Source organism: Aedes albopictus, chromosome 1 (genome assembly GCF_035046485.1).
Source record: "Aedes albopictus strain Foshan chromosome 1, AalbF5, whole genome shotgun sequence".
Classification (NCBI taxonomy): Eukaryota; Metazoa; Arthropoda; class Insecta; order Diptera; family Culicidae; genus Aedes; species Aedes albopictus.
Window position 1 is genome coordinate 247,635,683 of NC_085136.1, and position 72,089 is coordinate 247,707,771.

Consider the following 72,089-nt stretch of genomic DNA (forward strand, 5'->3'; position numbering starts at 1 on the left):
TGAATCTTCAGGATATTCTGTTGTTCTTAACCCGCTGTGGTAAAGAAATATAGACTCTCTTCCGCTTTATGCGTTATTACAGTTCCCTTTTCAGGGCGCTGTTTGAACCCTTTGTGGTACGCTTATGCGTTAGTAGCCTCTTCCAGGGTATTTTTCTTTTTTTCCCCCCCTACCTGTCATTATCCCCATCCTTACCCTTATTTCCTTCCTTTTCCCTCATGCAGATGATGAAAAGGCTATTATTTTGGCGATGGCACAAATGTCCCAAATGGAGGATAACGTGCCTCTGGAGCCGGCCTTCTGATACCTGATACCTGATGCAAATCCTCCCGAATACCAAGCTCCAACGCACTTTGTTGATCAACTTGAAATACGGCATTCGGCAACAGGATCGATTGGTTTCCGTCTTTTATCCATCACTATTAACGAGTTCACGTAATGTGATCTACACACAAAACGACAACGCAACGTTACATATTCTATTAAATGCCACTTGTTGAAATTCGAAACATGAAGTAATCGAATCTTTTCGGGATGCAAACTCCATTTAGCTGCAACTAGACAACCAGCTCTGAACTTCCTTCCCGCGGAACCCGGCCGGGATGTAGGAGGGCACTTTGTTGGTACACGCGGATGCCCCCATGCCAGTCGCTTCTGGCTGTACTTATTTTTTCCTTGGACGTTCTCTACTTTCCAGTTCGTCCTTTTTATTTTTTTTTTGCCTGCACGAATCAGCCATTGCAAGCGCGTAGCACACATTTTTAATATTAATTTTTATAATTTCCGCGATGCAAGTCTCCCCTTCTTTTTTTTTCTCCTGGAGGAGTGCGGGTATCCTTCTTGGACTTCCTCTCCATACTTGGCATATTGGGATGATAGGGTGGGTCAAAACACTAATTGTGCGCCGAATTTTTGATCGCGGTGGACTCGCATGGACTGAGGCAAAGAAATGATTGAATCCCGTGCGTTTAGGTAAAGGGCAGCTTTTCAAAAGTTCTAGACAACAACAAAACTGCTCACACCCTATCCTGTCCGTGGTGTCCTGTTTTGGATGTTCATTTTTTTCTTCCTCTCAGCCGTCGCTAACCCGATGCCATCCTCTCCCGAGGACGGTAAATTACATTGCGGCGCGGCAGTGAACCAGCCAGCAAGCAAGCAGCATCCTCAGCAGGTCCACGGTCGCGTTTCCTGGTGTTGTCTTCCTTGGTCCGAAATGAGAAATCGTCTGTGACGGGGTGGGTTTGACTGGGGTGGACCACACCGTCGTCCGCGTCGTCGTTGGCCGGATGCTCCGGTACGCGCGCGAGAGATGCATACATTAAACGCGATTTTTTTTCGGTTCGTTCGAGTCGCTTCGTGGACAGATCACAATGGTCTAGAAAGGAACTTATGATAAATGATTTATGGCAACCATTCCTCTTAGGTTTGGCCTCTTGGGGCTTGGTTTCCCTGCCCCTTGTGCGTTTCGCAACCGGCTTGGCAGTCTAGTTACTCGAACTGGCCGACTCTTTTTCCTCTTTGGCTATTCGTTCACCTCTGCCGGACGCTTCTTGGGCTGCGTCTCCTTGGCAGGTTTCAGCCATGCAACTCGAGCCGTAGGGCAGCTTGACCTCTCCACAACGGCTCCGGCGAGCTGCATGGTTTCGTGCTGCATCGTCAAATTGTCAGCAAAGAGGAAGCTGTCCATTTGGATGGACCGCTCTTCCTCGTTCGCATCAGTCGCGCTCCCATCTTTGACTAGCAGATCATACGCCTTCTTGGCCGGAGCCAGCGATCTGCTCGCTTTGGAGAGTCCATCACGGTAGCATGCTGGCGCTTAGCCAGTTTCCCGAGTGGTCCTCACTCCATTTGTCCTCGGAATGCGGGCGCCCAACTGCTTAGCAAACATCAAGAACTGATGCCCACGTGCAGCCCGATCTGGCCTACCCGTAAGGAAGGGTATCACTACCCTTCAGGCCCTATCAGATGCGCCCGAAGATTGCAGACAGCGGGCCTCACCTGCCCCGACCCTTGCCGGGGACCCCTTTCCAAACGCGGGCTCGAATCCAACCAAGGAGACCGACGCCACCCATGACGGTGGGAGCTTAAGACGGCTTTTCTAAAGCGAAGCATGTTCGAACATCAGTGAGGGCTCACCTCCTTTAGCATCCCAAGGTGACCAAGCATCATGTGTGTTGCATATGAATTGATCAAGCGGAGTTTGCCTAGGCGTGGCGGAGGTACAGCAGTGGGCTCTGCTGGGACTCTTCAGAAATACCACACATTTGGAAGCATCAACTCTGTACAAGCGAATCGACACCGTATCCAAAGTACCCTAGCCTGGTCAGGGGTACCTTGGGCACATCGTAGCAACGCCAGTAAGTTACGGCATACTGGTGCGCGCGATGGAACTGGTCAATGAGATGGTACACTCTTAGATGACCTTGGAGTAGAGGTGTGCTGGTGGCGGCGGCATTCTATTCTCTTGCCGGGGCCGGGTGACACTGACCTGAAACGACGGATGGGCTAATGTCGGAGCTGCCTTCCGTCCCATAAAACCTTGGCAAGGCCTTAGAGTACGTTCCCGATCTGTATTCAGCTTAGGAAACTAACTGGGTGGATGTAGGTTCAGTTGAAGTAAACCTGATTAGCGCTGATAAGGGCCCATAAGGGCCTGTGCCAACCCGTAGGTGGCCTCCCTACTTGCATAGATAACCACTGGGATCCTTGGGCGATTACTTCAGTGATAGTGAGGGACAGCGGCTCTAAGGGAGACCCTTATAGCAGTGATGGGTTCGTTTTTAATCAACCAACGCAAGCGGCGAGGGTGGCATCCCCTCAAGTATCAGAGTACAGTACACCGAGGTTCGGGTCAGCGATCAAGGACACGCAGATGAGTGGAGCGGAACTCGCCCGTGCGCTCACTCGTAACAGAGATGGGCTTCCGAAGCTGCTGGTGGTCGCTGAACAGCTCGATGAGCTGATCGGCTACACGAGCGGGCAGAACAACATCAGCAAAGACCTGAAAAAGGGTCCGCGATTCGGTGGCCCAGGCCAAGAAGGAGCATGATCTCCTGGTCGAGCGAGGCAAGGTGACTGACGCGGGTAGAGTAGAGAGGTCCACGCAAACGGACCGCCCCTCTACAGAGAGCGCGAATAGGGTGCAGCCAGGTGGGACTGCAAATAGAGCGAAAATCTCGGCGTAAGCCAAAAGGCCGAGATCCGTCGATGTTGAGCGGCCGTTGAGGGGTGAACGCCCGCGTAGTGCGAGCAACCCCAAGCCGGTCGTGAAACGAGCTCGGGGCAAAGAATCGAAACCGAGTCGGCTGTTAAAAGTAGCGGTAACCAACCGGTCCAAGAGAAGGAGAGCCCTTGGATTACGTTTGGAAAGAACAAGCGAAAGGAGAAGGTTTTGAGTGAAACCAAAGCGAAGCCTGTGCGTAAGCGCACGAAGGGCGACGCACTGGTCCTCAAAACAGAGCGAAATAGCTACGCAGATGTGCTGCGGGCTATGCGGGGCGAGAATCGTCTCTCGGAGCTAGGCGCGGATGTCAAAAGCATCCGGTGCACTAGAACAGGTGAGATGATGCTAGTGCTCAAGAAGTAAGCCGTCAACAAGGGCTCCTCTTATATCTCTTATATCAGGAAGTTTTAGGTGAGAAGGTACAGGTGAAGGCTCTGACGCTGGAGGCGACTCTCCAGTGAGATCGCCACCGCGGAGGAGCTCTCTGCTGTCTCTCAGCAGCAGTGTAATGTGGACGCGCTAAGCGCATCGATCCACATCAGGCGGGGCCCAGCAGGCACGCATATCGCGACGATCAAGCTTCCAATTGGGGTAGCGAAAAAAGCGGCTGCAAAGGGCATGATAGAAGTCGGCTGGTCGGAGTGTCCGCTCAGTATCTGTGAGCCGCCGGAAGTGGCATTTTCGGAGCGGCTGCTCATGGAGCAGTACCCCGACTACCTGTCTAGCGACGGTCTAGTTGGTACCCTGAGACGAGCGTGTGACGCGGCAATGCCGAGACGATCGATACCCAGGAATGAAAGAAGACCGGTATACTGGTGGTGTCAAGAAATCGCGGAGCTCCGCGCATCTTGCCACAGGGCAAGGAGAAGGATGCAAAGAGCCCGGACCGATGAGTTGAGAGCGGAGCGAGTGGTGGCATACAGGGCGGCAAAATTGGCACTGAACAAAGAGATCAAGGCGCGTAAGCGGCCGTGCTTCAATGATCTCTGTCAGACGGCCAACACAACCCCCTGGGGAGATGCCTACCGGGTAGTCATGTACAAAACGAAAGGCCCATCTGCACCACCAGAACGCTCTCCGGTGATGCTGCAGAGGGTTGTGGAAACGTTGTTCCCGCACTACGAGATAAGACCATGGGCACCCACGTTGCAAGACCATCCTGGTTCGAGCGAGGTTCCCCAATCTGCCTATTAGACACGGCCGGGAAACTCCTAGAGCGGATCATTCTGTCGAGGTTATTGGTCTGCACCGAGAGGACGAACAACACGGGGCTATCAGACAGCCAGTTTGGGTTTCGCAAAGGCAGATCGACAGTGGATGCCATTAGGTCAGTGACTGGAATGGCCGAAGTTGCGCTGCAGAAAAAGAGGAGAGGCATTTGGTACTGCGCGATCGTCACGCTAGACGTTAGAAACGCCTTTAATAGTGTTAGCTGGGCCGCCATAGAGAGCGCCATTTTTCGCTTAGGAGTCCCGGCTATCCTAAGTCGTATTCTGGAAAGCTACTTCCAGAACAGTGTGCTGATTTACGACACCGAGGAAGGCCAAAAACAGTACAATGTCACCGCGGGGGTACCGCAAGGATCAATCTTGGGCCCGGTACTGTGGAACGCGGCTAATGACGGCGTATTGAGACTAGCACTACCACCGGGAGTAAAGTTGGTTCGCTTTGCTGACGACATTACCCTGGTGGTATACGGTGAGGTGAGGTTGAAGAGGTGGAATTGACGGCAGCGCATGCGATAGACATAGTGGAAGGCTGGATGAGGTCGAGGCAACTGACACTCGCACACTACAAGACGGAGGTGGTGGTGGTGGTGAACAACCGTAAGTCTGCACAACAGGCAGTGGTCGCCACAGGCAGGTGCTCGATCGAGTCTTGTCGCTCACTGAAGCTTCTTGGAGTCATGGTCGACAACAAGTTGAACTTCAGTAGTAATGTCTAGTATGCTTGTAAGAGGGCGAGCGTGGTGGTTATGGCATTATCTAGGATGATGTCAAACAGTTGGGCAGTTGTCTCGAGTAAGCGAAAGCTGCTCGCGTCAGTAGCGCTCAAAATGAAGAGGAATGTAGATAGACAAGAAAGCACACACAGGCTAATGTGCCTTAGGGTGCCCAGTGCATACCAGACCGTCTCGAAAGACACGGTATGCGTGCTAGCGGGCATGTTGTCGATAGCACCAGTGCTGGCCGAGTATGTTGAGTGCCACGAAGAAAGAGGTACAAGAGGTGCGCGAAGAAACGCAAGAGCTTCGTCCATGGTGAAATGGCAGAGAGTCTGGGACTCTTCGACCAAGGGTAGGTGGACACACAGGCTCATACCGAGCGTATCCCGGTGGACGTGTAGGCTCCATGGCGAAGTGAACTTTCACCTGACACAATTCCTGTCGGGCCATGGGTGCTTCAGGTGGTACTTGCACAGGTTCGGGCATGCAGAGTCGCCCTTATGCCCGGAGTGTGCAAATAGCCCAACCCCCACCCCCCACCCCTCTCTACGAAGTAATCCCGCGGAGGCAAGGTCAGGTAGTGCAAAATGATGTTTTTCAAAGGTCTTGCCAACCAACAGAATTCCTCATTCCATAAAAAAGTCCGACACCACGACAGCAACGCTACCGGGACTTCCTCTCTGCGGCCACTTAATCGCTGTAAGGGTCGATCTCGACACCGGCATGACCTACGAAGCCGACTCCGAACCTCTGGACCACCTCATGTACCGCATCTGAACTAGCCATTCTCCGAGTCCACGCTCCAACTCCTCTGTAGCTCCCAGACGATATGGGTGATAGCCGTTGAAACGGTGTTCCAGCTAAACTCATCCCTACACATCCTCTGGACAAGATTGTCCAGAGTTGTGTTCTCTCCGCATGTGACAAGCATGCGGTCACGCATTGTGCGAAAACGCGGTCACGCATTGTGCGAAAACGCGGGCACACGAACAAAACGTGTTCCGCCGTTTCCTCTAAACCATTGCACACTGGGCATTCGGGAGAATCCGCATGCCTGAAACGGTGCAGATATGTACTGTCGGAAGCAATCATGACCTGAAAAGACCTGTGTCAGGGGAATGTTACTTCCCCATGGCGCCTATTAATCAAACTATCTACCCTCGGTATCAACCTATGGGTCCACTTTTCCATGGGTGGAACTGTCCCACGCGCGCTGCCATCGACCATAGAGGCCATCCTGGCAGTCCTGCGTATGCTTCTTTTGCCGCGCATTTCGAAGCACTCCATGTCCTTCCTGATAAGGATGCCGATAGGCACCATATCAGTAATGACGCAGAGAGCGTCGTGTGACACGTTACGGTACGCGCAACTCACAGGCACATCAGCCTGTAAGTACTTACCAGTTTACCACGGTATCATTTGGTACTTAGCGCAGTGCCCCACGCCGGGCCGCTATACCTTAGTATGGACGTAGCGACACTAGCCAGAAGCTTATGCGCTTACTGGCGTACACCGCAGAGCTATTGGACATCATCCGGGACAGTGTCGCAATAGCTGTGGAGGCTCTTTTACAGGCATAATCAACATGGCTACCTAAGGTAAGCTTATCGTCGATCATCACGCCCAAGTGTTTGACGGAGCGCTTCGACGGGATAGTGCAATCGCCTACACTGATCACCACCTGCTGCTCTGACTTCCGATTGTTCACAACCGTCACCTCAGTCTTGTGATGAGCCAACTCCAGTTTCCTGGTCCTCATCCACGCCTCCACAACCTTGATCGAGTGGGTGGTAGTCAACTCCACTTCTTCGATCGTAATGTCGTCAGCAAAGCCGACAATCTGTACTCCCACCGGCAACTCTAACCTCAACACCTTGACGTACATGACATTCCATAACACCGGACCCAGGATGAAGCCTTGCGGGACTCCTGAGGTTATGTGAAAGCACTTCCGACCCTCCTCCGTGTCGTAAACAAGTACTCGATTCTGGAAGTAACTTCCGAGAATCTTGTACAGGTACCCGGGAATCTCCAGAGCATTTGGCGCTATTAAACGCACTCCTTACATCTGGAGTCACTACTGCACAGTAGTGAATCCCCCTTCTTTTATGCTCGAGTGCTATCCCGGCGGTTTTTTTGTAACCGACAGGATAGCGTCTACGGTCGACCTCCCCTTCCGGAAGCCGTACTGGCTACTCGAGAGACCATTTACATCCTCAGTGTACACAACATTCTATTGGGGATGATCTTTTCGAGCATTTTCCCCACCATGTCGATTAAGCATATTGGTCTATAAGCCGATGGGTCTCCGGGTGGATTCCCCGCCTTTGGCTCTGCCTCTTCCGGCCTTTTACTAGTGTAGTGATATAGATGTCTTAAAGGATAAGTTTTCAATTTGAATTCATTTGAGATGCACACTCTTATTTTACTCAGTGTTCTTACATGGGAAACAACCGAAACAGCAACGCACAGCTCTGCCCATCTTTCGAACATGAGCTTTGATTCGGATTTCTCTCTGAGGACGAGTCGATGTGGAGAAAAGGAAGGCGATCATGAATGGAAACGAATGAATGAGCAGGAAGGCGGTGAACGGGCATGCACTGCACAGCGGACGGGAGACGACAGTTTGTGAACGATGTTTGACGCGATCGGATGCGATATAGAAGTCAGTCGGGTAAATCGAAAAGTTATGTTGTGTTATTAGAAATAAATTGTGTGTAATCGTGCAAGTGGAAAAAAAAGTCTTTGATTATTGGAAAGTTGTGGAAAGAGGTAAGCGGTCTGCGTGGCAGGAAGTAGGGTAAGTTTCTGTAGTTGGGGCCGGTTAAAAATAGATGATTTTCGGGTGGCGAAATATATATCCCCGTTCAGGCATGCGGGACTGTGCACGAATCGATTTGTCTTGACTGTTCCGAAATAAGCGTACGGACACTACAACTAGAAACTTTTTAACTTCATGATGTAGAATAGTCATATCTTTCCCAAATTTAAATGATTGTATTGTCATCAGTTTTTTGGTTTTCAAACCATTGTGCACGTTGCAAAAAGGTCATGTTTCAGCCGGGGAATCGATTTCGTGGACCGTGAGCGACCGTCGTGGAAGTCGCCGTCAACATCCGCGGCACGTGGAGGAGCGCCAAAAGGACGGGACCGTAATGTCGGATGCACTTTGCCACTAGGTACTATTAGGAGGTAGGTTGGCTCGGACAGATTTTTTCTCCTTCCTTCAGGAAACTGGGCAGTGCGTTTCCATTTGCCCTCCCAGACTCCGTGCCGCGTTCGTTGCCGGAAAGGGGATTTTTTTTCTCGCAAACTTTTCCGTCACTCGAATTTTCCTTCGCGCGCGCGTTTCCTTGGCGTGGTGGTATCGAGTTTCCCGTGTCCAAGCAAGACGGGGAGGGGGGAGCAGCTGCCTGGAAGTGGAGAGAAAAAATATTAATATTAGCATTTTTTGCAATAAGCGAAGAAAACGATGAAAAATTGAGGGAGTTACTGGATGTGAATATTAATTACGAGCAAGTGGAGTAATATAATCGGAACGGTTCGCAGGGGCGATGCAGTTGGGGCTGATGCAGGAGCATGCTGTGCAGAAAACGAGCATTTTACGAGCATTTCCTAATGGCTGTGATAATCAAACTCGATATCTGGTGAAGATCGAACAACGTTTGACTTGCGTTCATCACCAATCCGACTTTTATAACTTTGTGTTTCACGCGGGTGTACCACCGTTGTCGTAACAAATTTTTTGATAAAAATGTCCACTTCAGCAGTAAAGTTGACTGGTGTTCTTGAAAATCTTTTCCCGACTGTACTCGGTTCATCTTATTATAAGACCGCTGCGCTGGTCATCTACTACAGCCTTGGTACTTGAACCAAGGAGTCTTTGAAGTGTTCGAGTGACGAGTGCCACGGACGATTCATTTTTCGGCTAGCCTGCTAGGTGAGGTATTGAATGGAGCGTGGTAGATGAACAGGGATGCCAGATTTGAACATTTGAACTTCTGTGAAGACATATTGAAGATTTTTCAAATTATGTGAAAACTTTTGAAGACATTTGAAAGCTGAAAAATAATATTTATGTTGTTGATCCAAACCAATAATTCAAATCTTGGAATAATTTCAGATGAAATACGCACAGAAAAACAGACGTCACACTCCACTCGCCTCCCATCGAGCACCTTTTTAACACTGTTGAAAATGCTTTGACATCCATGTACACAACAGAACATGTGCTCGATGAACAAATTGTGATTTGAATTATGAAAAAAAATCCACGTACTCCGGTGAGACTCGAACTCACGACTCTCAATTCGCTAGACGGGCGCTTCTATTCCTTCAAGCTACGGAGTCACTCGACTATCTCCGTCGCCAGCAGGCCTAGAACTGAACTCGATTCCACAGTCGCACATGGTTATCTTCTTTTCCTCTCCCGCTTTGACACACATGTGCACAACAGTGTATATGTTAGATGTTCATCCAATCCCATCCGAAGGAGGTTTGGATTGTGATGGATTGTGATTGATGTGGATTTGATTGTGGTACTATTCAGATATGAAAACAACCATTTCTAGGGAATTTCGCTAAAGTATTGAATTAATTTTAGATAAGCAATTATTTATAGAAAACAAAACTTTCAGGAATTTGTTGGTTATTTCAAATTTTTTCAAGATAACTTCCAGAGCAATCAAATACTTGTTAATATAATTTTTCATTTCATTCACGCCATCAATGATTCTTTATTTTTATAAATGTTATGAGTTTCATATAGGGTCTAGGACCATTTGGGCAGGAGCACCTATTTTGGGCACTTGCTGCTATAACTCAGTCAATTTTAAACCGATTGACATGAATTTTTTAACATGGCTAGATGCGTATCTGACCGTGTCTCAAAAATCAATTCAACACAGAAAAAACTGTTGTGTAATATTACATCTGAACTGCTGCAACCCGATCAATACGTCGGGAATATAACATCGGACGATGTACACATAAGAACAAACGATTTTAGATCAAAACGATGTAATTGTACATAGGAATCGTGATTACATTGATTATTGAGTACATCGGAATGAATTACATCGGGCGGGATGATTTTTTTTTGCTGTGAATAGGTTTAAAATTGACTGAGTTATAGCAGCAAGTGCCCAAAATAGGTGCTACTGCCCAAATGGTCCCAGACCCTACCTAGGAATTTATCTGAGATTTCTGGTCTAGTTTTCCAAATATCTCTAAAAACAGAGACTCTTTCTAAAAGTATTACCGATGTTTTTTATTTTTTTCATTCGGATATTCTCACCAGAGCTTCGTTTGAATTTCAAACAAAACTACGTCTAGAATTTCTAGATTTGTTCTTCGTTCTTCGAAGATTTGTTAAGATTTCTCCAGTATTTTTTTTTCCGGAATCCCTTCGGGGGTTCCACCGGAACTCCTTCAAGATTTCATCAAGAATTGCTGCAGAAATTTCTTCAAGAGTTTCTCGAGAATTCTTCCAGGTGTTCTTCGGGAATTCTTCTACAAGTTTTCCGGGAGTTTCTTCAGGAGCCCCTTGGGAATTCTTTAGGAGTTCCTCCTGAATTTCTTAAGAAGTTCTTAGGGATTCCTCCATGTATTCCTCGGAATTCACTCGAGAATGCCTCATGGAGTTCCTCAGAAATTCTTCCTAGAATTTCCTCGGGATTTTCTCTACGAGTTCTTCGAAGATTCTTCTAGGAGTCATTCGGAAATCTCTTCAAGAGAATCTCGGGTAAACCTCTAAGCGTATCTCGGAGATTTCTACAGGAGTTCTGCGAGAATTCCTCCTGGAGTTTCTCAGGAATTCCTTTAGGGAATCCTTGGAATTCCTTCAGGAGTTCCGTGGGAACTCTTTCAAGGCTTTTCGGGAATTCTCCAGGAGTTTGCCAAGAGTTTCTGCAGGAGTTCTTGGGGAATTCCTCGACAATTCCTTTAGGGGTTCCTCGAGAACACCTCCAGCAGATGGAACTCATCCAGGAGATCTACGGAAATTCGTCGGGAATTTCTTCTGGAGATTCTTGGGTACACCTCCCAAAGAAGTTGCTGGGAAATTTCTCAAGGAGATCCGTGGGAGTTTTTCCAGGAGTCTAGAATTTTGTCGAGAATACTTCCAGGAGAATATCAAGAGTTATTTTAGGAGTTTATCAGAAGATCAACTGGATGTTCCTATGAATAACTCCAGGAAATTCTCAGGAAATCACGGGAAACTCCTGCAGTGGCTATCCGGGGAATCTAGAAAAATTCCCGATGGACTGCAAAAAAAACCTCAGGAACTCCAAAGGAATTCTCTTGGAGGGATTTCCGAGAAACATTCAACTCCTGCAGGAATTCCCGATGAATCCCAGAGAGAATTGCCGAGGAGTTCTCGGGGAATTCTCGAGAACTCCTGGAGGAATTCTCGATAAACTCCTGGAGAAATTTCCAATGAACTCCTTGAGGAGCTCTCGAGGATCTGCTGGAGAAATTCTGAAGAACTCCTGGAGAAATTGCCGAGGATCTCCTGGAGGTATTCTCGTGGATTTCCTGGAGGATCACCAAGGATCTCCTGGAAGATTTTTCGAGGATCCTCTGCATGGGTTCCCAAAGATTTCCTGAATGAGTTGCCGAAGAACTCATGGAGGAATCGCCGAGGAATTCCTGGATGAACTCCTGAAGAAATTTCCGAGGAACTCATGGAAGAATTCTCGGGAAACTTATGGAGGAATTCCCGTAGAATTCCTGGTGGAGTACCCAAAGGACTTCTGGTGGAAATCATAAGAAACTCATTGAGAAATTCTCCCGACGATCTGCAGGAGGATTTCCCAAGGATCTTCTGGAGGATTTCCCGATGATCTCCTGAAAGAATACCCGTGGAACTTCTGAAGGAATGCCCGAGGACCTCCTGGAAGTATTCCCGAGGAAATCCAGAATGACTTTCCGAGTATCTTCTGGAGGAATGCCCTACGATATTGTGAAGGAATTTCCAAAGAATTCCCAGAGGACTACCCGAGGAACTCATGCAGGAATTTTCAATTTTTCATGTTGAACTCGTGGAAATAAATCCTAAGCACTTCTTTAGGAGTTTTCGGGAAAAAACCTGGAAAAATATTAGGGAAGTCCTGTGGAGCGGACCTGGTGTGATGGTTAGAACACTTGATTATCACGCCGAGGACCTGGGATCGAATCTCACTTCCGGCAAAACTCACAAAATGTGAGTTCTTCCTTCGGAAGGGATGTAAAGCGTGGGTCCCGAGATGAACTAGCCTAGGGCTAAAAATCTCGTTAAGACTGATAAAAAAAATTGGGAATTCCTGGAGAGAACCATACAGCGTAACAAAAATTAACTTTTGGTTTGTCTCAGCAAACTTATGTGTAAGTAATAATTATTACTGGAGGACTTCCTGATAATCTTCTAAAGTAAGTTTCGTGGAAATTCTTGTTTGAATTTTCGTATAATTTTTGTATTTTTTTTTCCGGAAAACCATTGATGAATTTCCAGGGAAATACTGGAGGGATTCTACCACAAATGCTGCAAGAATTTTTGGAAACTTCTATAGGAATTCCCGTGGTATTCGTGGGGAAGCCATGGAGAGATTCCCGAGAAATTCCTGGGAAAAATCTTTAGGACTGGTGGAGAAACTTCTATGAAACTTTTAAAATAATTCCCTGGGAGTTGATAAGCTCTCGGGTACTACTGTAGAAGTTGCTTGGATATCTTTGCAGAGATTCCTGAAGAGTTGATGGAGGAATTCCCGAGGATTTCTTGGAGGATCACCAAGGCTATCACTCAGGAATGCCTCTAGGAACACACTCCTAGAGGAATTCCCTAGGATTTCTTGTAGGAATTATTGAGGATTTCCTAAAGTAGTTCCCTAGATACTCCTGGAGGAATTCCCGAGGAACTCCTAGAGGAATTGCTGAGGTACTGCTGGAGGAATTTTCGAAACCATCGTATAGGAGTTCCCGACTAACTTCTGAAAAAAAAATCCGGAATGTTTTGGGGAACTCTTGGAAATAAATCGGAGGAGCTTCTTTAGGAGTTTTGGGAAATGCCGCGTAAAACTCCAGAGAAATCCTGAGAGAACCATGCAATATTGCTGGAGGACTTCTTTAGGAACTCCTGAAATAAATTTCATGGAAGTTCTGGAGGTAATTTTTGGATAATTTATGTAGCTATTCGCAGTCTAATCAATGAGAAATTCCCAGAGAAATTCTGGAGGATTTGTACCACAGATGCTGCAAGAATTAATCGGAAGCTTCTAAAGGAAAAGGTATTCGTGGAGAAATTCTCGGAGGGGTCAGGAGAAATTTTCGTGAAACGCCAAAAGGAATTCCAGGGAAATCCTGGAGAAAATCCCTCCAAGATAGACTCTTGGGGGCTTCTGTAGAAATTGCCTGGAATCTCCTAAAGAAAACCTCTGGGTACTTCTAGAGAAATGCCTGAAGAACACTTAGACTAATTCTTGGGAAACTCTAGGAGGACTTCCCGGTGAACTGAGTAAATTCTTGGGGCGCTCCAGGAGGAATCCCAGAAGGCACTTCATGAGGAATCAGAAAAAAAACTGGAGGAAGTCCAGAAGAAACTATTAAAGGGATTCCAGACTCCTGCAGGATTTGTAAAAGAAAGTCCTAGATGAATCTCACAAGCAACTCCTGGAGGATTTACAAAAGAAGCTCCTTGTGGAATCCAAACAGGAATAAAGATAATATTAAAATCTTTAAGTATTTCCACCGAAATTTGCCTGCACAAGTTGCTGTACGGGGAACTGATGGTTGCTAGGACCGTCTCATGATTCTGTGCGCCTGGTGTGTGCTGTTTGAGTGAAATCGTCATGGCGGAATGGTTAGGTCAGGTGCTAGGTCAGGTGTGAGTTTGGTCGTGGTTTGAGCGTTGCTGATGCTTGTAATTATGGTGCTGGGCATCGGTAATTTCGCTTCGGATACGCGTCACAAGGCGCGTCACTGTGTCATGCATCGCGTTGCTCGACGCGTGTATGAAAGGTGATCGACAAACGCGTTGCGTATCGTTTCACGCGCCGCCTTACTATGTCATCGGCTTAAGTGTCATGCGTGTGAAAGACTGAACAGTCTAAGTACTCGGACGTCTTGAAGACGATGCGAAGCGACGCCAAGCTCGTGGATCTGGGAGCATATGTGCGCAGCGCAGTATTAGACGTACTCGTACGAATGAAATGATCCTTGAGCTCAAGTGCAACAAGGAACACAAGGACGCCACTTTTAAAAATCTGGCGGAAGAGGTCCTTGGTGAAGGGGTCGAGGTGAGGGCTCTTACAGTAGAGGCGACTCCGAAGGTGAAGAACCTAGACGAGGTCACTGAAGCGGAAGAGCTCGTCACGGCACTACGGCAACAGTGCGAGGTGTAGATGACCACCGCAGCCGTTTGACTACGGGAGGGGCCGGCAGGGACACGGGTAGCCTTGCTACAGCTACCTGTGGTGGACGTAAATAAATCCGTTAATGTAGGGAATATCAAGTTGACCTTTCATGAGCCACCGGAGGTTTGCTTCAGGTGTCTGGAACCAGGACACAAGTCATGGGACTGCAAAGGCCCTGACAGGAGCAAGCTGTGTAGGCGATGTAGCGCTGAAGGCCATAAGGCACAAGGCTGCACGAATCCACCCATTTGTCTGATTTGTTCCGGAAAATCCGTGAACTACAGGCCCCCAACGGGTGGTGCAAGGTGTCCGACCTTCAAGATAGCCGCAACGAACAAGCCACAGTGCTGGTAATGCAGCTGAATCTGAATCACTGTGGCAGCTCAGCAATTACTTTGTCAGGCGGTTAATGAGTGGGGGACGGATATCGCCATCATAGCGGACCCATACCGAGTAGGCAACGGCAGTTGGGTCTCGGATGTGTCCAGAAAAATGACGGCGATATGGACGATGGGTAAATACCCCGTACAGGAGCTGGTGTCTGCTACCTATGGGGGCTTCGTGGTCGCCAAAGTAAACAGAGTCTTCTTCTGTAGCTGCTATGCGCCTCCACGGTGGTCGATCGAGCAGTTCACGCAGATGCTGAACTGTATGACGGTGCTGACAGAGCGAATGTCGGTGACTTTATTGCTTGGGTCGTGGAATGGGAAATCCGTTTCACGAACCAGCGGGGGTCAGATCCTGCTAGAGACACTGGCTAGATGTCGATCTGGCTAATGCCGGTACCAAGAGTACCTTTAGTCGGAACGGTGCGGAGTTGAATATTGACGTTACTTTTTGTAGACTTTTCCTAACAAGTAGTTCGAACTGGAGGGTAGGCGATGGTTACACTCACAGTGCACAGTGTTCGAAATCGATGATTTTGCGATCAAAATTAAATAACTTTTTTTAGGTTGGTTCTAGAGGTTTGGCATGTTCTACAAAGTTTTTCTGCATGTTAAAATGCGTCTTTTGATAAAATGTAATAAATGATCAATCCCCCTAGAAGTGAGATAAAAATTTTATTTTTTCGAAATATTTTTTAGAGGTTCAAAGTCTTTGGCAAAGTTGTAGCCCATAATAAGAAAAACAAAATCGTAGAACATGTCAAAGCTCCACCTCTTACGGTTTTCGAGATATGGGGCATTTTGTGCGAAGTACCCCTAACACTAGTTTTTTCAGTGTAGCTTCAACAGTGTAGCTCTTACAGTTTTGTGACCTTCTACAAACTTGTTCAGGACGTCAAAATTCACATTTCTTCCGAAGATGTCAAGTCATTATATCTTTAAGCAAAAAAGTTATAGGCAAATTTATCATATTTTAATGTGTACTTTCACCTTAATTAACTATTTCCGGCTTCAAATGGCGCAGATGGCTCAGTCGGTAGTTGAAAGATTAGACTTTTTACTATCACTTGAGGGTGGATGGTTCATCCAATCCCATCCGAAGGAGGTTTGGATTGTGATGGATTGTGATTGATGTGGATTTGATTGTGGTACTATTCAGATATGAAAACAACCATTTCTAGGGAATTTCGCTAAAGTATTGAATTAATTTTAGATAAGCAATTATTTATAGAAAACAAAACTTTCAGGAATTTGTTGGTTATTTCAAATTTTTTCAAGATAACTTCCAGAGCAATCAAATACTTGTTAATATAATTTTTCATTTCATTCACGCCATCAATGATTCTTTATTTTTATAAATGTTATGAGTTTCATATAGGGTCTAGGACCATTTGGGCAGGAGCACCTATTTTGGGCACTTGCTGCTATAACTCAGTCAATTTTAAACCGATTGACATGAATTTTTTAACATGGCTAGATGCGTATCTGACCGTGTCTCAAAAATCAATTCAACACAGAAAAAACTGTTGTGTAATATTACATCTGAACTGCTGCAACCCGATCAATACGTCGGGAATATAACATCGGACGATGTACACATAAGAACAAACGATTTTAGATCAAAACGATGTAATTGTACATAGGAATCGTGATTACATTGATTATTGAGTACATCGGAATGAATTACATCGGGCGGGATGATTTTTTTTTGCTGTGAATAGGTTTAAAATTGACTGAGTTATAGCAGCAAGTGCCCAAAATAGGTGCTACTGCCCAAATGGTCCCAGACCCTACCTAGGAATTTATCTGAGATTTCTGGTCTAGTTTTCCAAATATCTCTAAAAACAGAGACTCTTTCTAAAAGTATTACCGATGTTTTTTATTTTTTTCATTCGGATATTCTCACCAGAGCTTCGTTTGAATTTCAAACAAAACTACGTCTAGAATTTCTAGATTTGTTCTTCGTTCTTCGAAGATTTGTTAAGATTTCTCCAGTATTTTTTTTTCCGGAATCCCTTCGGGGGTTCCACCGGAACTCCTTCAAGATTTCATCAAGAATTGCTGCAGAAATTTCTTCAAGAGTTTCTCGAGAATTCTTCCAGGTGTTCTTCGGGAATTCTTCTACAAGTTTTCCGGGAGTTTCTTCAGGAGCCCCTTGGGAATTCTTTAGGAGTTCCTCCTGAATTTCTTAAGAAGTTCTTAGGGATTCCTCCATGTATTCCTCGGAATTCACTCGAGAATGCCTCATGGAGTTCCTCAGAAATTCTTCCTAGAATTTCCTCGGGATTTTCTCTACGAGTTCTTCGAAGATTCTTCTAGGAGTCATTCGGAAATCTCTTCAAGAGAATCTCGGGTAAACCTCTAAGCGTATCTCGGAGATTTCTACAGGAGTTCTGCGAGAATTCCTCCTGGAGTTTCTCAGGAATTCCTTTAGGGAATCCTTGGAATTCCTTCAGGAGTTCCGTGGGAACTCTTTCAAGGCTTTTCGGGAATTCTCCAGGAGTTTGCCAAGAGTTTCTGCAGGAGTTCTTGGGGAATTCCTCGACAATTCCTTTAGGGGTTCCTCGAGAACACCTCCAGCAGATGGAACTCATCCAGGAGATCTACGGAAATTCGTCGGGAATTTCTTCTGGAGATTCTTGGGTACACCTCCCAAAGAAGTTGCTGGGAAATTTCTCAAGGAGATCCGTGGGAGTTTTTCCAGGAGTCTAGAATTTTGTCGAGAATACTTCCAGGAGAATATCAAGAGTTATTTTAGGAGTTTATCAGAAGATCAACTGGATGTTCCTATGAATAACTCCAGGAAATTCTCAGGAAATCACGGGAAACTCCTGCAGTGGCTATCCGGGGAATCTAGAAAAATTCCCGATGGACTGCAAAAAAAACCTCAGGAACTCCAAAGGAATTCTCTTGGAGGGATTTCCGAGAAACATTCAACTCCTGCAGGAATTCCCGATGAATCCCAGAGAGAATTGCCGAGGAGTTCTCGGGGAATTCTCGAGAACTCCTGGAGGAATTCTCGATAAACTCCTGGAGAAATTTCCAATGAACTCCTTGAGGAGCTCTCGAGGATCTGCTGGAGAAATTCTGAAGAACTCCTGGAGAAATTGCCGAGGATCTCCTGGAGGTATTCTCGTGGATTTCCTGGAGGATCACCAAGGATCTCCTGGAAGATTTTTCGAGGATCCTCTGCATGGGTTCCCAAAGATTTCCTGAATGAGTTGCCGAAGAACTCATGGAGGAATCGCCGAGGAATTCCTGGATGAACTCCTGAAGAAATTTCCGAGGAACTCATGGAAGAATTCTCGGGAAACTTATGGAGGAATTCCCGTAGAATTCCTGGTGGAGTACCCAAAGGACTTCTGGTGGAAATCATAAGAAACTCATTGAGAAATTCTCCCGACGATCTGCAGGAGGATTTCCCAAGGATCTTCTGGAGGATTTCCCGATGATCTCCTGAAAGAATACCCGTGGAACTTCTGAAGGAATGCCCGAGGACCTCCTGGAAGTATTCCCGAGGAAATCCAGAATGACTTTCCGAGTATCTTCTGGAGGAATGCCCTACGATATTGTGAAGGAATTTCCAAAGAATTCCCAGAGGACTACCCGAGGAACTCATGCAGGAATTTTCAATTTTTCATGTTGAACTCGTGGAAATAAATCCTAAGCACTTCTTTAGGAGTTTTCGGGAAAAAACCTGGAAAAATATTAGGGAAGTCCTGTGGAGCGGACCTGGTGTGATGGTTAGAACACTTGATTATCACGCCGAGGACCTGGGATCGAATCTCACTTCCGGCAAAACTCACAAAATGTGAGTTCTTCCTTCGGAAGGGATGTAAAGCGTGGGTCCCGAGATGAACTAGCCTAGGGCTAAAAATCTCGTTAAGACTGATAAAAAAAATTGGGAATTCCTGGAGAGAACCATACAGCGTAACAAAAATTAACTTTTGGTTTGTCTCAGCAAACTTATGTGTAAGTAATAATTATTACTGGAGGACTTCCTGATAATCTTCTAAAGTAAGTTTCGTGGAAATTCTTGTTTGAATTTTCGTATAATTTTTGTATTTTTTTTTCCGGAAAACCATTGATGAATTTCCAGGGAAATACTGGAGGGATTCTACCACAAATGCTGCAAGAATTTTTGGAAACTTCTATAGGAATTCCCGTGGTATTCGTGGGGAAGCCATGGAGAGATTCCCGAGAAATTCCTGGGAAAAATCTTTAGGACTGGTGGAGAAACTTCTATGAAACTTTTAAAATAATTCCCTGGGAGTTGATAAGCTCTCGGGTACTACTGTAGAAGTTGCTTGGATATCTTTGCAGAGATTCCTGAAGAGTTGATGGAGGAATTCCCGAGGATTTCTTGGAGGATCACCAAGGCTATCACTCAGGAATGCCTCTAGGAACACACTCCTAGAGGAATTCCCTAGGATTTCTTGTAGGAATTATTGAGGATTTCCTAAAGTAGTTCCCTAGATACTCCTGGAGGAATTCCCGAGGAACTCCTAGAGGAATTGCTGAGGTACTGCTGGAGGAATTTTCGAAACCATCGTATAGGAGTTCCCGACTAACTTCTGAAAAAAAAATCCGGAATGTTTTGGGGAACTCTTGGAAATAAATCGGAGGAGCTTCTTTAGGAGTTTTGGGAAATGCCGCGTAAAACTCCAGAGAAATCCTGAGAGAACCATGCAATATTGCTGGAGGACTTCTTTAGGAACTCCTGAAATAAATTTCATGGAAGTTCTGGAGGTAATTTTTGGATAATTTATGTAGCTATTCGCAGTCTAATCAATGAGAAATTCCCAGAGAAATTCTGGAGGATTTGTACCACAGATGCTGCAAGAATTAATCGGAAGCTTCTAAAGGAAAAGGTATTCGTGGAGAAATTCTCGGAGGGGTCAGGAGAAATTTTCGTGAAACGCCAAAAGGAATTCCAGGGAAATCCTGGAGAAAATCCCTCCAAGATAGACTCTTGGGGGCTTCTGTAGAAATTGCCTGGAATCTCCTAAAGAAAACCTCTGGGTACTTCTAGAGAAATGCCTGAAGAACACTTAGACTAATTCTTGGGAAACTCTAGGAGGACTTCCCGGTGAACTGAGTAAATTCTTGGGGCGCTCCAGGAGGAATCCCAGAAGGCACTTCATGAGGAATGAGAAAAAAAACTGGAGGAAGTCCAGAAGAAACTATTAAAGGGATTCCAGACTCCTGCAGGATTTGTAAAAGAAAGTCCTAGATGAATCTCACAAGCAACTCCTGGAGGATTTACAAAAGAAGCTCCTTGTGGAATCCAAACAGGAATAAAGATAATATTAAAATCTTTAAGTATTTCCACCGAAATTTGCCTGCACAAGTTGCTGTACGGGGAACTGATGGTTGCTAGGACCGTCTCATGATTCTGTGCGCCTGGTGTGTGCTGTTTGAGTGAAATCGTCATGGCGGAATGGTTAGGTCAGGTGCTAGGTCAGGTGTGAGTTTGGTCGTGGTTTGAGCGTTGCTGATGCTTGTAATTATGGTGCTGGGCATCGGTAATTTCGCTTCGGATACGCGTCACAAGGCGCGTCACTGTGTCATGCATCGCGTTGCTCGACGCGTGTATGAAAGGTGATCGACAAACGCGTTGCGTATCGTTTCACGCGCCGCCTTACTATGTCATCGGCTTAAGTGTCATTCGTGTGAAAGACTGAACAGTCTAAGTACTCGGACGTCTTGAAGACGATGCGAAGCGACGCCAAGCTCGTGGATCTGGGAGCATATGTGCGCAGCGCAGTATTAGACGTACTCGTACGAATGAAATGATCCTTGAGCTCAAGTGCAACAAGGAACACAAGGACGCCACTTTTAAAAATCTGGCGGAAGAGGTCCTTGGTGAAGGGGTCGAGGTGAGGGCTCTTACAGTAGAGGCGACTCCGAAGGTGAAGAACCTAGACGAGGTCACTGAAGCGGAAGAGCTCGTCACGGCACTACGGCAACAGTGCGAGGTGTAGATGACCACCGCAGCCGTTTGACTACGGGAGGGGCCGGCAGGGACACGGGTAGCCTTGCTACAGCTACCTGTGGTGGACGTAAATAAATCCGTTAATGTAGGGAATATCAAGTTGACCTTTCATGAGCCACCGGAGGTTTGCTTCAGGTGTCTGGAACCAGGACACAAGTCATGGGACTGCAAAGGCCCTGACAGGAGCAAGCTGTGTAGGCGATGTAGCGCTGAAGGCCATAAGGCACAAGGCTGCACGAATCCACCCATTTGTCTGATTTGTTCCGGAAAATCCGTGAACTACAGGCCCCCAACGGGTGGTGCAAGGTGTCCGACCTTCAAGATAGCCGCAACGAACAAGCCACAGTGCTGGTAATGCAGCTGAATCTGAATCACTGTGGCAGCTCAGCAATTACTTTGTCAGGCGGTTAATGAGTGGGGGACGGATATCGCCATCATAGCGGACCCATACCGAGTAGGCAACGGCAGTTGGGTCTCGGATGTGTCCAGAAAAATGACGGCGATATGGACGATGGGTAAATACCCCGTACAGGAGCTGGTGTCTGCTACCTATGGGGGCTTCGTGGTCGCCAAAGTAAACAGAGTCTTCTTCTGTAGCTGCTATGCGCCTCCACGGTGGTCGATCGAGCAGTTCACGCAGATGCTGAACTGTATGACGGTGCTGACAGAGCGAATGTCGGTGACTTTATTGCTTGGGTCGTGGAATGGGAAATCCGTTTCACGAACCAGCGGGGGTCAGATCCTGCTAGAGACACTGGCTAGATGTCGATCTGGCTAATGCCGGTACCAAGAGTACCTTTAGTCGGAACGGTGCGGAGTTGAATATTGACGTTACTTTTTGTAGACTTTTCCTAACAAGTAGTTCGAACTGGAGGGTAGGCGATGGTTACACTCACAGTGCACAGTGTTCGAAATCGATGATTTTGCGATCAAAATTAAATAACTTTTTTTAGGTTGGTTCTAGAGGTTTGGCATGTTCTACAAAGTTTTTCTGCATGTTAAAATGCGTCTTTTGATAAAATGTAATAAATGATCAATCCCCCTAGAAGTGAGATAAAAATTTTATTTTTTCGAAATATTTTTTAGAGGTTCAAAGTCTTTGGCAAAGTTGTAGCCCATAATAAGAAAAACAAAATCGTAGAACATGTCAAAGCTCCACCTCTTACGGTTTTCGAGATATGGGGCATTTTGTGCGAAGTACCCCTAACACTAGTTTTTTCAGTGTAGCTTCAACAGTGTAGCTCTTACAGTTTTGTGACCTTCTACAAACTTGTTCAGGACGTCAAAATTCACATTTCTTCCGAAGATGTCAAGTCATTATATCTTTAAGCAAAAAAGTTATAGGCAAATTTATCATATTTTAATGTGTACTTTCACCTTAATTAACTATTTCCGGCTTCAAATGGCGCAGATGGCTCAGTCGGTAGTTGAAAGATTAGACTTTTTACTATCACTTGAGGGTGGAATCCTTTGTGGGCAATAGTGGGAAAGGTGGTTTAAATACATGGCAAAAACTAATTATTTTGCCTGTAATACAAGAAAAATAAATAAAAATAAATCATTAGGAGCCCGCTGTAATTTTTAATGCATTGCGTAACTTCCGACAATATTTTGCAACATTTTTGAGCATTATTTATTTATTTATTTACCTAAATTAGCGACACTTTACACCAATGGTGCATTCGTGTCGTTTTTGAGCATTGTTTTTACCAAACAGAATGTTTTATTGATGATTTTGAATTCATATTGTTTACTATCAGATGTTCAGGCAATTTCTGATAAAGTTACTTTTAAAATTAACTGTTTGAAGTTTTTTTTGGGGGGCAATATTCAAGTTATGCAGCGCTAGGAATAAGAAAAAAGAAATATTAAATAGTTCAAGATGTGCATAAAAACACAGAGTAGATTTTTTTCATGTATTTATAGTTATATTTATTGTTTGAATTTTCAACTACGGAATCAGTATCGGAAAATATCAGAAGAAGTTTTGATTCGTCCGATAGCAGATTAACAGCTTTTTCTGTAATTCACGAGTTTGACTTACAACTGAGAAGCAATTGAAATATATCAGATATAAATCAATATAATTCAGGATGTGCCGAGAAATAATGCGATAGTTTTTTTTTTATTTCAAACATTATATTTAATCACTTGACGTTAACCTATAACAAGTTTTGACGTCCCATCGTCTGTATCATGAGTTAATTGATGTCTTTTTCATATATTTAACAGTACTTTTAACGAAAATCAGGCTGAAAATAAAATTTTATATCGAATTGATCATTTGATATAAAAGATTTACTTTATTTTCACCAGAAAATCGTCAAATATGTATTGAAGAATGTTACAAGAAGAATTACAATTGTCTTAATTAGAACTGCGAAAATATTTATCAAAACGTATTCAATATTCTTACCACTGTAGCCATTCAATGTTATGACTATTGGGTAGGTAGTCAATCGTTTGGGTATAGATATGTTGTCATAAGTTTGAAGAAATTCAATACTTTTATTTAGAACTAGTTTTAGTTATAACTCTCGGGTTATAACAATATTTTCTTCAGTTTTTATTTTCAATTTTTAGTAATAAAAACTCACTGGTTTCTGCAGAAACTTTGTAAAGATATTGCCGGAAGAAACACAGTGCAGTAAAAATTACTGTGGGCTTCTAAATGATTATTTTTTTTCTTGTATCACAGGCAAAATAATAAGTGTTTGCCTTGTATTTAAACCACCTTTCCCACTATTACCCACGAGGGTTTCCACCCTCAAGTGATAGTAAAAAGTCTAATCTTTCAACTACCGGCTGAGCCATCTGCGCCATTTTGCGCCGGAAATGGTTACTTAAGGTGAAAGTACACATTAAAATATGCTAAATTTGCCTATAACTTTTTTGTTTAAAGATATAATGACTTGATATCTTCGGATATGTGTATTTTGTGTATTGTATGTGTATGTGTATTTTGACGTCCTGAATAAGTTTGTAGAAGGTCACAAAACTGTAGGATTTTATCTGTTGAAGCTACACTGAAAAAACTAGTTTTAGGGGTACTTCGCACAAAATGCCCCATATCTCGAAAACCGTAAGAGGTGGAGCTTTGACATGTTCTACAATTTTGTTTCTCTTATTATGGGCTACAACTTTGCCGAAGACGTCAAACTGCTAAAAAAATATTTTGAAAAAAATAATTTTTATCTCACTTCTAGGGGGATTAATCATTTATTACATTTTATTAAAAGACGCCTTTTAACATGCAGACAAACTTTGTAGAACATGCCAAACCTCTAGAACCAACCTAAAAAAAGTTATTTAATTTTGATCGCAAAATCATCGATTTCGAACACTGTGCAGTGATCACCTGGCGGTTCGCTAGAGTATCGACAGCAGACAGCGGGTTGAGGAAGAGGCGGCTATGCCAATGCCATGCCCTCGAAGGTTGAAGACATCATACTTCGAAGAAGGGGTATTTAGGGAGGCGCTCCACCGTGAGCGAAACCTACTCGGTTTAAGTGGTGACCAGCTAGTAGCGTGATGCGACCATGCCTAGGCACGCCCACCCTAGAAATGGGAGACTACTAGCTTACTGGTGGGCTCAAGCGATTGTGGACCTGCGTTGCGCCTGCCTACGGGCTAGTTGGCGTATGCAGCGAGCACTAAATGAGGCGGGTAGTGTTCACTGCTGGTAAAGTAGCGCTCAAGACCGACATAAGGGCAAGCAAAAAAGTTTTTTTAATCGTCTCTGTTAGACCTGTGCGCCGCCGCGCCACGCCGCCGCCGCCGATACTTTTTGTCCCACGCCGACGCCGACCGAGGTATCGGCGGCGCGCCATACGCCGCTGTTTGCCACGCCGCCGATTTTCATTTTTCGCGCCGGTGATCAGTGCACGAACAAAATTAAGTTTCAATAAAAATACTATTAAGAGAATACGAATAAAAAAATCAATTACTAAAGAATTTGCCCTTATGAGACAAAAATTGAAAACCATACGTTCTAACAATTTGAAGTCTGGTCATTGTAGCGATAGTCTGTCGATTTTTTTCTTTCTATTCCTTTAGACAAACTCTGCAGAAGACTTATTAAGAATTTCTGAAGAAATTCAAATGGAATTTCAGAGTGTTCTTTTACATACGAGTTCTATGAACTTTTTTTTTATTTTATCACGAGATTTTATTCATTGTTCATCATTTACATCTCTCCAGAATTTTTTTCAGAGATTTTTCCAGAAAGATTCAGTGATGCCTCCATGATTTTTTATTGATCCAGTATTGATTTTTTCAGAAGATCTCAGGAAGATCTCGACAAGTGTACCTTCAGGAAAAACTCCAGGAATTCCTTCAGAAGTTCTTTCTGGAGGATTCAAGGATGCCTTCTAGAGATACATCAGTGAATCACCCAGAAGATCCTCAGGGTCTGAGAGTTTTTTCAGGGATTCCTTCTGAAGTTCCTTCAGAAATTCCTACAAAATTTTCTTTAGGAACTATTCCAGGAGTTTCCTCAGATATTCCTCCAAAACACCCTTTACAAATTCTTCTAGAATTCCAACGAGGGATTTCTCCTGACGTTTTGTAGGGATCGCTCAAGGAGATCATTCAGGGATCACTCCGGCAGTTTCATCAATGCTTCCTACAAGAATTCCGTCTAGTATCCCTCCTGAAATATCTTCGGGGATTCTTCTTGGATATACTTCGGGATGCCTTATGAAAATTTTTCAGAGATTCTTTCAGGAGTTCTTTCCAGGATTACTCCAGAAGTTCCTTCGATATTCTCTCCAGGAGTTTGTTAAGGGATCCTAATAGCTTCAGCAGGAGGTATGCCTCCAGGTGTTCAATTGTAATTCCTTCAGAAGCTTATTTGAACAGGAGTTCGCTCAGGTATCCTTCCAGAAGTCCCTTCAGAGATTCTTTCGAGAGGACTCATAAGTGCCTTCTGGAGATCCATCAAGAATTCCGTAAGAAGTTTCTTCAGAGATTCCTCCAGGAGTTTCAAAGATTCTTGCAGATGTTTCTCCAGAGATTCCTCCTGAATTTCTTCACGGATTCTTCAAAAATCTCTCCAGGAGTTCCTGCAGAGAGACTTAGGTATAGGAGGATCCAAGGATGCCTTCAGGAGAATTAAGGGATTTCCCTTATTCAGGGATTCCTGTATAAGAGTTCCTTCTGAGATTCCTTTAGGATATTCTTGGGGGATTCCATGAGAAGTTTCATTAAGGATTCTTTCAGGAGTTCTTCCAGGGATCGCTCCTGGGGTTCTCTAAGAAGTTTCCAGGTTGACTCACGGATGCCTCCATGAGTTACATCAGAGATCTCTCCAGAAGCTAATTCAGGAATGCCTACAAGAGCTCTTTCAGGGAATCTTGTAGGAATTCCTTAAATAAATTCCTTAGTATTTATTATAATTACACATATCTCATGGAGCATTTCATTGAGTTTCTACAAGAATTCCTCCTGGATTTCCTACTGGAATTGCTCCAGGAATTCTTTAGGGGATACCTTCTGCATGTCATTCCCCCAATCCGAAAGATTCCCTTCGAAAGATTTCGCTCAAAATCCTCATCTTGAAATTTCCTTGGGGATTCTTCCTAGATTTTCTAGAAATTCTTTCGAGAATTCCTCCTGATATTTCGTCGGAGATTCCTCATGGAGTTTCTTTGATGATTTCTCTTAGAATTCCTTCGGAGATTCCTCCTGTATTTCCTTCAGAGATTCCTCATGGAATTCCTCCAGGAGTCCTGCTGCAATTTCTTCGGGGATTTCTTCTAGTATTTCTTCGGGAATTCCTCCTGATATTCATACGGGGATTCCACTTGGAACTCCTTCGGGGATTCTTCCTAGAATTCCTTCGGAAATTCGTCCTAGAGTTCCTAAAATTTCTCCTGATATTTCGTCGGGGATTCCTCCTGAAATTTATACGGGAATTCCATCTGCAATTTTCTTCGGAAATTCCTCCTGGGTTTTCTTTGGAGTTTCCTCTTTGAGATTCGTCCTGGTATTTCTCTAGAAATTTCTATTTGGGGATTCCTCCTAGAATTGCTTCGATGTTTCCTTCTGGGATTCCTTCAGTGGTTCCTCTTAGAACTCCTTCGAGAATTTCTTCTGGAAGCCTTTCGGGGATTTCTCTTGGAATTCCTTGGTTGATTCCTCCTAGAATTTACTTAGGAGTTTCTCCTGGAACTTCTTCAGAGATTCCTTCTCGATATTTTTCGTTAATTCTTCCTAGAAATCCTTGGGGGATTTTTTCTCGAATTCCCTTGGAAATTCCTAGTAGAATTTTTTGGGGACTCCTGCTGGAATTGCTTAGTGGGTTATAGTTGGAATACTTTTCGAATTCGTGCTTGAGTTTTTCGGGATTTTTTTTTTTTGAATTCCTGCGGGGATTCCTCCATAAATTATTTCAAGTGTTTCTAACAGAACTCCTTCGGGGATTCCTCCTAAATTCCTTCGAGGATTCCTCTTTAAATTCATCCAGGGGTTTTTCATGGTATTCCTTCGAGGATTTTTCCTGGAATTCTTGAATATTTTTCGATGGTTCCTCCTAGAACTTTTTTGGGGCTTTCTTCTCAAACTCCTTTTCTTTCTGAAATTTCTTCGAAGATTCTTCCTGAACTTCCTTCATGAATTCCTCTTGATATACATTGCACACTGGGCCAGGAACAGAGATTAGCAAGACAAAACCTCTAGCACATTGGGGTTACGTCCTATCAAGTTGGTGTCTTCGGCAAAGTTGTTGGGTTTTATCTGCGCCTCAAATTGCGCTTCGAATTTAGTTTGTAAAACCGCCGCATAGGTGGCGCTGCGGTACTAACTTTTTTATTCTACATCCTAGAGCTTTGGCGTCTTCGGCAAAGTTGTAGAACAGGCAAAAATATGAATAGTTGTCGAAGACACTAAAACTGTAGCTCTTAAAATTACAAAGTTACATTGAATTTAATAAACGAACCACTTAAATTTTCGGTTTTATGTCAATATGTATCTTGTTTTTCAGCCTACATGTTTCCATGGCAACAGAAAACAAAAATCGCAGTAGTCGAACAGGATCGTACATTTGAAATTGTTTTTCTCTCTTGCAACAATCATGCGTTTTGAGGAATAATATATACATTTGTATTACTAGTAGAAATTCCTGTATTAGTGTATATGAATGTTATATCGCTGGCTGTTGATGTGCACCTTCCTGATTTTGCCCGAATTAAACGCATTTTCCGTAGGTGAATTCACTTCTAGTATCTTTTATGCTTTTGTTTCATGCATTTTAAAACCAAATCAGAAACAATATCAACAGCAAAACTGAAGAATTTATCAGATAAAAGTTAACAAATTATCCATTCACGGCCTTTGTGGGTTGTGAAGATAGCGGACAAAAGGTATATTAATTCACTTATATATTTATTATATTAAGTATGATTGAAGTAAGGCGCCAGCCACAAATTACGGGAGGGGGGAGTATGGCCAAGCGTTACGGCCCATACAAAAATTTTCGGGTTTTCATACAAAAAAGTGTGACGGAGGGGGATTTTAGCGTTACGTAATAAATGGATGCTGCCTAAGCAGCATTACCATGCGGAATATTGCGGGATTTTTCTAGAAAATAAAACTGTCGATGAAGTAGGTGGAATCTTAAACTGCCTATGACCGCATATTAGTCCCATATATGCTGGATTTCTTATTCATATGCGATCATCGCCAGTATATGAAAATTAAATCAATCGCCCCGATGGTGAAATGTTTTAAAATATGCTCGTCAACTCATTACGCTTGATATAATAATTAGGGTGCAAGTGTCATAAGTAATCTCACGATCCCAAATTCATCCTATTTGTAAACAAGCGATTACGGCACCGTTTGATTCTGTTCTTTTTGTTTTTTTTTGTGCTCACTTCTAACAAAAGTACAAAAATAAGAAACAAAACAAACAGCACTTCAGTCCCGTGTTCTTCGTAGGATGAGAAGGGTACGAATACTCTATTAGTGAAATAAAAAAATCTACCTCTAGCCATTCTGCTATTTTGTAATCGCACTAAAACTGTGAAGTGAATAATTCGAAAACTTTTATCTGACAAATCTTTCAGATTTTCTGTTGCAGTTGATATTGTTTCAGATTTGACGTGAAAACGGATAAAACAAAGGTAAAGTTGGGGCTCAAAAGACGCTGTCATCCATTTCACGCCAACCACAATATCTCAGCTAACTTATATCCGATCCAGTTTATTTTTTGAATTCGTTTGGGCTCAAATTAGGCTCCTCGTTAGACTTGTCTAATACTGAAAATAAACTTATTTGGATGCACGACAATCTGGAATTTGCGGTGGGCGTGAAGTGAGTGGCAGCGTCTTGTTGCGGTCCCGAATGTTTAAAAAGATTCAAGAAGCGAATTTACTAACCTACATGCGTTTTATTCAGTCAAAATCAGGAAGGTGCAGATTACGCTATATCACTCATATACACTAAAACAGGAATTTCTACTAGTAATACCTAGACAAATGTATGTATTATACCTCAAAACGCATGATTGTTGCAAGAGTGAAGTACAATTTCAAATGTACGATCTTGTTCGACTGCTGCGATTGTTGTTTTCTGTTGCCATGGCAACATGTAGGCTGAGAAACAAGATAATGACATAAAACTGAAAATTTAAGTCGTTCGTTTATAAAATTCAATGTAATTTTGTTATTTTAAGAGCTACAGTTTTAGTGTCTTCGACAACTATTCATATTTTTGCCTGTTCTACAACTTTGCCGAATACGCCAAAGCTCTAGGATGTAAAATAAAAAAGTTAGTACCGCAGCGCCACCTATGCGGCGGTTTTACGAACTAAATTCCAAGCGCAATTTGAGGCGCAGATAAAACCCAACAACTTTGCCGAAGACACCAACTTGATAGGACGTAACCCCAATGTGCTAGAGGTTTTGTCTTGCTAATCTCTGTTCCTGGCCCAGTGTGCATTGATTTGTTCTTGATCGTTGATTCATCCTGGAATTACTTCACAGTGTCCTCTCAGAATTCCTTCAGAGATTCCTCTTAAATTCAATCGGAAATTCTTCATGGAATTCCTCCAGGATTCCTGCTGAAGTTCCTTCGAGATTTCCATATCAAATTTCTTCGGTAATTTCTTTTAGAATTCCTTCGATAATTCCTCCTGGAATTTAGGAATTATTCCTTTGGGTATTCCTTCTAGAATTTCTTTGGAAATTCCTCCTGGATTTCCCATGGGGATTCGACTTGCAAGTCCTTCGGGGTTTCCTTATGAAAAACCTTTGATGATTCCGCATGGATTTTTTTCGGAGATTCCTCCCAGAGTTCCTTATATCATAGGTTCCCAAACTTTTTTGGTTGGCGACCCCCCTAGCTACTGGGCTAACTTTTCGCGACCTCCCAGAGAAAAATGTAAACTTAAAAAGATTTTGAACTTTTTCATGAAAATGAAAAAAGCTGCAATTTTACTACATCCTCACAACATGTATAATCTTAAACAATGACTAAATGTACTTCAGAGTTAATATAAATCATCTAATATTATAAAATAAAAACAAAAATCCATACTTATACCAATATCAATAAAGTGATACTGTCTCTCGCGACCCCCTTTCTGAAGGCCGGCTACCCCCCTGGGGGGTCGCGACCCACAGTTTGGGAAACTATGCCTTATATGGTTCCCCCTGGGATTCCTGCGGGGATTTTTCCTAAAATTTCTTCGAAGATTCCTCCTGAAATTTCTTCAGAGATTCTTCCTATAATTCTTTCAGTGGTTCTTTCTGGACTTCCTTCGAAGATTCCTCCTTAAATTTCTTCGAGGATTCCTCCTGATATTTCGTCGGGGATCCCTTCTGGGATTCCTTCGGGATTCCTCTTCAAATTTATTACGAGATTCCTCCTGGAATTCATTCTGGGATTTCTCCTGATATTCCGTCGGAGATTCCTTCTGGAATTCGCTCTTGCAGTTCCTGCTGTAATTCCTCTTCGAGTTTCTTCAGAGATTCCTCCTGGAATTTCTTCGGTAATCCCTCACGGAATTCCTTCGGGAATTCCTCTTACAATTCCTTCAGGGATTCTTCATAGAATTCCTTCAGGGATTCCTGTTAGAATTCCTTTGAAGATTCCTCGTGGAAATCTTTCGGCAATACCTCCAAGAACTCTCTCAGGAATTTCTCCTGTTATTACTTTAGAGATTCCTCCAGGAATTCCTTAGGGGATTCATACTGTAATCCCCTTTTGATTTCTGCATGAATGCATTTGGGGAATACTCTTGGAATTCTTTTGGGAATTCTTCATGAATTTCCTTCTGAAATTCTACGAAAATTCCAATCGGGGATTTCTTCAGACATTTCTGCAAGGATCTCTCTAAGGGAGATTCTTGTATCACCTGCAGAGATTAGTCCATAATTTTCTTGGACGCTCCTCCTAGAATTCCTTCTGTGATTGCTCCATGAAATCATACGGGGATTCCTTGGTGTAAATAGTGCGACCTGATTAACAAATTTGATAACTTTTAAAGGCTCTTAGAAAACAAAACATAAACTGTATTAAAATCGATATTTTATTGCCCTAAATTTACAATGGAGTAATACCACTAAGGATACGGGTAATGTTACAATAGGTCTAATCTCTGGTCGAAGTGACGGACCCGACCGAACAGAAATAATAAAAAGGTATTCATTCAAATAGTTTTTATATTGGATGAGAAAGCACAGACTACAAATTATAGAACGTAATGACAACTATTCTTTGCTTTGCCAATGTTGACATTATGGTCAAATTTTGGCCACGCCGATTCACGCCGCCGCCGCCGCCGCCGCCAAAAGCTGCCACTGGCGTGACGCCGATGACGCCGCCGCCGCCGGCCAAAAATGGCCCTTACGCCGCCGCCGAGCAAAATATAGTAAGCGCACAGGTCTACGGTGAGAACGCCAGCGTGAATCCGTTGAGCAATGTCTTCTGGACAGAGGTGTATTGTTTTCTACCGAGCATTCTCCAGAGATGCTATTGAAGATCAATGAGAGTATATTACAGGTGAGGAGTAAGGAGAGAAAAATGTAAACACAAATAGTGACGTCACTATTTGACAGGCGTTCTTATGGGAGATCGCTTTGTTTGTAGTAGTGACATGTTTTGCACCAGACACGGATATCACGCACACGAAGTATATTCTTCCTTTATTAGACTCTCATTGATTGAAGATCATCGAGGGGCTCTTTTGCGTCATGATTCGAGTCCAAGTATTTCTTTCGTAAGACCGCTGGAGACTTACGTAATGTCATGTGTGACGAGGTGACGAGGTGTTAAGGTTGGAGTTCTCAGTTAACAAAGTCATTCTCGGTTCCGCTGACGATATTACACTGGAGGTGAAGTGATAGAAGAGGTGGAACTGACTGCTGCCAACTCGATCACTGTTGGCAACCTTTTAAGTACTAGCTGTTAGACCCTCTTGGAAGAATTATCTTGAAGATGGTTCCGGAGAGACGTAGGACTTGGCGGCCATGAGAACGGTTTAGTAGGTCGTCGATATAGTTCCGCCTGCTTCGTTGTCTGTAAGAGATGGTTACCAATGCTCATGTTCTATGCGCAATAGGAGGCAATCAGTGGAGTACTAGATTGAAAGTAGTGAGCTGGATGTTTGTATGGTGAGATGATCAGTTCTCCGTTTCTGCAATGAAATGGTGCAAACAGCGTGGGTTATATGATTCCTTGCCTAATTTGATGCTGTTTGAGCAAAAGTTTGGGTAACTGTGTCCTTTTTATTTTCTTTCTATTGCAAACAAAACTTGTCAATGATATACCGTTGCCGATTTCTGACTTACATTGAATTAACAGATTTCGTTTTCTTCTTCATCTTCTTCAAACTGTTCCTCCTGTTGACCCTTTTTCGCGTCAACAACTTTTCTCGAACGCAAAATCGTTGAATATTTAATAAACGACAACGGAAATCATAACAATACACATCTGAAGGCTAGGATTTGCTCCATGTTCTCCCCTGTCCTTCCGCACCCTCTACTTGATTCTGTATATTCGCTTACATGCGATAACGGTGATGATGACGCTCCATCATCTCTTCAATCCTGCAGTGTCCGATGAAGCAGTTTGTCGTCCTTCCATTGCATTGCGTTACAGCAGCGATCCGTTCAGAACGAAATACGCCACTACTGGGGTGAAATGCCCCAATGCGAATTACAACATTATTCACTAAAACGTTGTAATTTATACTGCTTCTTATGAGTCGTTCAAGATGTGTTATATACTAACTAGTGTATCACTGCATGGTTTTCTTTACTTTTCTCGATCCGCTTAATGATAGTTGTTGCTTTTAAAATGTTAAGCTTTCAAATTGTGGCCATTTAAAATGGTTAGCAAACTCTTAGTGCAATTTCGATTGTTCTGTTCAATCATGGAGTAACAACTAAATACGGCGTGTACGGTAAACTATTCCTCTGCTTAGGCAAGAAAGTCGCGAAAGATTTAATTTTCATGAAGTTTGCATTTTATCCCGCCCCCTCCTCCATACGCAAAACGCATATCGCTGCTCAACTGAACCGATTCATTATGTCGCTGACTGCTACTCTGTACTTGCCTAAACCCACAATCCATCCCCCCCCACCATAACGGCCTAGCCAGGACCATCGGCTTTTGTTTCTACCGGCTCACAGTAGGTACAATAACTGTTTGACGACTGCCGTATTCATTCGCATCTTGAAATCCTTTTTTTCACTGTTCTCGTACGCGCATTGTTGGTTGATGTCCTTCTCATCCCTTTCGAACCCAGGCCAAACCAAAACACCCCCGGAACGTATCCAGTAGTCCTCGGCCATTGTTTTTAGACCCATTTTTTTTTGTTTGCGCGTGTGTGTGCGTTTGTTATTTAATTTTTCAGCTTTTGTTTCGGTCGCTTTGTCATGGGCTGTTACTGTCACAAAAGAAAAGGGCGCTACCATCGCAGGGACGGTTTTGTCGTTTGTTAGGCCGAATGAGCCACTTGGTGATTTTGTCATTTGCAGACGCACGTTGACGCCACCACCGTCCGGTTCTGGCTTTCGAAGTGATGGAGCACGCAATTGCATTTTTTCACTTAAAGTTGGACTTATTGTTTCAAGTTAGTGTGGTCGGCATGATCCCGGTACATTGATACCTTTATCGGCTTCAATTCTCGATGTCCGTGACTCACCTTAGCCTTAGCAACCAATAATTGTTTATAGCCGTTCGTTAAATAAATCATTTCAGTGTAATACGTTCATCCGAACAGACTGTTTTTTATTATCAAGACAAAAGGTTATGGGTCCAGTCCTAGGTCCAGTCCGTAACAATCCGTAACCATAAAGAAGTAGAAGAGTCATGATGAATTCGAATGGAGGACGGCAGAATTGGAAGTTGAACTGAAGCAGGAAGCATTAGTGTTACGACGGGATCTATTGCCATGCCAGCCATCGAGAAGCAGAAGGGGCGTGAAAATTATTCGAACTGGGCCTTCGCGATGCAGATGATACTGATCTGTGAAGGCAGCTGAAGTGCCGTGGAACCTGCTAAAGGAGAAATCGTCGCAGCCGATCTCAAGATGCGGAGCGCTGGCGATAATTTGCCTCATCTTGGAAAGCTATAGCCACAGAGAACAGACATCCAAGTCCAGTTCCGAGACTGTGTAAGGAATTTAACGGCTATTTGAAATCGGCAACACAAGTGGCAATAGCGTGGCGCTGCAATCGGTTAATTTCCCATACTAATTTATTTCACCACTTGAAATGTTTCAATTCACCACTGACTGTGGCAATATGGTGTTGGTGGCGTTAGTGTTGTCATCGTGTGTTGGTTTGCAACCTTACTTAAGTAAAGATTCAAATCCTTACACAACTTTCCGAATGAAATCTGTTCTAGCCTGGATGTCTGTTCTCTGTGCTATAGCTATAGCCTGGTTCAGGATGCGACCGACCTTGACCCGGAAGATTGGACTCCCGCGCAAACTCACTACGATCAGGCTCGTGAACTGTTCAAGCGTTGAAGTCTCTGTGAACGAGATGATGAGTACCAGTCACAAGCTATCGACGATTGGGTTCAGAGTGGATGACTCCTGACTGGTGGCGCTATTACTGATGAGACTCCCAGAATATTATGAGCCCATGGTCATGAGCTTGGGGGCTTCTGGAGCTAAACTAACGTCGGATGCGGTCAAAGCGAAGATCCTACAAGATGTCAAGATGAAAAGAGGTCCGAAGGCATGTAGCGATGACGGGGTTCTCTTACACTCGCGGGATGGAGTGAACCATGGAGTAAAGCACGTAACTGGGTAAGTCGAAGGCAGAGAAGGCGTGTTTCAACTGCGTAGTAGGAACATCCAACAACGGCAGCATGCAAGCTGTAGCATGAGGTATCGTTGGCCTGCGGAGTGTTGAAAATCCCAGACTTAGCAACGAACCTGCTATCGGTGAGTACCATGTGCAAACGAGGCCACACCGTTGTTTTCTCGAGTTACCTGAACGAGGCGAGTTTGAAGCAACTGAGGAAGTCTTCCGAAGGTGTCGAGTTCCCAATCGAGCGTTTGGCGGATCGCGTGACGTGTTTTTAAGGCAAGCCCGTCTACTATCTCAGTCGAGTGAAACCAGGGCATGTGAAGTGCTGTAGTTGGTGCACTCAGACCTGTGCGGACCGATAGAGGTGCCGTCGATGGGTGGTCAAATCTTTTCAAGTGAAGGTGGAGTGTCAAACCGGTAAGAAAATCAAGATTCTTCGAACCGACAATGGGCTTGAATACGTCAAAGAAGAGTACCTCAAGGCTTCGGAGAAAGATGGAGGAAATTATACCGCGGTAAGGATGAATCGCACCCTGGTGGAGAAAGCTCGATGTCTATTGAATGAAGCATATTTGAAGAATGATTTTTGGGCAGAAGCGGTGTCGACGGCGCGTACCTGGCGAACCGTTCTCCAACCATGTCCATTGAAGGAAAATCCCCAGATGAAATGTGGACGGGAAGGAAACCAAACTTGAAGCATTTGAGGATTTTCGGATCGAATGTGATGGTCCATGTCCCGAAGGAAGCGTAGGAAGTTTGATTCGAAGGCTGTCAAAGGTATATTTGTTTAATACTGTGAAGATACCAAGGGCTACCGTGATCTGGACCGCAAGTGTTTCCTGATAAGCGGAGACGTTGATGTGATCAACGAAGATGTTGGCGATAGCACAGCCGCGTGCGTTCTGGGAACTGCTCAAGTCGAATTCATGGAGCTGTTCACAGAAGAAATTGTAATGCCAAGAGACTGTCCTGACCCTGACGAGATCGCAACCAACTCCTACGATGAAGAAGAAGCCAGAAACAACACATTGGAGACGTCCAGTAATGATTTCGAAGATGCTTGCAGCAACGCGTTCCCACCGCAACTAAGAAGACCAAAGAATGAGGAGCAGCGGTCGGGAGCGTACTTGTCCAGGCAAGTATAGTGATTACATTAGTTACGAATCCTTTGGTGGCGATGTTCTTTCCTCCCAGCAATCTCTTCCATCGATGGTCGGTGGTGCTATGGAGGACAACCCCCAAACCTATGCACTAAGGGGATTCAGGTGGTCAAAAATTGAAAATTGACATTATTCAATTGGTGATTCAGGTTCAGTAGTTGAAAGTAGATCACTTGGACCAGTAAACTCTAGAATATTAGTTTGCTAATCCCTATACTTATCAAGATATTGGCAGCAGAATGAGACCATTGCCAATTTTTGGTAAAATTAATGATATGTTCAACTTCGCATATCTTCGGCTTAAATAAAACATGTTAAACTTTTAAAGCAATTTTTAAAAGCTTGCTAAGAAACCTTCCGAATGACGTATCAGACGTAGAAATTGTTGATTTTAAAACTACTAAATGATGCCACATTAAAAAATCAAATTTTTCCCATACAAACCGTTTCATACAAAAAAAGTTTCGGTGGAGCGGACCTGGTGTGATGGTTAAAGCACGTGACTATCACGCCGAGGACCTGGGATTGAATTCCACTCCCGACAAACTCACAAAATGTGAGTTCTTCCTTCGGAAGGGAAGTAAAGCGTGGGTCCCGAGATGAACTAGCCTAGTGCTAAAAATCTCGTTAATACAGATACAGTTTCGCTGAGTTTTGCTTCGGGAGTACCTCTATGTCGTTGTTTAGGATCCCTGGGAGACATTGAAATCAAATTTGGCTGCTACTAGCTGCTATTCTGCAATTCCAATCAAGTTGTCGGTGATGATGTTGCTATATAAAATCATCATATTGGCCATTAAATACCTCTAAGGAAGCATTTGGTCGGCATGGCCGCTTTTCTCGGTAAATCAATCATAGTGCAGTCTAAATCTGATCTTGGATCTCTTAGCGAAGTGTGTTTTTACGAATTGGAATCCATTTTGTAAATAGGAAAAGAAATCCTTAAACGCCTAAAAGTATAGGAGCAAGACATAATAAAATTGACGCGAACATGTTTTTGGCCAGTTGTTTGTGTGGCGCCGCCCCATAGTGCTATGACGAGGTCATGCGGCGACCTGATCGGGACCTGTGGATCCAAGCGATGAATGGAGACATCGCTTTGTTGGGCAAGAATCGAACATGGACGTTTACCGATCTTCCCGAAGGACGTAAGGCAATTCGTAACGAGTGGGTATTCACGATCAAGTGAGGTTCCGATGGAAGCATACAGCGGTACAAGGCAAGACTGGTGATCAAAGGCTGCTCGCAGAAACCCGGCGTAAACTACGAAGAGGTGTAGCTTCCGGTGGTATGATGCACGACGATTCGTTATCTCATGACGTTGGCGGTAAAGTTTGACCATGGTGTGGACCAGATGGACGTGGTAACTGCCTTCCTACAGAGCGAACTTGGCGATGAGAAATTGTATATGGTTCAACCGGAAGGATTCGATCATTCGAATGGGAAGGTGTGCAGGTTCCGTAGAAGATTACAATGATACAGCGATGCCGATTGGGGAGGAGACCCTGATGATCCACGATTCACGTCTGGCTATCTGTTTACCATGCAGGGGGCGGTGATATCCTGGAACGTCGTCAAGAAGCAGCCAACAGTAGCTATTTTGTCGTGCAAGGCGGAATATATGTCGCTCTCGCGTGCAATTCAAGAAGCTATGTGCTGGAGGAACCTGCGGTCGGAGTTCATGGAAGTTGAAGCGATGCCCATCCACTGCGATAATCAGTACGCAATCAGCATAGCAAGGAATGGATCCTATAGTCCTAGGACGAAAAACGTGAGCATTCGTTACCATTTTGTTTATAAGTGCCTTGAACAGAACAACCCGAAGCTAGAGTACATCCCAACGATGAACCCGCCTGGGGACGGATTTAAATACAGAAACGAAGACCATTCAGAGACAAGCTAAACTACGCCAATTTGTACGAATCACGGATTAGGAAGGGAGTATTGAGTTTTATAACTCATTTCACTGTAATACGTTCAACCGAGCAGACCGTTTTTCATAATCAAGACAAAAGTTTCAACGATTGTTGATGTCAGGAAGTGAAAACTCTGCTCAAAACGAGCTAGTATCAAGGATTTCTCTGGTATTTTTCCTGGGTTTTCTTCCAGGATTTTCTCCAGGGGAGTTCCTCCCAGGATATCTCCGCAGCATGTCTTCATTGATTTCTCCAAGGTTTCCTTTAGAGATGCCTCTTAAGATTCAATCAGGAATACTTAAAAAGATTCTTTCTGGGATACCTTTATGGATTTCTTTCGGAATCCATTCTGGAATCCCTTCACTGATTGGTCCTTCGAGCCGGATCGAAGGCAATTCCAATCGAAAAGTGTCTTTCCGCGGTAGTGCAATAAAGAATTCAAACTGACCAGAACGTGCGCGCAGGTCATTGTTGGTGGCTGCCATTCAATTTGGCACTTTTTTTCGATTGCCCTTTGTGCGGATATACGGTGCGAGTGCGCTGGGAGGTAAACCTCGGTGGTTAGTGTGGAGAAAAAACAATTTCAATCAGCGCATCTTGTGTGACTGTTTCGCGCGTGGGGATAGTACCAAGGCGGGTACTATTCGGCAGCCGTATACGGAGAGAGAGAGTAGTACAGTGACTTGGTACCATATTCGTACAGTGCAATTCAATCCGCAAATACGTTTTGCGACGGTACTTTGGGTGAACGGTGATACATTTCCGTTCTAGTGCTTTGATCGCGGGTGAAAGAAAGCAAACTTTCGAAGTACTTTCTACCGTCGCAAACGTTTCGCGATTTATTAGCGTGAAGAAGAATTTCGCGCTTGAGAGTGCACTAAGACGAGTGTTACTCTGTGGTGAAGAAGAAGATCGGACTTTGTCCTGGCCATTTGTGTGAACTGTTCGTGGCCATTGTGGAAGGTGATTGCTCCTGTTTCATCGTCATCGCCATCTTCAGCGCTTGCTAGCGTGAATTGGAAACGTGACTCGGCGCCATCAACCTGGTGCCATTGGATCCATTTGGCGCAAATCCATCGAGCCTTTTTATAGCATCCGCCCCAAGGATCGCTCCCGGTGAGTCCATTCCAATTACATGCATGTGGCTAGCAGTAGCCATGGTTAGAACATAAGAAAGTGGGTAGCTTTTCTATTTGCTATTGTGGCTTGGTGGTAAGACGGCCGCGAATCGAGTGGGAAGCCGTTCGCGCCCTCGATTTGCGATACCGCGTAGAAGTGAGTTCGTTCGCGACGGGAAGAAGAGATCGATTCGATTGATAACGATCCACTTCCGTCGAATTTTAACGTCGCGAAAGTGTTTGACACCGCGACGGGAAGGAGCAAATCGTTCGATTGTGTTCAACCCTCGCCGGTTCAGTCTCGCGTGGAAACGGTCAGTTGCGCGCCGGGAAGGATTTGTCGTTCGATTTCAACTACCGTTTCCGTTCGTTTCGTTCGCGATGCCCAGCAAAGAGAAGCTATTGGCTGACAGCCTATCGCATCGCAAGTGCCTGATCAAATTGCTACGACAACCGGAAGTACCTTAAGAAGCAGCTCTTCAGGGCTCTCTACAATCTGCCAGCAGTCAAGCAGGAGTGTGCAACGCGCATCCACGGCTTGGTCGACGATTATCAACGTCATGTTCGCGCCCTATCGAAGCTGGGCGAACCCGTGGACCATTGGGACTTGCCACTCATCCAACTGCTCTCCTACAAGCTGGATCAAGCGACACTTCGGGTCTGGGAGGAGAAAACCAGCCAAAAGGACGATGTGAAGTACGATGAACTGGTCGAATTTCTATACCAACGGGTACGGATTCTCCAGTCCGTAGGACCAGAAAGTCATCACTCTACCTCGTCGAAGGTGGCCGGCAATCCGCAGAAGAGCTTCAAGCAGAAAGTGTCAGTCAACGCCGCAACAGCATCCCCTCCAAGCTATTCGTGTCCACTTTCCTGTTCGGACAGTCATTCGTTGCGAACGTGTCCAGTATTCCTTGGGAAAGGTATCAGCCAGAAGCCAGGTGTTTCCCAGAAGCGGCTGTGTTGGAACTGTCTCAGTTTCGGCCACCAATCCAAGAAGTGTGGTTCCAAATTCAGCTGTCGCACGTGTCGTGAGAAGCACCACTCGCTTCTGCCCGATCCCGCTCCAGTGCAAGTATCCGCTACTCCAGCCATCCAAACAAGCTCAGCCGAGCCAACCGTGTCATCGAAGCCCGCTCCATTGGTTCAACAACCGCGTCCATCCACTTCCCAATCTGTGGATGCTTCGGGTTCCCGTCAAGTCAGCATGGCAGTCCAAACTGCATGCACCATGACGTTGCTGGAAACGGTTATTCTCAACATCGTCGATGATCACGGCAACACGCACAAGGCTCGAGCTCTCCTCGATTCGGCATCGATGTCGAATTTCATTTCGAAACCGCTGGCGAAACATCTCTATAGTCACCGGTCTACAGTGGATGTGTCTGTCTCATGCATCGGATCATCCACGCAGAAGATCAGTAGTGCCATTACTGCCACCATCGAGTCGGGAGATCGAACGATCTCGATGAAACTGCAGTTTTTGGTACTGAAGCAGCCGTCGTCGGATCTACCAACAATGCCGATTGACATCTCGGCATGGAAGTTGCCCAACGTGCAGCTAGCAGATCCGCAGTTCAGTGTTCCTGGAAGTGTTGACCTCGTCATTGGTAGTGAAACCTACTGGGAACTCCACACGGGACGAAAGATTTCTCTTGGTGAAGGTCTTCCGTGGGTAGTCGAAACTCCATTTGGTTGGGCGGTCACTGGTCCCGCCTCGCGCTCGGCTACCTGCATTCCACGGTTCTGCTATCTTTCTACCGCTGATGATCGACTAGAAGCCGCTCTACGCAAGTTCTGGGACATGGAAACAATTCCATCGGGTCCAGTTCGATCGTCCGAAGAGAATCACTGTGAAGAGCTGTACGCTGCAACGACGACGCGCGATGCGACAGGAAGGTACATCGTTCGCCTCCCGAGGACCGAAGATCCTGAAAAGGTTCTGGGAGAATCCAGATCAATCGCCGATCGACGCTTTTTGAGCCTGGAACGCCGTCTTGGAAGAGATCCTGCAACCAAGGACTCATACGATCGGTTCATGGACGAATATTTGCACCTTGGCCACATGAAGAAGGTGTCAGAGCCTGATGATCGTATCCCACACTGCTACATTCCCCACCACGTCGTATTCAAGGAATCGAGCACGACCACGAAGGTCAGGGTAGTCTTCGACGCGTCATGCAAGACCTCGCCCGGCTACTCCTTGAACGACTCGCTCCTGGTTGGACCGGTTGTCCAGCAGGACCTCTACTCTATCTATTTGAGGTTCCGGACGCGAATCATCGCTGTCGTAGCAGATGTGGAGAAGATGTACTGGCAAGTGTTGCACCATCCCGAGGATCTATCATTCCTCCGAATTCGCCATCGCACCAGTTCGTCCGATCCCATCGAGACGTACGAACTTCAAACCGTCACATACGGTACCGCAAGCGCACCGTATCTTGCAACGAAAACACTTCAGCAGATTGCCAAGGATCAAGCGGAACTGTATCCCGCTGCCGTCGAACCAGTCGTCGATGATTTCTACGTCGACGATTTTCTGTCTGGCGCTGTAATCTGCTGTAGTTCTACGACAGCAAGTCACCGCTATGCTTGGTTCCACCGGATTCACCTTGAAGAAATGGGCGTCGAACGCTCAGGAAGTGCTGCAAGATGTTCCGCCGAAGATCTGGCCATTCAACCGCTTCACGACGTGCAGGATGAGCAGGCAATCTCCACGCTCGGTCTGATGTGGGATCCGAAGGCCGACAACCTTAGATTCAAGGTAGATCTACCACTCCCCGCTGCCATCCTAACCAAGCGCAAAGTGATGTCGTACATGGCTCAGATCTTCGACCCTTTGGGCCTGTTAGGTCCAGTTATCGCGAAGGCGAAGCTTTTCATGCAGCGTCTGTGGGCGCTGAAGCAGGACAGTGTCTCCTGCGAGTGGGATTCTCCGTTGCCCGACAAACTTCAGCAGGAGTGGAAGCTGTTCCACACTACGCTATCCATCCTCTCCGAAGTTCGAGTTCCTCGTCTGGTTGTTTCTCCCGACAGTGACAGTATTCAGCTCCATTTTTTCGCCGATGCATCCTCCGTTGCGTATGGAGCCTGTTGTTTTGTTCGCACGGAGTCGGCGAACGGCATTCAAGTTCGCCTTCTGACGTCGAAGTCAAAGGTTGCTCCGCTGTCTACACACCACACTATCGCCAGACTAGAACTTTGTGCCGCACTTTTGGCAACGTAGCTCTGCAAGAAGGTCGAAGCATCACTTAAGATCACCCCTCCCGCCTATTTCTGGTCAGATTCCAGTTCCGTGCTGCAGTGGCTGCGCGCTTCTCCAACTCGCTGGAAGACATTCGTCGCGAATCGGGTGTCTAAAATCCAGAACACCACGTGCATCGATCACTGGAGGCACATCGCTGGCTCCGAGAATCCTGCAGACGACATTTCTCGCGGACTCAACCCAGCAGACATCCTCAACTCGTCTCGCTGGTGGCAAGGGCCGTCCTGGCTCACCCTGGCGCCGGAATGCTGGCCCAAGACCATCATCGATGAAGCAAACTCTCCCGCAGCATCCGAGGAAGGACGCAAACCTCCAGTCGTGGCGATGACAGCCGCGCAAACTACTTTCTGTGGAGATTTGTTCTCCCGTTATTCCCGCTACGATAACCTACGCCGAGTAGTAGCAGTCTGCAGTCGCTATCTGCACTGCTTGAAGGAGCGCGCACAGCTGCGCCGTTCCGGGTCGCACACCGCTACGCTAAGCGTTGGCAACCGATCGAAACCTCCACCTATTCCACCTCTCACCATCGCCGAGCTCCAACACGCTGAACACCTTCTCTGCCGCTTGGCACAGCACGAAACATTCGCTGAGGAGTTCTCGGATCTAGCAAACGGTGATCGTGTCGCCAAGTCATCAGCACTCAAGTGGCTGAAGCCCTTCATCGACGAAGACGGTACCCTCCGCGTTGGTGGTCGCCTGCGCAATGCCGCACTATCCATCGCAAACAAACACCCGATCGTTCTGTCCACCAAACATCCGCTGTCTGCTCTGCTGGCTAGCAGTTTACACGTAAGTCTACTGCACGCAGGTCCACAACTCCTGCTAGCCACTCTACGCCAGAAGTTCTGGTTCCTTGGCGGCAGAAATCTTGTAAAGTCCGTCTTCCACCAATGCCACACTTGTTTCCGCTCCAAGCCCACTCTAGTCCAGCAGAGCACAGCCGATCTGCCGGTCTCGCGAGTTTCGCCGACGCGTCCGTTTTCCGTGTGCGGGGTCGACTACTGTGGACCGTTCTACGTGAAGTCAGCAGTTCGAAACCGTGGTCCTACCAAGGTCTACGTGGCCATTTTCGTCTGCTTTTCGACCAAGGCAGTCCACATCGAGCTAGTTAGCGACTTGTCAACTCCTGCGTTTCTAGCTGCACTCCGTCGTCTCGTCGCCCGCCGTGGAAGGATAGTCGAACTCCATTCCGACAACGCCACTACCTTCAAGGGTGCGTCGCATGCACTCAACAGAGTCTACCGCATGCTGAAGGTAGAAGTCGCTGATCGTCAGCAAACTTTCGACTGGTGCTCTGGGAACGAAATCACCTGGAAATTCATTCCACCTAGAGCGCCACACTTTGGCGGCCTCTGGGAGGCCGCGGTCAAGTTGGCGAAAACCCACCTGCTGAAGGTCGTCGGCAACATCAACCTCGCCTACGAGGATTTTTTAACCTTGTTGGCGCAAGTCGAGATGCGCCTCAATTCTCGCCCTCTGACGCCGATACCAGAGGACCCCGGCGATCTAGACGTCCTAACGCCAGGACACTTCCTCGTCGGAAGTAATATGCAAGCGGTTCCCGAATCAAACTGGAAAGAGACCGCCAACAATCGTCTGGACCACTGGGAGTTAACCCAGAAACATCTGCAGCAGATCTGGTCCCGCTGGTACCCAGAGTACCTGCAACAGCTGCAATCTCGCGCAACGAAAGGTTGCAACCCGCCTGTCACCATCGAGGTCGGCGCTATCGTCATCATCAAGGAGGACAACGTTCCGCCAGCAAACTGGCCGCTGGGGAAAATCATCCGGCTCCACCCCGGAAAGGACGGTGTCATGTCGTTCGTGTGGTGACCCTCAGGGCAGCAACGGCCAACGAAGTGGTGCGACCCGTCGCACGAATCGCTCTGCTTCCGTCTTCAAGAGCAATATAAATAACAGAAACCAGGTAGAGCAACCCCTAGTGGGAGAACTTGCTCGATGCGCACCTGTGTTTCTGGAAAGGTAATTGCAGGTCCAATAATCTACATTTCACTCGTAAGATCTACCTGGTCTTTTTTTTGTTCCCGGTCGACAATGATGAATTCCCACCGCTCGGCTGCATCCGAGGATCGGCCCATATATCACGGATTCCCTGGATTACGTGCCAGCGTAGTGGCACCCACCGGCAACGTGAACTGCCCATTCGTACATCGCAGGATGCACAAACTGCATTAGTTGTAAATAGTTTTTTTTTTAATTTGTTGAAACATTCTGTTTCAAGGTGGCCGGAATGTTGGAGATAACCACCAAGCTGTATATATTAGAATAATCAATTGACCAATCAACCCTTCCATTCCTCGTCTCATTAATTAATCATCGAGAGCGAGAGAATGAGTGACCACCAAAGTAGGTAGCCGATGGTCATTCGACATCAAAAATTGTAAATAGGATTAGTAGCAAAATACAAATTGAAGTAGACAGCACGTATCTCGTTTCGTTGCTTTGGTCGGTCGATGACACCTTACCAAAAGTTCATTACCCCCGGCGCGTGCGATAAACGGTCTCGGGTGTACTACCGCGAGTGTGTTAATTTTCGGTGCTAGTACCAACTAGCGAAGTAACGGCAAGGCGAGCATCGTCATCACTGATTTTTCCGGTACTCCTTCATTGATTACTACCGGGATCCCGTTAGGTATTCCTCGCAAAGTTTCATTCCGGTTTTTTTTTCAGGGATTTCTCTCGACTTCCCTAGAGTTCCCACTAAGTTTTCTTCCAGCATTCCTTCAGGGATTTCTTTCTGATTCTAATTTGGAATTCCTCCAAGAATTATTAAAACAGGATTTCGTCATTTATTTTTTACCGAGTATTGCAGGAAGGTTCATCATGGAATTCTTTCAAGGTTTTTCTCAGGGATTCCTTTAGAGATTTCACCCGAGATTCCTCCCGACGTTTCTTTCGTTGATTTGTTCTGGGACTTATTCCAGGATTCCTTCCCGGGTATTCCTCCCGAAATACATTGAGAAATTCTTCCTGAATATTTTATGGGACTCCATATGAGGTATATTCCAGGATTATTTCATTATTTTTTACATTTCAGACGTTTTAGACATTTCTTCTGAGTTGTAAATCAATAAACCCCTTTAAATTGTGAAAAATCCACGCACAACTCATACCTCGATGCTGCTTGTCAGCACCCTCCGTCCATATCGGTGCGTAATATCCACCCGAACTGTTGAATAAACACCGCTGAGGAGAACCGAGTCCTGTTTAGGTAGCATTAAACCATTTTATTTTTTCTGCCAATGCCGTCCAAAGCGCGGGAGATAAATTTCCACCTATGTGATGTGCGTATGATACCGGAAAACCCCCACCTGCTGCTGACAGCCGATACTTACCTACATTTGGCCCACAAGTAGGTATATTTAGACTGCATTTTCTATGGCAAAAACCGGAGAACGCCGACTTTCGCCTCTTTCTCATATGTGCGTTTGTCCGTATATTTTTTCATCCCATTGCAATGCAGCATATCGAGATGCTCTCGAAGAGTTGCTGGTTTCGTCCTGACGATGCGATGGATGCGGGGATCCTCTGCAGGCAGTCAACTGAAGCTCAGCTGGCTGGCTGGATAGCTGGTGGTGAGTCGAAGTTGAACCGTTTCGTTGTTGCTCTAGCAGCGTAAACAAAGGCCCATGTGTACATATGTGGGGGTGGTGGTCCGAAGGAGAATCGGGGGGTATGATGTGGGTGGATGCTTGTGAGTTTGACAGGTAGGCAGTAGTGGTCGTCGATGAGGCAGCAGAGATGGAAGGGGGACTGCCGCAGGATTCTTTTTTGTTGAGTGAGCCGTGGGCTTTGGAGTTTATGATGCGGCACAGTAGATGATTCAATGAGAGAGACGAAGAAAGTGGATGTGAATCGAGTGGTGGAGGAGGGTTTAGAATGGATAAATATAAAAACAATTTTCAGTTTGAAAAAAATCTATACTTGGGGTGAAAGTCTGGGCCTCCGGCAGAAGCGGGTGGCGGAAATTGGAATAGGTTGGATGCGAAACTCAAACAATGATTATGTTTTAAATTGGATACTTGCTGCCGATGCCGTGGAAAAAGAGAGGCAGTTTCTGAAGCGGAATGAGATCGTTATCGTTACTTGAACTTTTTTCAAGTGTCTATCGTATGCTTACGATGAATATTCATATTTAAGTGATTTGTATCACCATATCTCCGAAGCGGTTGAAGCGCAGGTATTCAATCAGACCATGCTAATGGTATTTTAGTTCGATTCCTAATAAGTCCTTTTCAGTAGTTTCGTAACGGAACTTACTTAAACCTTCCTGGGGCATAGAGTACAAATGTAAAAATAATCATTGGCAAAGATAATTCTCAGTTAATAACTCATTTCGTTTATCAAGTATAACATCAAACTCCAAATCAACAACATTTCTCCATAATACAGGTATGTTCCGTTTTTGTCACTATCCGTTATTATCACTATCCGTTTTTGTCACTATCCGATTTCGTCAACATTTCATTCCGTTTTTGTCAACACTAACGTTTTTGTCAAATTTGTTCCCTCGAACACGAGTTATTTATAGTTTAACATTAATCTTGAGGCAATGCATGCATGAGAGAATTTGAAGCAACCACCAATGATGACATAGAAGCCGTATACTTTACAATAGCTTTGAACACAGTTCAAATTCAACTGTAGATAATGTTAATTCATGCTTTCTCTCACGCATAATTTTACTTCCTATTTGAACATGAGAAAAATTAAATCAATAGTCCGATAGAAAAATTACTCTAGCTCTACGTACCAACTGGAACATGGCCTGCCTCTTCAAGTGTTCTTCGGAAACTTGAACAGTTCGGGGTTTTGCCCGTCATTGCCTGAATTTTTACACTACAATCTTTTATACAAGACTTTTTTAAGTGCAATACATTCCACGCGGTTCTTACACGATTTTCTTGAAATTACGCGATGTGCTGAATTCTTCTCTTCTGGTCGATATTTCTTTTCGACGGGGCACAAATTTCAACCAGAGATCTCTCTTGTCATCCTTGATACCCTGTCCAAATTTTCCCGTTCGAAACTGCTATATTCACTAGGTAAACTGGAGATTCCTATAGAATTTTATCCAGGATTTCATCTTTCGATTGCTCCAAAAATGCAATCTTGGTTTCCTTCAGTAATTTCTACTGGCGATTCTACCTTGTATTCCTGCATATTATTTAATGGATTAATTCTGAGATATCGTTAGGAAATAGTTCAGAAGTTTCTTTAGGTGAATTAGGAGTTAAGTCTTCCAGAAATAAGTTTCTCTAGGAAAGATGAGTCTAGGAACTTGACAAACGATCTGGGGATTTCTCCAGCAACTACTGAAGGTTCCCAGAAGAATCTAAGGTTTCCCAAAACAATCCTGAAGAAATCCCATCAATTCTGAACTTATACAGGATTCCTTGAAGGAATTTCTCAAGGTTTCACACCAGGAAATTCTGGAAGATTCTCAGGAATAACTCCCCGGAGAATTCTACACAGAACATCAGGAGGACTCCCAGACGAAATTTCTGGAGGGTTTGAGGAAAGAGTTCCTGGAAGATTACTACTGGGATATTCTCAGGAAACGCAGTAATAAGTCGGGGAGAATTATTATTATATTTTTTTTTACAAGATTGTCAGCCCAAGGCTGGTTCATCTACTAAATACGGGAAAATAATCAAGATGAAAGATAGAATCCTCTTGGAAGTATTCATAATAAAAGTTCCAGTAGGTGTAGGTGTTTCTACTGAGCATAAATACCAAAACAAAGTCCTGTAGGAATCCTTATAAGAAATTTTTAGATGGAGGACATTCCAGGGAAAAATATCATAAGAAACTCTTTAAAGAATCCAAGAAAGAACTTCTGATAAAATTCTAGAAAAAATGTTGAAGAAAACCCAGAAATTTTGGAGGAATCCCAGAATGAATCCCTGGAGAAATATCAGAAAAATGTTCTGGAGGAATTTTAAAAAGTAATCTTGGAAGAATTCCCGCAGGAAATTCTGAAGGAACGGAGATACTCCTATATTTCAAAAGTACAATCTTGGTGAATCTCCAAAGCAACTCGAGTTGGTTTAATTTCAACGGGATGTCTATGTTAAATCCCAAAATGATTTTCTTAGCCCACCTTGTGCATAAGGGCCATTCTAGTCCCAAACTGTACACTACGTCAGCAAGCTATCATAATGCATAAGGAAGGTTAATAAATTCCATTTCCTGGTGGAATATTTGAAGCGATCCCCAAAGAAACTCCAGGAGAAATTAAAAAAAAAAAAGACATCTATGCTGATCCGAGAAGGAATTTCTGAAGAAATCATAAGGGGCAAAACTTCTTTTCTGTAAATGTTCTTACCGAATTCCAAAAGATTAACAAGCGGCATGATACAAGGTAACCTAGAAGAATTCTGGAGGAACTTCTTGGAGAATCCAATATTCTAGAGAAGTTACAAGTGCTTGCTTAGAAAAATTCCAGGAGTTTTTTTTTTTTTTCGTTTTACGATTCTAAAACCGTAAAATTAATTACCGAACAGAGATATCAACACACTCAATCTTGATATCTCTGCTCGGTAATTAATTTTACGGTTTTAGAACCGTAAAACGAAAAAAATACCGAGTTCTCAGTTTTTCCCCAGATAATCACTGAAATTCAGTACTGCTATTTGAGTTTTCACCGAATTCGGTATCGGTTTGTACTGATAGCTCAGTAATACCAAACATCTACTGGGTAGAGAGAAAAGTCAGTAAACGAAAGTACCGACTTTTCAGCATCTGATATTTTTCACTGAGTTATCGTTAAAATATAATGAAAACATTTGGCAAGCTGTCAAAATAAAAAAAGGAAAAAAAAAACTACCGGCAGATTGAGCTTCAGCGTCATAACCTTTGGCGGAGAATCTTGAATCAGGCGAATTTTCAATGTTTAACGAATTATCTATTATGCCTTTGCTGTTTTTCATGGTAAGTTATCGAAAATCCCGATTAGTATCACAGAGCTGGGCTGCATTGACATTCCGCGAATTGTTGAAGAATTGCAGGAGACTTTTGAAAGAGTCGAAATTGTTCTCTTGAGAATTGAGGAAGTTGTGTAGCAGCTCCGGATGATCCTCTGCTGCCTTTGGTTCTGCCGGAACTATGTTGAGCCATATTACTTGCCAGGGAGAGCAGCTAAAGGGCACCATGAAAAAAAGGCAGTAGGGGAAGTTGAAGTTAAAAGTCCCCAAAGTTGGAGGGAATGCATTGAAATTGGGTCAACTGGGAGGGTAGAAAATCGCTTTAGGAACTGGAAAACTCAGTAAGAATAAATAAACAAGCAAAAACATTACCGAAAAAGTCAGTAATAGCTGCAACAATTTATGCTGAAAAAGTCGGTATATGTTTGACAGTTTGACGTTTTCTTAATTACTGAGTTTTCGGTACTTCCGAATCATTACTGAGTTAACTCTGCTGTTCAAAAACCCAGTAAAATTTTACCGAGTTCGGTAATCAAATCTGAGTGTGTACCTGTACACGCTTTGTTGACTGTTCGTGATCCATTCTCGGTCACACCCAACGCTTGCCAGATCTATTTCCACCTCGTCCACACACCTTGCACGCTACTGTCCAGATCTCTTGGAAACAGAAGTTTTGCTGGATTGTTGTCCGGAATTCTCACAATATGCCCTACCCATCGTATCCTTCCAACTTTTGTCACCTTTCGGATACTAGGTTCGTCGAAGAGTGCAGCGAGCTCGGCTCGGGGTTCATTGTCTTCATCGCCATATTGCCAAACATGATCCTAAGCACCCGACGCTCGAATACTTCGATTGCATGCCCGCCCTCTTCGAGCATAGTCCAGGTCTCGTGCCTGTAGAGAACCACCGATCTTATCAGCGTCCTGTACATGGCGCATTTGGTGCGAGGGTGGAGCTTTTTCGTCCGCAGATTCTTATGGAGCCCATAGTAAGAATTTCACGGCTAATGTTGTAGTCCGGATCCGAGGTAGCCGAAGTCTTCAATCACCTCGAAAGTGTCTCCGTCCATCGTAACACTGCTCTCAAGGCTTGTCTGTCGTCTACGGTCCCACGTGCTAGCATGCGCACATCGCTTTCGACGCGTTCACAATCGGTCCGACCTTTACTGCTTCACATTTCAGGCGGATGTACAGTTCTGCCACCGTTCCAAATTTTCTAGCAATAACATCCATGTCATCAGCAAAACAGACGGATTGGCCGAGTTTCGTGAAAACCGTACCCCAGCTGTTGAATCAGGCTAGTCGCTAGATAAATTTCAGGACCATTGGCGGAGCCAGCATTTTCTTTTGTCTTAGTCACTCTCCTCAACATACACGAGCAAGAGCAAGATAGAAGAGAAGCCAGCTTGCCTCCTCTTTCACTCGCTCCTTTTGTTAAGGAGAGTGAGTAAGAAAAGAGAAAAGGCTGGCTCCGTAAATGTTCAAGACGATTCGCAGACAGATCGCCCGAAACCTTTTTTAAAACTGTTTTTTTACAATGTCCATCGTCGCTTCGATCAGTCTAGTGAGCTTTCTGGAGAAGCCGTTCAAGGTCATGATTTTCAATACATCTGTGCGGTCGATACTATCGTACGCGTCGCTTTGAAGTCGACGAACAAGGGGCGAGTTATCACTTAGTATTCACGGCATTTTTGGAGGATTTGTCGCACGATGAAGATCTGACCTGTTGTCGAGCGGCCGTCAGCGAAGCCAGTTCGATTGTAGGCGGCATTCAGAACTGTGGAAGCTTAGAAGTTCTCACACTCGAACTTGTCACCTTCCCTGTAGATGGGGCAAATTACTCCTTCCATCCACTCCCCCGGTGGCTGTTCATTCTTCCAAATCCGGACTATTAGCCGGTGCAGGCAGGTTGCCATTTTACTGCGGCAGCCTTGATTAGTTCAGCTCCATGACCATGCTTACCAGCTGACTAAATGTTCTTGAGCTGGTAGATAGCATCCTTAACTTTCCTCAACGTGGAAGTTGGCTCATTGTTGCTCCCTCTTGTACTGATGTAGTCATTTCTTCCGCTGCTCCTTCCACCTTTCGGCCACCTCACATTCGCCCGTCAGTGCGGCACGAAACAAGCACGAAGCCCTTTCGGGATGCGTTGAGCTTCTGGTAGAACTACCGTATTTCTTGTGAACAGGTACAGATGTTACATTTCTTCGACCTCAAGTTCTTCCAGGGAAGAGGTGAGTCTGCTGTTTAAACGGTCGTTCCACGTTCTGTCGAGTCTCGTGCTGCAGCATGGCTATCCTCGTTTCGTTCGTTGCTTCCAAAATCTCGCTACACTCGTCGTTGCACCAATCGTTCCTTCCAACGTTGGCCTCAGCTGCGTTGTTTGTTGGATGCTTCGATTCTATTCCAGCAGTCCTCAAGAGAGACTTCGTTGAGCTCGCCCTCGTTCGGGAACGTTGCCTCGAGATTCTACACGTATGCGTTGGTGACATCCGGTTGCCTCAGTCACTCGAGTTGAAACCGAAGTGGCCCGGCCCTTGGTATCGCATGTTGTTAATCACGGAGAGTTTTTGGCGCATTCTTACCAGCACCATGTAGTGGTCAGAGGCAACGTTAGCACCACGATGAGTGCCATTCGTCAATCAGGATATGGACGATTTGGGATTCCGTCTTATTTGGTGTTCTCCAGGTGTAACGATAGGGGAGGGTGTTCTTGAAGTAGGAGCTATGTATGTATTTAGAGGCGACCGTTTTTGTTCGTCAGCTGGTAGGCACTGAACTTCCCAATTGTCGGTATGAATTCCGCTTCGTGACCAACCGCAGCCTTTGAAGCTCCTATGATGATCTTGACTTCGTGTTTTGGGCAGCAATCGTACTCACATTCGAGGTGTGCGTAGAAAGCATCTTTGTCATCCACAGTCCTTCCAGAGTTACATGTGGTGGTGCATGTTGATTACGTTGAAGTTGAAGAACCGACCCTTGATCTTCAACAAGCACATGCTTTCGCTGATCAGGCACCAGCCGATCACACGCCTTTGCAAATCGTCCATCACTTTAGAAGCTGCGTGTGTTGCTGAGAGACGATTCATGGGGTCTTCAAGGGTTTTAGGGTTGTCAGGGTTTTTTTCAGAGGCGTTTCAGGAGGGGCGTTTTGAAAGGTCTCTGGGAGTTCCAGTGGAGTTTCAAGAGCTTCCAGGGGATTTTCATAGGCCTTTCAAGGGGTTCCATGGGATTTTACGGAAGATTTCGGAGGCGTTTCAGGGGGGCCTAAGGAATTTTAGGAGAGTTTTCAATGCATTTCAGGAGATTTTAACGGGTTTCAGGTGGTTTAAAGAGGTGTTTCAGAAGGTCTTAGGGGCAGTTTTATGTGCGTTTAAGAGGTCTCCAAAGTTTTCAGGGGAACTTTCACGGGATTTCAGAGGCTTTTTAGTAGGTCTCAGGGGCGTTATTTCAGAGGGTGTCAGAGTACAGAGTTACAGAGTATTTTCAGGGGCATTTCAGGGGGTCCCGGGGGATTTCAATGAAGTTAAGTTCAGCAGTTTCAGTTGTAGTCCCAACCAAGATGAGAAAAAATCATTAATTTATTGCGTATCCCTCACTCACATCCACGCACAATCTGATGCGAGTGTGCTTCTTCCACAGCCAAGCAAAATCTTTCCACTTTCATTGCCCATTCTTTCCAATCGCCGAGCACCGAGCGACGCAAGCAACGACGGTCGAATGAATCGCTACCGAATCTGAGTGCCGAAGGCGAACGAACCAAGATTGAACGAATGTTTGCGTTCTGAGTCGGGTGCGAGAGCATTCATTTTGGAACGTTCATTTTTCGTTCAGTGGAAGCATTTAGTACTGGAAATTGAATCAGTGAGTGCGTTTTGATTCAATCAGCTGAATGCCACTCGGTAGTTGAGAGAGCGAACGTTCTTGTCGTATACACCGATGCAAGCTGATTTATTTCGCACTCTATTTGTTTCTCTCCTGATTCGCTTCGGTGGCGTCGGTGGCGAGCCGTTCGTGTTGCGTTCGTTCCTAGTGCGCCGTGCTCTCACTCAGCATTGGGTTGTTGGCGTTCTTTTTGCTATTTTGCATCGCCGGCATTCGGGTGAGCGAATGAGTTTTCCCATGCTTGGTCCCAACATCTATCGGGAATTTATCGCAGAGTAAACATTTGAACCGTCGTTTGTCGTTCCTTCCGAAAATCAGTTTTGAAAAGATGATAAATGAGGCTGTCCGCTTTCTATAAAGCTGAACGGTTCGTACGCGATGTCCACAATACTATTTATTCTTCATTGTCTCGTACCTCGTTCACATCCGTAAGCAATTGAGATAAAGGATATTAAAGCCGCCTATGATTTCGCGCGCATGTTACAAACAACAAACACGTGCTTCGTGTAACAACCGAGTGTAAACCAGGATACAAATCATCATCTTTCTTTTGTTGGTTGAAACCGCTATTGATATAAGTTTTAGTGTGGTTGGTCTTTAACAAAGTTGTTCCTAAGAGTATCAACTGCTATTTTCTTCAATTTGAACCATATCGAGCCCAACAAACCAACGTACTGAACGATAGATTGGAGGTCATCCAATTTACCATATATTTGGGCAGAAAACCCCATACAAATTTCAATTCAGCGCAGTTTTAACCGATTGAGCTGATTTTTGCACAAGTTGTTCTAATCTCCCAAAGGTATAATTCAATGGCGTGCCCCATGGAACTTTCTGACATTTTTACATAAGGGCCAATCTATTCCATTTTATTAAAAAAAAACACAATAATTATGGCACAGTAGGCCTGACCGCTTCGATGCCATGGATACGAGCATTAACCCTCGAGCAGTCGTGTTTTCGGCCACCCTCAACGGCACCGCGCAAACGTTGTGTACCACAAGCGAGCTTTTTTCATGGTGTGTATACTAAGTACACGACGCGACCGCTCCCGGGTTAATAATGGCAAGAAAATGTATTGGAATGTCTGACTCAATTTTCCAGTATTCATTTACTGGATGGCTGTGTATGTGTGTATTTAAAGACTTGGTACAAATATCTAAAATCATCAATGGATGTTTGCGATCCAAACCCATAAACAACCAGGCATTTCTTTGTGGATGTCCTATAACGCACTTCGGTTGTTCAAATTATGAAGCAATCCATAGAAAGCTTTTCCAATTTTGAAGAAGACAGGCTATCGAATATCTCAACAATCTACAATAACGTATCAAAAAATGCATTTGGATTTGATGATCGGACAACTATGTACAATGTAAGCAACGTTCCATTCTCATTAATGAAGACATGACATTATCGGTCATAATCGCGATAATAACGATCGCCATTGACGTCCACGGCAACGACGACATTGACCACTTAGGCCGAACACGATAATAACCACCTCGCGCTGTATCCTGATCGACGGATAGTTTTCAGCCACTGAATCAACGCAGCACTGACGACTGAACTAGTTTGCCTCCAAGATATGCGAGCGAGCCTTGACATTGGATTTGGTTCTTGGCGCGAAAATGAGTCCACCATGGTCGTCGTCGTCGTCCACCTCCATTTCCAATCTTTCAGCTTCCCCCGTTTGAGCGCGTGAATATACGGCTACAATGTTGTCATCATCTTCCTCCTTGACCACTGCACACTGCCATGATCATTATAGGTGCATGCTGCTGCCGTCTGAGCCGTTATCCACCACGCTATGCTCTAGCTAGCTGGCTTGGCGCACATGCAAATATGCTAATGAGAACCCCCAGCGAACTAGCAGCCAGCGTCCGCCGCCGTCAACCGAACATCATCGGCTCACTTAGAACCGTCGTCGTCTCGTCAAAATTACAGTCATTTTTCGATCACTTACCCTGCAGCGCCCTGGGTCCAGTCCGGTGTGTTCGATCCGTCACGGTCGAACTTTGATGACGGTCATTTCGTCGAGAGGAGCAGTGTCTGTCCACCGACAGACATTGTCAACCTAGCTACCCACAGACTCTACCAGTCCAACTCCCTAATTAGGATTCGAGCGTCTCTGAAGGGCTCTTGAACCTGCAGTGGCTAGGGCATCAACATCATCATCTCCATTGCGCTTCTACACTGCTATTGAAACGGAATTGAGGTAGGGCACTTGTTTGTTTTAAAATTCAAGGGCGTCGTTGCAATCATGTCGGAGTAATTAACTGACAAGCCTGTAGTTTGGTGTCAATTTTTTGTACGGTCAGAAGGTACTAGGGACGGAAGAAACTCGTATGCCTTTACAGAAATCACTTATACCTTTGTAGCTCAATTAATTGAATTTCCGGGGAATCATTATGAAAACAATTTTGTGGGCGTCAGTAGAATTCGATTTCTTGAGCCTTGTGAACAGATCTACATTTTCTTGTGATTTTGCGTGTCTAGTAGTAAGAACCTCAACGAACGCAATTCAAGCCGAGAAAACACGATTTCCAATCTCTACACTCAGCGAAGTAAACTACCGAAATTCATCAAAATACCTTATAAAATTTAGCCATAACTGTAAAGTGTGGATGCCATAAGAATACCTTATGAAAATTGAACATGCTTATTATGACCTAATTACATGATAAGATAAACTTATGAAAAGAGCAGAAAAATGACAAAATGATGCAGACTGGAATCGATCCATGAACGTCGAGATTACTGAGCTCGTGCCCAACCCACGCGGCTATCGACGCTTGAGAATATCGTGTTGCTAAATGTGTATAGAAGCCAAACTGTGAGTCGATTCTGCGTCATGGACCGACCTTATGAAAATCCTTCTAGCCGTTATGAATTTTTTAAAGGCCATTTCATAAGTTAGAACTCATGATAATCTTAGGTTTATTTGCCTGAATGTAGTGAAATACTTATTTATACAACAAGTCGACATAAGGAGATTTTCTAGGACGATGTAACGTTTTGACGTTTTTTTTTTTATCTTTTTAAGTAAAATAAAGTTTGAATTCATTCAGATTAAATTGTTATTTTATTTGAATATATCGATTTTGATTTTAGAGTTCATTTTCAATACATATATGTTATTATTATTGTTCATGATTATTTAAGTTAATTTGTAGCTTTTGACGTTTTCTTTAACTTTGAATTTGAACATTTGAGAAGATCGTTCGTGTATGGTTTGTGTCCTGCAAGCCTCGTTGGATAAATGTACGACTCGTGCTGAAAAAATCAACTTTTTGCAACTCGTTACATAAATAACTATTTTGCATTTCTCTCGCGGCAAGCTCGAACTTTTCTAAAACTATGTAACCGATAAAGTGAAAACATAGACTAGGGTGTCCTGAAAAACATTGTCGAAGACCACGACGTAGTCTGATGCTTATGAAAAAAGTTATAGCATTGGCATTGCTTTCCGAAACAGCATGATTTTGTTGCTATTGTTATTCCTTTACATGTTAAAATATAAACACATGCATGTGGTTGGTTATAACTATTTTTACAATCATTGGATCGTTTTGCGGTCTTCAACGAAGTTTTCCAGAACATCATAGGCTGTAATTTTACAGTATCGGTTAAAAAGTTTCAGACAAAATTTTTTAACTTATGACAAAAATGCAAAACAGTATGATTTCCCATACAAATTTCAATTGCAATGAGCAAAGTGTAGACGCAACGCATCGTGCTCAAATTTTGCACAGATACTCAGGACCCGAAACGGAACCAAAAAAGCTTTGATCTGAGAAAACGGTTCCAATCACCCATGCTAATATTTTTATGAGATGCATGTAAAATTATTAAGGCAACACTTCCAAAAACGATCAAATTTATGATTTACATGTCGATCCATAATGCAGGTCACCATACAAAATAATTAGTTGGATGTTTTTCGAAATTTTTTAGTTTTTTATAATGGAATTCTAAAAATTTTACAATTCGGCTAAACAAATGCCTAGGCAAATTCTCAAATTTTCTTGTATTTTTCGACCAAAACATAAATAATATATTGTTTCATCCCATTGAGTAATGCAAATTACCTAGAAGATCCTCCAAAAATTAAAAAAAGAACATAAAATTATTACAGTTGCGAACGAAACGGAAGTGAAACGGCGGGTTGCAAAAGACATCACATTAGCTCACTTTTGACAACAAATGTTCCTATTTGACATACACGGTAAACAAAATTTACCCAAAATTGAGTGCTAAACAAGGGTTTTTTTTTTAAATTATTAATTTTTTTGAAAATATATTTTATGGGCTTCACCTAATAGGAATACTTAAAAACCCGGATTAATCCACCTAGTGGTGATAGTGCCTTTCTCGTCGAATATGTACTCATGATCTTTCCGTCGACGTAAGCATCCTGAATCTTGTGAATACTTTACTTATAAAAGCAAGAATGTTATCCAAGCCATCATCGTTGGGAAACTTATTGATGGCATATATTTCCAACGTTATGTTCGATGTATAGACAGCTGAAATATATCAGACCTCTAAGTTGACTGCGTGACCACCTTTACTGGAGGCCGATCAATACCAAGACGATAATAACAAGCTAAAATATAATTGATTTCACAACAAAAAAATCACTACAATCTTCGATAAACTTTTTCCTGTACACTTTACTGGTTAGTAGATTCATAAAATATGACCAAAAAAATTGAAGCAACTGAAGTTTTTGATACTGAATCCAATTCAAAATTAAACCATATCACAGAGCGCGAGGAGCAACAATCGCTTAAAACTATCAAATTTGATTTGGTAAAATGAAATATTTTGCACTATAAATTGAGGTACAGCTCAAAATTGTGACGTCGAGCAAATCTGAGTCCGGATTCGGATTCAACGGCCCAAAATCTGACAAAGACACATTAGTTTGCTCTTGAAACAAAAAATATGTTGCGCAGTGAAATTGATGTGCATGCATGGATTTGATAAATTTTACATTTTGGTCATTCTGGCGGAACATACAGAACAGGTTCTGGAACACTACCGGTAGTCTCTCATACGATCTGAGACTATTTTCTCGTAAACCGTTCATCAAAAGCCGTGGTTTGATGTGAACTGGTTCAGCAACACTACGGTAGTCTCCGATGTGACAAAGGCTGTGTTCCTGCAAACCGTTCATCAGGTTATCAAAATAGCCGCGATTTAATGTGTCGCATGCATGGGTTTGGCTCTGATATGCATTTGACCACTTCCAGCGGGACAACCGGAACCGGTTCCGGAATACTGCTGGTTGTACCAAATATGGTCTGAAACCATTATCTTGCTATCCGTTCATCAGGTTATCTAAAGAGCCGCGATTTGATGTGTCGCATGCATGGGTTTGGTTCACTTTTATATTTGACCACTTCCGGAGGGACATCCGGAACCGGTTCAAGAGCACTACCGGTAGTTTCGCTGTGATCTAAGGCTACTTTCCTGCTTACTGTTCACCAAGTTATCGAAAAAAACCGTTATTTGATGTGTCGCATGCATGGGTTTGGTCTAAGCTTTGGTTCACTTTTATATTTGGCCATTTCCGGCGGGGCACCCGGAACCGGTTTCGGAACACTACCAGTAGTCTCTGCTGTGATCTAAGGTTATTCTAATGCTCACTGTTCTTCAGGTGATCGAAAAAGCTGCTACTTAATGTGTCGCACGCACGGGTTTGGTTGCCATCTACATTTGACCACTTCCGGCGGACACACGGAACCGGTTCCGGAATACTACAAGTTTTTCTAAATACAGTATGATTTCATTTTATTGCTAACCATTCATCAGGTTATCAAAAGAGCCGCGATTTGATGTGTCGCATGCGTGGGTTTGGTTCAATTTTAAATTTGGCCACTTCCGGCGGGGCATCCGGAACCGGTTCCGGAACACTACCGGTAGTCTCTGCTTGATCAAAGGCTATTTTTCTGCTCACTGTTCATCAGGTTATCGGAAAAGCTGCTATTTGATGTGTCGCATGCATGGATTTGGCTTATAATCTGCCATTTCCGGCGGGACATCCGGAACCGATTCCGGAACACTACCGGGTCAGATATAGTCTGATACTATTTTCCTGCTTACCATTCGTCAGGTTACCGAAAAATCCGCGGTGTGATGTGTTGCATGCATGGTTTTGTAGCAATTTCATATCTGGCCCCTTCCTGGGGTACCGTTCCGGAACACCTAAATGGCCATAACTCCGGAACGGCTGAACCGATTCGAACCATTTTCAATAGGAAACAATGGGACCAGATTCTGCGTCGAATGAACCGTCGGTCATTAAAATCGGTTGAGGTTTACTGCCAAAAAGTGATGTGAATTTTTTTTGTACACACACATACTCACACACACACAAACACACACACACACACACAGCGGATAGAAGAAGAGGCGGCTATACCAAGGCCAAGCCCTCACAGGTGGAAGACATCATACTTTGACGAAGGGGTATTTAGGGAGGCGCTCCGCCGTGAGCGAAACTTATTCGGTTTAGACGGCAACGAGCTGGTAGCGGTGCTCTCACGTGCGTGTGATGCGACCATGCCTAGGCGAGTCCACCCTAGAAATGGGAAGCTACCGGCTTACTGGTGAACCGACGCGATTGCAGACCTGTGCCGCGCCTGCCTACGGGCTAGGCGGCGGATGCAGCGAGCACGATCAGAGGAAGAGCGAAACGAACGGCGGGTGGTGTTCACCGCTGCAAAAGCCGCGCTTAAGACCGAGATAAGAGCAAGCAAAAAGGCATGCTTTGAGGGTCTCTGTCAGAGTGCCAATACGAACCCGTGGGGTGACGCCTACAGGATCGTTATGGCCAAGACGAGAGGTGTGATGGCTCCTACAGAGCAATCTCCAGAGATGTTGGAGGGGATCATTGGAGGACTTTTTCCGCGTCATGATCCTAGTCCTTGGCCTCCTTTCGTAGGACAGCCGGGGACTGGGGCTGGCGATGAGGAGAGGGTCGCCGATGTGGAACTTGCGGGGATAGCTAAGTCCCTTAGCATAGGTAAGGCCCCAAGTCTGGACGGAGTTCCGAACCTGGCCTTAAAAGTAGCTATTGCAGAGGCTCCCGAGATGTTCAGGTCTGCTATGCAGAAATGCCTGGACGAGGGAGTTTTCCCAGAAGCTTGGAAGAGGCAGAGCCTGGTACTATTGCCAAAGGCGGGGAAACCACCCGGAGACTCGTCGGCATTTAGACCAATATGCTTGATTGACACGGCTGGGGAGGTGCTCGAAAAGATCATCCTCAATAGAATGTTGAGGTTCACTGAGGGCGAAAATCGTCTTTCGAGCAACCAGTGTGGCCCCTCTTGCGTCTGGGGATACTGGAGTACATGTACAAGATTCTCGGAAGCTACTTTCATAATCGCGTACTAGTCTACGACACGAAGGTGGGTCGGAAGTGCTTTCACATAACCTCAGGAGTCCCGCAAGGTTCCATCCTGGGTCAGGTGTTATGGAATGTCATGTACGACGAGGTGTTGAGGTTAGAGTGGGAGTGGGAGTGGTGATTGTCGGATTTGCCGACGACATTACGCTCGAAGTCTACGGTGAAACGATCGAGGAGGTAAAGTTGACTACCAACCACTCGATCAAGGTTGTGGAGGCGTGGATGCGGTCCAGGAAACTGGAGCTGGCTCACCACAAGACAGAGGTGACGGTTGTTAACAACCTGAAGTCGGCGCAGCAGACGGAGATCAGTGTAGGAGAGTGCACTATCCTGTCAAAGCGCTCTGTCAAACACTTGGGCGTGATGATCGACGATAAGCTTACCTTCGGTAGCCATGTCGATTATGCCTGTAAAAGAGCCTCCACAGCTATTGCGGCACTGTCCCGGATGATGTCCAATAGCTCTGCGGTGTACGCCAGTAAGCGCAAGCTTCTGGCTAGTGTTGCTACGTCTATACTTAGGTATGGCGGCTCGGCGTGGGGCACCGCGCTAAGTACTGAATCCTACCGACGGAAGCTGGAAAGTACTTACAGGCTTATGTGCCTGAGGGTTGCGAGCGCGTACCGTACCGTGTCACACGACGCTCTCTGCGTCATTACTGGTATGGTGCCTATCAGCATTCTTATCAGTGAGGACATGGAGTGCTTCGAAATGCGCGGCACAAGAGGCATACGCAGGACTGCCAAGATGGCCTCTATGGTCAAATGGCAGCGCGCGTGGGACAGTTCCACCAAAGGAAGGTGGACCCATAGGTTGATACCGAGGGTAGATAGTTGGATTAATAGGCGCCATGGGGAAGTCACATTCCACCTGACACAGGTCCTTACAGGTCATGGTTGCTTCCGACAGTATCTACACCGTTTCGGGCATGCGGATTCTCCCGAATGCCCAGTGTGCAATGGTTTAGAGCAATGTTTCCCAAACTTTTAGGAGGTATCGCCCCCTTAGAGCTTACAAAAAATATTTTCGCCCCCCTAGATGAGATTTTATTTTTCTATAGTAGAAGGCTGAAACTGTGCTTAGCTGAAGCCTTTAAAAGTGCTACTGTGGCAAACCTAGTAGTGCCATTTATTGTATCTAAATATGTGTAACTCTCAATTACATAAAATCTTTTGTAAATGTGTTGATTTTCCGCATTAAAAAAAAAATATACTGAATTTTCATCGTGCGTGCATAAATATTGAGTTCGTGTTTGTGCCTACTTCTCGAACCGTTGTTGGTTGAGCATTGATCAATAGAAATATAACGGGCTGTGGACACTTATGAACACTCGTTATTCCCAACTAGATGTTTACCATTGTTCATAAACAACCGAGAGTCGATATTTGGTCACTAAAAGTCAAATAAGACTGGTGGAGAATTTGAAAACAAATACAAAAATATGTCATATGAAAAAAGTGCAACTCAGAAAAATATCGGTGTATATTCAAATGTAGTTGCTTTTCTCAAAATCGAAATCCAGATCCAAATCAACTATCGAGCCTCGAGCTTCGTGTAAATTTGAATGCATCCTGTGTTTTAAACAAATTTTGAAATTTACTTCCAGTAAAGTTTGTAATTCCTCCGGAAAGCTTCTCTGAAATATTTGTGTGAAGTTGTTAAATTTGTGTGTGAAGCTTTTTGTAAGCACTGTGTTACGAATCTCAACAGAAAAGTGTTCTGAAATTCGTCTGAACCTTTTTGAAGTTTTTGATTGAAAATTCCATGAAGAACTCGACTGTTTGTTATAGGAGTAGCAGTCTTTTTTTCTAGCAATTTCGCCAAAGAGTCCACATAAATACCAATAATTATGTAAACTAAAGTCGATGTTTAAGTTTTTCTTGTTTCTTTTTATTCGTGAATTTTAACTTAGGCTAATTCTTCACACACGTTTAAGTTTAATAGTAACAGTATTTTTCTAAAATCCTTGACCAAATTTGAACTGTAAGCTTGAATGTCAGGGAGTTTTTATGATGCAGTTGACATTCTCGACTTGTAATTCAATACTATTGATGTCTTTCAATCATTGAAAAAATCGTCCCCTTTTTCAATATTTTCGCCCCCCAATTTTGATTTTGCAAATTTTCGCCCCCCCTGGATCTGATTTTCGCCCCCAGGGGGGCGATTTCGCCCACTTTGGGAATCACTGGTTTAGAGGAAACGGCGGAACACGTTTTGTTCGTGTGCCCGCGTTTTCGCACAATGCGTGACCGCATGCTTGCCACATGCGGGGAGGACACAACTCCGGACAACTTGGTCCAGAGGATGTGTAGGGATGAGTTTGGCTGGAACGCCGTTTCAACGGCTATTACCCACATCGTCTGGGAGCTACAGAGGAGGTGGCGCGTGAACTCGGAGAATGGCTAGTCCAGATGCAGTACAAGAGGTGGTCCAGGGGTTCGGAGTCGGCTTCGTAGGTCATACCGGTGCCCTGCGGTCGAGATCGACCCTCACAACCATTAAGTGGCCGCGGAGAGGAAGTCCCGGTAGCGGTGCTGTCGTGGCGTCGGTCTACTGGGTTGGATCCGAGCCCGCGGTTGGAAAGGGGTCCCCGGCAAGGGTCGGGGTAGGTGAGATCCTGCTGTCTGCAACCTACGGGTGCATCTGATAGGGCCTGAAGGGTAGTGATACCCTTCCTTACGGGCAGGTCAGATCGGGTTGCACGTGGGCATAAGTTCTTGATATCCGCTCAGCAGTAGGGCGCGGGCGGGGTTGACCCTGCCCGCCTTCCGAGGACAAAGGGAGTGGCGAGGACCACTCGGGAAACTGGCTAAGCGCCAGCATGCTATCGTGATGGACTCTCCAGAGCGAGTCATCGATGTTCGTTGCTGCTAGGCTACGGCAGCTAACCTTGAGGGTGCGATATGCACTAGCCCCTCTCTGAAGCAATACCTTCTTGGTGGTTCCGGAGAGACGTAGGGTTTGGCGACCATAGGAATGTGTTTCAGTGGGTCGAGGAGAGAGTAGTCCTGGCTTCTACTGGCGTTGTAGAAGACGGCCTTAACCCCACACTACCCTAACCTTCCTGTTAGGGTGTCTGATGAGCAGATTTATCCCCCTATGGTTTAGAAGGAAAGAAAAAAAAAGAGGGCACCCTGTTCTGGAAGTATAGCTATAGTATCCGGCATAGGCTATCCGGGACTCCTAGGTAGGGTATGGCACTCTCGATGGCGGCCCAGTTGACGCCATTGAACACTTTCTGGTCAACTGGTATCTCGGTATGGATCACCAGTCTCGACACAATGATCCGCGAGGTGGTTTCCCGTGTTTGGCCAGTAGAACCAATCTTTGCCTTTTCCACCTCGCCGGAAATTCGCCACTGTCTAGTCACATCTGCATAGCCTTTCTGAACATGTCAGGACTAGCCTCGATGGCCGTTTTGATAGGTCGGTTATGTTGGTTGCCTGGAAGAGCACTAACACGCTAGTGGCAGTTTACCACCCTGTTGTAGGCCTTACTTCGTTCCACTCTAAACCCCTCTGGAACCTGAGGAAACGTCATTAATCTATCAGAAACGTGTTGGAACACCTTGGAACGCTTCTCAAACCTACCTAAAACTCCTGTAACGCTCACTTGAAAGCCTGTGAAACCCTCAGAAACCTCCTTAAACCATCTCAACATCCTTGGGTAATAGTAATATCGGCACGCTACGCGATATATGAACTCCAAATGGTCATTCTTAACGAAAGCTCTCATAGGAAGTGCTAATAAGACAGCTGGGAAGCAGGCTCTGTCCTAGATAGGATCTTACGCCGAAAAGAATAAGATGAAACAGAAGTCCACGACCTCTCTTGCTCGATTAACTGTAAGTTCTTTGAAATACATAGTCGTGTTCAGCGTTGTTTGGCCTTAATTGATGGAATTCTTCTGCTTCTAAATTACAAACCTAATCTTCTTGTACCGCCACAGACATCACTCAAAAATGTCCATGTTCGATTGTTCCAAAGACAGCCACCTCTTGGCAACATAATTTTCTCACGCACCCGCGAATGTGCCATGCTCCGTATAAACTCGCTATAAAATGAGATCATTAAGGCCCTAAACTTACATGTTACAAGACCCCAGATAAAATGCGATCTCGCTGCCATCGTCCCTCCCAACCAAACATTCTCCCACAGAGCAGAGCAGCTGCATTCTTTGACTCAGCAGCAGATCATTCCCCCAACCGTGCCAAGTGCGTTGCGTCTGCGCTGCGCGGATGGAAATTTTCGCTGCAGCAAACCGAACATCGAATTCAGACCACAATCGCGGGCGTTTCCGTGCGCTTGTTCCGGGCGAGGGATCCCGTCAAAAACAAATTAAATATGAAAAAAAAACGCGAATTGCCTAGAAGACGACGGCAGAAGCGACGAACCATGTTACGCGCCGCGCACGCATCTATCTAGCAGCCAGAGCCAAGCCACTTCCCAGCCCGGGACCCCAATCTAGTCCGGCCTAAACCGAATGGGAGTCGGATTATTGTTTGTGTGAAGGGGTAACGGGATCGTCGCGATTTTCCCCAACCCAAAGAACAACAGCAGAAGCAGCAGTGCAGGTACGGAGTACGCAATTATGCGCAGTATACTTAAAGATCTGGACGTTGCATTGCACTGCACTGACTGCTGCTGCTGCCGTGGTGGAGCCCGCGGCTGAATTATGTGCGTTTGGAACTGGAAGCGGGAGGAACCCATTTCCGAGGCACAATTCCCAAAGATGGAAAAAGCCTTGCGGGGGAGGAGTGGGTCGGATATTTTTGTTCCCCGGACTTGGGGCGCTCCCGCGCCCCGTCTGCTAGTTGGGCTTAGTCCCATGATTGATAGTGAAAAATACAACTTTTTTTCGCGGGGCTGCTGCCAGAATTGATTAATTGTACCCTGCGAAGAGGAAGGTAATGAGGCCATGTTTGTTCTGTCGTTGCGCATGGGTGGTGTTTTCCCTGGTGCAGCTTTTTTTGCGTTTTGTTTGAAGATTTACGCATTTTTTGCTGCGTTATTACGTTGGCAAGAACATCATTCTGCTGTTATGATTATTATTATAATTCTATTTGGGAGCTGGTGTGGATGTTACAAGCAACTGATGAGCTGCCATTCATTCCCACAATCATCGAGCTAATGGGGTTCATGGAACTCTATTTGTAGAGGGAGGTAGTGCTTGGAATTCATGATGAGGGCTCTGCGATGTTTCTTCTTCGTTGTAATCCAGAATTAACATGGTAAATGTTGTTTTTCAATGAATTTAAAAGTGATTTGGTCTTGACCCCCTTAATCCACATATATTTGAAAGAAAAGAAAATAACTACAACGCCTGTTCATTATACACTGTAAAAAAATCGAAAAGCTTCATCTACTTAAGACTTATGCAGTTCAGTGATACTTTACTACTTACTTTCAGACCTGGGCACCCACGGTGGTGCAGAGGGCCGAATCGAAAGATCTCCATCCTGGGCGATTGCCAGCCCATCGCCTTGACCTGTGGCCAGGTCAAATTTCTGTCGACTTGCTTGATTTCGTTATTGAGGCTGCGCCGCCATGAGCCTCTGGGTCTGCCTCTGCTGCGATGTCCTTCTGGGTTCCAGTCTAACGCTTGCTTGCGGCTTTCATTTCCGCCCCTGCGTAGAGTGTGGCCGACCCACCTCCACTTTCGCTCCCGAATTTCTGTCGCTATCGGCTTTTGATGACATCGGCGATGGAGCTCCACGTTGGAGATCCAATTGTGAGGCCACCATGCACGAATTATATACCGCAGTCATCTATTGATGAATGTCTGCAGCCGTTGGGTGTTCTCCATTGATACATACTGAGTTTCACTGGCGTATAGCAGCACAGATTTCACGTTCGTGTTGAAAATTCGGATTTTGGTGCATCGACTCATCTGGTTGTTTTTCCATACATTTCTTAAACTCGCAAAACCAGCCCTCGCCTTCTTGATCCATGCACCTGTGTCGATCTTGGTGCCGCCATCGGCCGCCATTTGGCTACCAAGATTTTGGAAGATTACAACAATCTCCACTGATTGCCCGGCTACCGTAAAGCTGGAAGGGTTGACCGTGTTTACATCCAACGATTTGGTCTTGTTGGCGTTGATGGTAACCCGAGCAGAAGAAAATAAGGTATTTATCTTCAATACTACCATGCCTTGATATGCCCTTCATTAGATGGTACTAAGAGGCAAAATAACAAAAACGAATACCAAAATTTTGTATAAATAACACCTAGAAAAGTGAAGCGGACCTGGTGTGATGGTTAGAACACTTGACTATCACGCCGAGGACCTGGGATCGAATCCCACTCCCGACAAACTCACAAAATGTGAGTTCTTCCTTCGGAATGGAAGTAGAGCGTGGGTCCCGAGATGAACTAGCCTAGGGCTAAAAATCTCGTTAATACAGATAAAAAAAAAACACCTAGAAAATGACAAGTCTTGTTATTTCAATAATGAATGCATACCTAAAATTTCAAGTGCTGTATTTGTTATCCCAAAGATATTGAATAACAAACTAATAACATGTCTTGTTATTAAATGTTTCATTTGTTCGACGACTTCATGATGTAATAGCAAATCTTGTTCTTCGGTTATTTTCACTGCTAATCCAATAAATACTACATCAATACCAAACTCTGCTCAAAAACCTCCAACTGTTATTGTGATGTTCTCATAACATTTCGTAGAATAACGCAGCAATAACAATTTTAGGTATTAGAGCACATGTTGCTCTTCGCATGGTATTTGTAAGGTATGCCCTTCTGCTCGGGAAGACCTGCCGCTGAGAGCGATTGGCAAGATCATCGAGCTTGCTCTGCATATCAGAGCACCGTTGAGCTAGGTGAGCAACATTATCAGCCAATTCGAAGTCATTTAGGTGCTCCATGGTAATGGGCTGCTACAGCAATCCACGATTTGGTTTGATTACGTTGAGGAACATCAGCGGTGATAGTATACATCCTTGCCTCACTCCAGCAACGACCCGGATGGGATCGGACAAAACACCTGTAACGGAAAAAAAGTTTTGCGAAACACTACAAATGCATTGTGCTCCCGATGGGTACCACAATGTAGACAACTGCTAAAAGAACCCTACAAATGCGCATTTTATTATCCGCATCGAGCCCCATATTTTGAAGCTAGTGGGACACGAAAAGTAGAATATAACGAATACATTGGAACCTTACAAATGCACATTTTATTTTCCGTATCAGGCCCCACGTCTGGGAACTTAGATACGAAAAACAAAATGGAACATTACAAATGCACAAAACACAAACATGCAACACATAACATAAATTGTGCCCAGTTATCCAAATAGATAACTAAGTCCGAACCCAGGATGACGAGGTTTCATTTTTGTTCTTGGTCCATCAGTCAATCCTGTAATCGTTTTTTTTTCTGGCAGTTCGCCTTTTAGTTCGAAGCATCTGTTGCGGCATTCATAGCTTGTTTTGATCTAGGAATTTCTAATCCTAAGGGGCGTCCTGATTTGAGCAACAACACAAGACCGTCTACAATTTGATGTCCGTGTTAGGGGACGGCTTGCGTGTTTTGTACTATATCGCTCCTGAAATGTTTGAAGCGCTACAAATGCACATTAAATTTAGGGACAGTTTCACAAGCCAGAGTATAGCATACGATACAAAAAATACGACTAAATGCAAACGTAACACACTCCATGCAACAATCGAAGAATTTTCCATGAATTGCATCCTCCAATTCATGGAAAATTCCTAATACTAAATTTTATACGTCACAACTACTTTACAAACGTAACACAACACCAGCAACAGCGGAAGAATTTTTAAAGAATCGAAATCGCGATTCTTGAAAAATTCTTAAACACTCCTATTTACTATCCTTTCAAGTGGTCGGTTGATGGCAGCGATGATCATTTTATTTGGTGTCACCAGACTAACTAAATTGCGTAAGCCAAACGCTTACCAGATAACTCCGCGAGTTAAATTGCCACCAGGCTAACCATAAACTAATTGCCACCAGGCTAACTTAAAACTGATTGCCACCAGGCTAACTTAAAACTAATAACGCCAGCGAATCCTAGCAAAGGGTATGATCTAACGCCATCAACCAACGGCCAAAGAACTGCCATCAACCAAGCACTAAGCCTTTATATATCTTTACTGCTGCGGACACTCACATTTGATCTACTCTAAGTTCACCTAACCTAAACCAGAAGGATCAACAAAGAAACAATAAACTATAACATGAACGTGGGTTTTTTAGTCGGGCGCCAATGTAAAACAAAAGTACTTTGGAACCTTATAAATGCACAAAGCCCAACGTTGGGCGCCAATGTAACGAATAAATTGGAACCTTACAAATTCTCATTTTATTTTTCGTATCGGGTCCCACGTTTGGGAACTAGATACGAACAATATAATGGGACATTACAAATGCACAAAACACAAACATGCAACACATAACATAAATTGTGCCCAGTTATCCAAATAGATAACTAAGTCCGAACCCAGGATGACGAGGTTTCATTTTTGTTCTTGGTCCATCAGTCAATCCTGTAATCGTTTTTTTTTCTGGCAGTTCGCCTTTTAGTTCGAAGCATCTGTTGCGGCATTCATAGCTTGTTTTGATCTAGGAATTTCTAATCCTAAGGGGCGTCCTGATTTGAGCAACAACACAAGACCGTCTACAATTTGATGTCCGTGTTAGGGGACGGCTTGCGTGTTTTGTACTATATCGCTCCTGAAATGTTTGAAGCGCTACAAATGCACATTAAATTTAGGGACAGTTTCACAAGCCAGAGTATAGCATACGATACAAAAAATACGACTAAATGCAAACGTAACACACTCCATGCAACAATCGAAGAATTTTCCATGAATTGCATCCTCCAATTCATGGAAAATTCCTAATACTAAATTTTATACGTCACAACTACTTTACAAACGTAACACACCGTTATGCAGTACTCTGCACGAAAATGCTACATATTGGAGGTGCAATGCAGCTCAATAATCATCAAAATTATCATTGAAAGTTTGCTAGTCAGTAAGTGTCATTAGAAATAAAGCTCATTCTATGTTCAACCACAAATCAAGATAGACGTGTTCTACTACTCCGGTACGGTTCACTTCGCTCGTATAAGCCAATAGGCTGTGGGCCCAACCACTCGAATCGGGATCGGTGAAGTTTGAAGATTTTTTCAACCGTCGGACAAATTTTTGGAGAAAATGGAGAAGTCGTTTGCGAAACTTAACGGGACCAACTACGACAACTGGAGTTTTCGTATGAAGCTACTCTTGTTGAAGGAAGGAAGTTGGACGGCCGTGAACGATCGTAAACCCGAACCCGTACTTCTGCCTGGAAATCGAAGGACGAGCAAGCGCTGGCGACCATTGGACTGGTCGTGGATGACAACCAGTTGGTCCACATCAGAAAGGCTAAATCCGCTGCCGAAGCTTGGGAGACTCTGGAGAAGTTTCACGTCAAGAGGACACTCAGCACGATGGTTTCAGTTATGAGGAAAATTTGTCGACTGAGTCTGGAGAAGAACGGAAACATGGAGGAACAAATTTCAAGCCTGACAGAACTTTTTGAGAAGCTGAACGATTTGTAACCTGAAAAAATTCTCGACGATCAGTGGCTGGTATCAATCCTCTTCAGCAGCTTACCGGACGAATATGAGACCCTGGTTACCGCTCTAGCAAGGCCGGAAGAAGATCTGACACTGAACCTGGTGAAAGGGAAGCTGATCGATGAAAGGCAAAAGTGAGAGCAAAGTTTCAAGACTGAAGATACCTCCGAAACCGCTTTTCAAGTCGGGAGAAAGAGTGCTGCTGACCGGTGCTACTTTTGCAAGAAACCGGGTCACCAGAAGATCGATTGCGAGAAGTTCAAGGCTTGGAAGGCTGAGAAAAATAAACAACCGAGGATCACCAAGAAACAGAAAGCGAACACCGTGGTCTAGACCGTGGTGCAGGATGACAACACAGAGGAGAACTGGGCGTTTTGGACCGGAAATATGATGAAGCATGAGGACAAGTGGATTCTGGATTCTGGAGCAACGTGCCATATCTCAAACCGTCGCGAGTTCTTTGACACCCTGGATGAAACGGTTCTGGAAGCTGTTTGGGTTGCTAACGGGATGAAGGCTGAATCTAAAGGTCGGGGATCTGGAAAGATTGTAGTGTTGGATGGTGCAGGCAACCACAGCAGTGCTGTATGTACCTGACATGAAGTCGAACCTTATATCCGTCAAGCGACTGGTGAAGAAGGGATTCAGTGTGACGTTCGGTGAAACCGGAGCGAAAATTATCAGAAGCGGAACGATCGGTGCAGTTGCTGAGTTTGAACGAAATTTGTTTGTAATGAAGCAATGCAACGAGTCTGCGTCATTGGTGACTTCGACTAGCGAGTGTATCCATGTCTGGCATCGGCGGCTAGGCCATCGAGATTGCGATGCAGTTTTGAAGCTCAAAGATTTGGCCCTTGGAGTGTCTGTGAAGGCGTGTAGCTGCAAGGAAATTTGTGAAGCGTGCATTCAAGGTAAAATGAACAGAAGCCCTTTTCCGAAGACATCTGAAAGTCAAACGTCAGCAGTAATGGATCTGGTCCATACCGATATTTGCGAACCGATGCGGACTAATACCATTGGAGGACGAAAATATTTCTTGACATTCATCGATGACTACAGCAGATACACGGTAGTCTACATCCTGCGGAACAAATCTGAAGCCCTGGAGAAACTGGAGGAATATGTAGAGATGGCGAATACACAGTTCGGCAAGAAACCGAAGGTAATTTGTTCTGATAATGGAGGTGAGTACACCGGCAAGCGTGTGAGATTATTTCTGAAGCGGAACGGGATTCTTGGCTAGTTTACTGCTCCATACACCCCTCAACAAAATGGAGTCGCGGAAAGAAAAAAATAGGCACTTGGTGGAAATGACCCGATGTATGCTGATAGATGCCAAGATGGACCATCGTTTCTGGGGAGAAGCCATCGTAACAGCAAATTACCTGCAGAATCGTCTACCTTCTCGCTCGATCTCTGGTACACCATATGAGCGATGGTTTGGCAAGAAACCGAATTTGGGACACGTTCAACGATTTGGAGTGGATGCGTACTGCCTTGTTCAAAACGAGAAACGAGGAAAGCTGGACAGCAAAGTAATCAAGCTCAAGTTTGTTGGATACGG

General features: G+C 44.7%; 1 protein-coding gene across 1 annotated transcript; it reads left to right on the top strand.

Annotated features, from left to right (window-relative positions):
- The first annotated feature begins 5,321 nt into the window (after positions 1-5,321).
- On the top strand, positions 5,322-44,494 carry LOC134291456 (uncharacterized). Its single transcript, XM_062859215.1, has 4 exons — positions 5,322-5,442; positions 36,004-36,341; positions 39,857-42,553; positions 42,623-44,494. The coding sequence occupies exons 1-4, from the start codon at positions 5,322-5,324 to the stop codon at positions 44,492-44,494; spliced, it is 5,028 nt and encodes a 1,675-aa protein (XP_062715199.1).
- Positions 44,495-72,089: the final 27,595 nt, after the last annotated feature.

Bases quoted from the DNA above. Each gene is read 5' to 3' on its own strand.
- LOC134291456 (XM_062859215.1), top strand. From the start codon at position 5,322: ATGTGCCTTAGGGTGCCCAGTGCATACCAGACCGTCTCGAAAGACACG. The intron at 5,443-36,003 runs GTACAAGAGGTG...AATACTGTGAAG, and splicing joins TGAGTGCCACGAAGAAAGAG to ATACCAAGGGCTACCGTGAT. The intron at 42,554-42,622 runs GTTGCTCCGCTG...TTGGCAACGTAG, and splicing joins TTCTGACGTCGAAGTCAAAG to CTCTGCAAGAAGGTCGAAGC.